The sequence below is a fragment of the Dasypus novemcinctus genome, chromosome 25 (genome assembly GCF_030445035.2).
Source record: "Dasypus novemcinctus isolate mDasNov1 chromosome 25, mDasNov1.1.hap2, whole genome shotgun sequence".
Classification (NCBI taxonomy): Eukaryota; Metazoa; Chordata; class Mammalia; order Cingulata; family Dasypodidae; genus Dasypus; species Dasypus novemcinctus.
In genome coordinates, this window is record NC_080697.1 from 53,689,715 (window position 1) to 53,761,803 (window position 72,089).

Below are 72,089 nucleotides of genomic sequence, written 5' to 3' on the forward strand. Positions count from 1 at the left end.
TTTATTTGGAAAGGAAAGAGGCCCCGAATAGCCAAAGACATATTGAAAAAGAAAAATGAAATTGGAAGAATCACACTACCTGACTTCAAAACATACTACAAAGCTACAGTAGTGAAAACAGCATGGTATTGGCATAAGGAGAGACACACAGACCAATGGAATCGAATTGAAAGTTCTGATATAGAACCTCATATATATAATCATATAATATTTGATAAAGCCACCAAACCCTCTCAACTGGGAGAGAATGGCCTGTTCAACAAATGGTGCCTGGAGAACTGGATATCCATATGTAGAAGAATGAAAGAGGATTAGCATCTCACACCTTATACAATGATCAACTCAAGATGGATCAAAGACCTAAATATAAGAGCCAAGACCATAAAGACCTTGGAAAGCAGTGTAGGGAAACATCTACAAGACCTTGTAATAGGAAATGGCTTCATGAACATCACACCAAAAGCACGAGCAGCAAAAGAACAAATAGATAAATGGGACTTCCTCAAAATTAAAGCCTTCTGCACCTCAAAGGAGTTTGCCAAGAAAGTAAAAAGGGAGCCTACACAATGGGAGAAAATATTTGGCAACCATATATCTGATAAGAGACTTATAACTTGCATATATAAAGAACTCGTATATCTTGAAAATAAAAAGATAAACAACCCATTTAAAAAATGGGAAAAAGATTTGAACAGACACTTCTCCAAAGAAGAAATACAAATGGCTAAAAAGCAGATGAAAAAATGCTCCAAATCTTTAGCTATCAGGGAAATGCAAATCAAAACTACAATGAGATACCATCTTACTCCCATAAGATTGGCAGCTATGAAAAAAACAGAAGAATACAAATGCTGGAGAGGATGTGAAGAAATGGGAACACTCATCCACTGCTGGTGGGAATGCAGAAGGATCGCACCATTCTGGAGGAAATTTTGGCATTTTCTCAAAAAACTAACCATAGATTTGCCATATGACCCAGCAATTCCACTGCTTGGTATATACCCAGCAGAACTGAAAACAAGGACACAAACTGATATATGCACACCAATGTTCATAGCAGCATTGTTCACTATCACCAAAAGTTGGAATCAACCCAAATGCCCATAAACAGATGGGTGGATCAATAAAATGTGGTATATACATACAATGGAATACTACTCGACTTTAAGAACAAATACACTACAAACACACGTGATAACATGGATGAATCTTGAGAACCGTATGTTGAGTGAAGCAACGCAGGCATTGAAGGACAAATACTACATGACCTCAATGATATGAAATAAGTAACCCAAGCTGCCTCAGAGAGCTAGAGACTGGATGATAGGCTTACAGGAAATCGTGTAGTAGAGGAAGGATGTAAGCTGACATCTACATGGGTGAAATTTATGATAAGCTGGAGGTAAGTATGTGTACAAGGAAGGGATAAAATGGAGGTATAGGGTTACCTTTGGGTGGGACATTGTGGGCTTGAGGGGGCTAGGGATGGGCGAATGGGTAATATTGCCCAAGAAATTGGTGGGAGGGTGGGGCAACATATGAACATAGGAGATTGTCAGGTGTTGGTTGAGAGTATAATGTTGAGAAAACCTTTTCAAAATATAATTAGGAAAGTTACCTGTTTAAGATACTTAAAGGGGATAATCTGATGTAGGACAGACTCCTAGGGAATATGTGAATGCTCATTTTGCCAGAGTGGGTTATATCATTGGGTAGGGACCCATATAATGAGAGTGAAGATATACCCACATCCTGGGGAGCACTAATGCCATCAAATAGAGGGAACTGTATCTCTCAAGAGAAATGATGACTCCCAGGGCATTTGGGCAGTTGAACAAGTCAAGCCCTCAACACTGGTGCAAGTATCTCTGAACATGGCTCCTCAAGAAATGAAGATTGACTGTCACTGTGGGCCCCAAGGGGAGGGGGAATTAGATATTGAATAGATGGAACCAATGTAACTGTGAGGGCAATAGAAGTGTTTCACAAGAGTATGCAAGGATGGATATAAAACATGTAATATTACACCAAAAACATATAAAGGCCGACAGACTAATAATGTAAATCATAATTGAAAACATAGGATAACTAAAAATCTAGAAAATTGTATAGCCTAAAGTATAAACCACAATGTAAACACAAATGTTACCTTGTTTGAAAGCTATTGTCTCAATATCTGTACATCAGTTTCAGTAAATATGGTATGAATATGTTAAAAGATTATTGCTGTGGAAGGGAAAAGGTTTTATATTGGATATGTGGGAGTACTGTATATTGTATATATGAATTACTGTGATCTATAGCTCCTGTGAAGAGAAGCTTAATAATTAGGAAAAAAGAAAAGAAAAAGATAGGATGTAGAATTTTTCCAAATCAATATGTATTCTATATCTAACCTTTAAACTCATCGCTATATTCCATTTTACTATTAAGGGAACCTGGCATTATATTGGGCTTCACTCTTCAGGAAGTTTTTGATCACAGAGTGGTTCAAAAATGGCAGCAGAGGAATACTGGTATGGGATGTTATTGACAGGCGATATATGGTTGACAGGGAGTTATACAGGGCATGTGTCCAGGGTGCATGGAAATGTTTGGATATACTCATAGTGGAAACAATTAAAAACAACAGCTGGGGGGTACTGGGTTCCTGGCTGCGTGAGCTCTGCCGTGGTCCCTAGGGGAGCAGCGGCAGTCCACCGGGTGCAACGGCAAGGACCAGGAAGGAATGAGGGTCCAACAGTGACCCCCTGATACTAATGACTATGCTTGTGAGCCTATACACCTGAAATAAGAACAAGGCCTAGAGCAGCACTATGCCTATGAGTTCCCTCCTGACAGCCTCCTTGTTACTCAAATGTGGCCAGTCTTGAAACCAAACTCAGCATGTAAATGCCTTCCCCCCAGTATGGGACATGATACCTGGGGATGAGCCTCCCTGGTGCCGAGGGATCAATTCCAAGTACGAGCTGATCACGTAACTAGAAAATGACCTTGAATAAAAGGTTCAACGCAGACCAGCAGAATATCCCTGTCTACATATAATAACAGGAGTTAAAAATGCTTTTTGACCTAAATTAAGGGGGAAATGGAAAGGACAAATGAGTTTATATGGCTATGAGTCTCTAAAAAAAGTCTGGAGGTTGTCAGAAGGATTGCCCTTATGCACACGTGAGCAGAGTCTCAGAGACAGATAAAGTAGATACAACCCCAGGTATTGGTTCTTCTGAGGGCTAAAGAGACCCACAGGTTTTATGGTCATGGCAGATGGAGTTCATTGTCATGTCAGTTGGCCTTTCTTTGGAGTTGGTGTTTCTGTGTGATGGAGCTGGACTCAGATGTGACCTCTTTTCACAAGCCTTTCCTGTTACTTTACTGGAATTGTAGTTGGTGCTGGGGTTTAAGATATATCTAGGGGATCTGAATCTCTGGACTGACAATATGATAGCCAGGCCCTGAGCCTCAACAGACTTCAGCTCCTACACTCTAGTTTATTGGACTTACCCCACTCAGCTAACATGGAGTTGAAGAATGTCAACCACCACACCATGGAGCCAAGAGTGCCTACAACTGAAAGCAGGAGGATTGCATCCAGTATCCAAATGGAATCTAAGCCCCCTCTTGACATAGATGTGGAATGGACACAACCAATCCAAGGTCCACAGAAGGAGGAATACAGTAAGGATTAGAGTGGACTTACTGATACTCTATTCATGAACTATTGTGGTTAATAATAGAGAAAATGTCGCATTGGTGTGGAAAAAGTGGCCATGGTGGCTGCTGGGTGCGGGGAGTGGGAGGAAGAGATGAGATGTGGAGGTATTTTCGGGACTTGGAGTTGTCGTGGGTGGTGCTGCAGGGACAATTACTGGACATTGTAGATCCTCCCATGGCCTACTGGATGGAACGTGGGAGTGTATGGGCTATGATGTGGACCATTGATCATGAGGTACAGCAATGCCCAGAGATGTACTCACCAAATGCAATGGATGTGTCATGATGATGGGGGAGAGTGTTGCTGTGGGGGGAGTGGAGGAGTGGGGGCAGTGGGGATGAATGGGGACCTCATATTTTTTTAATGTAATATTTTTTAAAAATGAATTAAAAAAACAATAATTCTAAAAAATAAATAAATAAACGTAAGCAGTTAGAACTGTGGATTTCCCTCTCAGCGCTGCCTTTGCTGCATCCCAAAAGTATTAATATGTTGTATTTTTATTTGCCCCAAGATATTTCCTAGTTTTGCTTCTGATTTCCTCTTTGACCCATTGGTTGTTTAGGAGGTTTTGCTTAATTTCCACAAATTTGTGAATTTTCCATTGTTCCTTCTGTTATTGATTTCTAGCCTCATCCCCATGAGGTCAGGAAATGTACAGTATATGATTTCAATATTTTAAAATTTATTGACCCTTGTTTTGTGGCCTGGGATGTGGTCTGTCCTGAGGAATGATTCATGTGGACTTGGGAGGAATGTGTATTCTGTTTGTTTTTTTTTGGGAGGGGGGGGAATGCGGTGTTCTATATGTGCATATTGGGTCTAGTTGGTTTAGAGTATCACTCAAGTCTTGTATTTCCTTATTGATCTTCTGTCTAGATGTCCTGTCCATTATTGAGAGTGATGCGTTGAATTCTTCTACTGTTAATGTAGAATCATCAATTTCTCCCTTCAAATCTGTCAGTGTTTGCTTTCTATATTTTAGGGTTCTTCTGTTGGGTGCTTATATATTTATAATTGTTACATTTATAAAAATTCAAACTTAAAAAAAAAATAAAGGTTATGTACATTGCTGAGCGCAAGCATAGTTCTGAAGAAAATTCAATTTCCATAATTAATAATGGAATATGTATAATACCTTCTTAAGATGTGAAACTTTACATTGACTTTGAATTATGCAAGTCAAAAGAATTTTCAATTGCTTTTAAAGAACATATTGAAGACAAAGACATTTTTTAACTTTAAACTGAGTAATTTTTCAGAAAGCTATAAGCAAGAGAAAAGAAATGTGTTATAGTAGAAATCAATATTCAATATTATATATGCTAGCATAACCTATATATCTCAAAAACACTGTGCGTTTGAAAATGTAAATTTATAACATAAGAATTGCTCCTTTTTCAAATAGGAAAAAAGATAATAGCTATAAAAAGCATAAAATCTAAGCATAAAAAGTAAATTTAGTATTTACTTTTCAATAATGTTCAGAAAAGTAGCATGTAAATCATGACTCTAGCTCCACAGCTAAAGACATCCATCACTCCCCATATTCCAAATCTCTAAGTGATCCTTTCCACTAATCTAATATCAAATCCATTAGGTGGTTAAAGTAAATCTAATGCACTAATGCTAATAAAAGCATAGTTCACAAGTTTTGCTTGTTTCTCTAAGATATATAATGTCTATATTGATCTTTCCATTTAGAGCTTTATGGAAAAGCATTAGAGAACCCAGCTTACTTGGAAATGAAATTTACTTTTAAAACCACGGCATAATTGTCATATTTCTAACTCACCACAAACACATTCAAAAAAGCTGGTGATGGTTTTCCAGTAATTTGCAGTTTATCATCCCGTGTTATTAACACGATGCTTTCAGGGCTGTCTGCAGATCTAATTCTAAGGAGTGCGAAAAGTTTCAAAAGCAAAAGGAAAAATACGAACAAAATAGTTTCTATCATCAGTAAATATTGGAAGGAATGGTTTCAACTAAGCCAATCTGGTCTCTTAACATTGCAACTTCTCAGAACTTTAATAGGCAGGTTGTATCACGCATGTCTCTAAAAGGAGCCTGCTGTATGCTGTGTCCCATAGGTGCTCAACTACAGTTGCCTTTTTGCCAGTAGGATTTAGCACGATTTTCATCTTGACTTACAGCTATGTCTTTAACAAAGCAATTGTTTCCTATCAGTCTCTTAATCCCCATTATCCATCAAGTCCTTAATATCTAGGAAGGATTTGCTAAACTATTGAATAAATTAATGAACTGCATGTTTATATAGGCCCATAAAGTAGAATAATTAGATGCTACAGAACACTGACTCCCCAAGTCAGTGAGGACTTCAGGTTACTGATGACAAATGAGACCATCATTGGGGGGCACAATTATTTTCCTCCAAGGAAAAGGAAACGAACTTTCATAGCCTTTGGGTCACAGAGACCATGAGATTAAATAAGTTGAATTTCAGAAATGTGTTCTATGATTCTATGATTATAGACTCATAAAACAGCTAAGAGTTTATTTAAATTCATACACTTTACTAAGGTCATGGCAAGTAGATGCTTGGATATATTTTTCTATTTTGGCAAAGGTACAAATTTTACCCAAAGTCATGTGACTTTCAGGTTTATAGGTTGTTCAAGAATTATCAATAATAATCAATGTAGATAGTAAATTCTCGTTAAAATGCAAATTGAGTTTTATGATGGCCTGTTGATTTTTCCCGGATTTAAAAGTCTGCCAAAAAAAAAAAAAAAATCAGATGTATTTCGTTTCTCCTAATAAAATCCGTTCATTTCTTTGTATATTATTAATTTATTGCACTCTTTCCTAATGGCTATTATTTGTCAGACACTGTCACAGGTCCTTGAATGACAGAGTTGAATTAGCCCTGGTCTAGGCCACTGAGAAACTCACATATGTCAAGTTGAGCTGGAAAATAGGGGCTAAGATCCCAAAAAGGACTTATTTGCCATGGTAACCCTTTGGAAACGCCGTGGAAAAGTACTGAATTATTTTGACTAGGGGAGTTTGAACAGGAGGCAATACTACAGTTTGAAGATGACTGAGGCCTACATTTAAAAAGGAAATGAAATAGAGATGAAACGGATTCTTGAGGATATTTAAGAAGAAGAAAGAAAGGACTGAATGAAATTATATGTATCTACATGAGAGATAGTTTAGGATAGGAGGGCTACTCCCGTGTTCCTAACTTGAGAAAATAGACACTACTCCTCTGAATGAAGAAAGGGTCATAGGGGACTACGATGAGCATAATTGTAAAATTGTAGGTACAGTCAATTAGAAGGCAATTATCCCGGAGCATTTGAAATTGACAAGATGATTCTGGACAGGAGAGAAAGATTTAGGTACAGAAATTAAATCTGTGAAAAAAGATGAGCTTCTATGAGAAAGATGAAAGAAAGGAAAAGAAACTTGAGAAACACTAATATTTAAAGACTGATATAGTAAGAATATGGTCATTTTAATAATTCAGTATAGAATACAGTCTAGGTGGTAGCCAGAGTTTAGTATATAATACACTATGACCCATGCTTAACATATGTTTTAATCAGTGATGATGTGGATAATATTTCACAATGAATCGTCTGCTTATTATTGTAAACATAGATTTTGAGTATGATCAATCTGTTTGGAAATTCCTAGTTAAGATAGAGTAACAAATACAAGATTTTGGGAAAATGCAAGGAAAGCGATGTTCAAAATCCTTCTAAAGTTAGGTGATCACTATATTAGTTTATAAAACACGTTTTCATTAAATATACTTAACATCACAGGCATTATTTCAGACACTAAATGCAGAGCAGTAAGCAAAACAAAGATTCTACTCCCTTGTAATTCACATTTCATTAGAGGACAAAAATAACCAAGTACTTCTATAATATAAAATTTGGCACACAGTATATTGTCTAAGTGATATATTACTTACATATAATCAGATATAATATGCCATGCAATGATAAGTGCTACTGAGAAAAAATAAAGCAAGGTAAAAAAAATGAAGGAAAATAAGATAAATTGTGGGCATGTGATTGAAATGCCATAATCATAGAAGACTTCTCTAACAATCAGCGATTCAAGCAGGCATGTGAATGCAATATGGTAGTAAGCCCTGGGAAAATAGCTTTCTAGGCGAGGTTAAATAAGTATGAAGGCAGGGTGCTTGTAAAATATATAACTTACATGAACTATATTCAAACAACTGGTGGTAAGAAAGAATGTGAAATAGCTAAAGAAATTTATGATATTTCAAAATGCAGCACAAGAACCACCAGATTTTGGAATTTATAAATATTTTTAATATACAGAAGGGTAATTTTTCTTTCTACAACAACAAAGGTACCCAATAATAAATATTTCTAATTTCCTGAAATGTGAGCTCTCATTTAAAAATGTCAAGTGAAATCTGTTTCTGTTGAATGGATCCCTACTTGTAATACTTTTTCCAATTGAGTATTTCTGTCCTAATCGCTATGTCCAAATCTCGTTAAATCATGCATACCTAGAATTAAAGTGTGCACAACTTACTACATGCTGTAACACTTGCCAAAGCCTATCAGCAGCAAAACTCTTTTCACTGGCAGCAATGGCTATAGAAAGATAAAACACCAGGGACATGGAATTTATGTAATATGTACAATTACATGTAATATCTCCGATGGATGGAATTAGTGTCAATATCTTCAATTAGCTGTGTCTATTTCTATTCTTCCTTTTGTTTGTGTGATTCTTACTAAGCCAAAGAAAAGGAGAAAGATTGTGAGGAAAGATGCCCCTCTTTGAAGGAAGCAAATAGTACTGAACAAAACAAAATAATTTATCTATGACATGTACTTTTAGGGAAATGTGATGGAGGAAAAGGAGATATGCCTAAAATCCATTTTTAAGATGCCTGCTATATTTAACCAAAACTGCTTTTTACTCCTTTCCCATTGCACACTCAGAGTACACCATATTGAATCATTCTTATTTGAAAGTATTTTGATAACCGGTAACTCATAGTGATTAAATTCACAGATTTCTGAGCCAGGCAGCCTATATTAATCACACTTATGTCATTCCCAAGTCCGTAGCCATGGGGAAGATGTTTGACCCTTCTATGGTGTATTTTCTTTATTTATAAAAAGAGATAGAGATTATTAACCTCCATAAAAACTGTTTTGTAGGTGAAATTATGTACATAAAGCACATAGCACTACATTTGACACATAGTTAGCACACACTGCATATTTGGTGCATTCATCAGAATTCTAGGTCCTATGCGAACATCCCCTCTCTATTTCTTTACTTTTGGACATTATTCCCTGAGAACTGGGTTATTCCTTTTAGATAAGACTAATTGGTAAGACTTGATTCATGGTAAGTTTTTACAGAGTCCAGATCCTTAACTAGAGATAAGGTACTCATTTCATTGAATGTTTTAGTTTCCTTGTTGCTAAAGAAAATACCATGCAATGGGTCAGTGTAAACCAAGGGGATTTATGGGTTGATGGTTTTGAAGTTAGGAGAAATCTATATCAAGGTACCATCAAGGCAATGGTTTCTTCCCAAAGACTGGCATTCTGGGGCTGGCCACAGTCAGTCCTTGGTCCTGGCTCCTCCGTCACACGGCAATGCACATGGCAACCTCTCCTGGCCCCTCCCTTTCCTTTCAGTTTCGACTGGCCTTCAACTTCTCCTTCAGCTTCCTGCTTCCAGTGGCTTTTTCTTTATCTGTCTGGATATCATTTTGCCTATAAAAGACTTCAGTAATGGGATTAAGACCCATTCTGATTGGGGTGGGCCACACCTTACCCAAAGTGACCTCATCAAAAGGTCCGACTTACAATGAGTTCACACCCTCAGGAATGGATTGAGTTTCAGAACATGTTATTCTGTGGTACATCACTCTACACCACCATTTTATGTTTTAAATCTTAAAGAAAGCCTGCCTGATTCAGCCTGGGACACATGATCACCACTATCAGCAAAAGATGAGGCACTTTAATGGAGATATTCACCAGGAACCATTATTATATTTGAGAGGGAACCATTTCTCCAGAAGGCAGAAAAGGGTACCAGACAAAGTAGTACTTTAGGTAGAAATAGTAGTAGTGTAAGTAGTAGAAGTAGACTTAAGTAGATACACATTCTGACTTACTAAATATTAAATATTAGGATGGGAATGGTTGACACCAAGCAAAAGCAGTCTCCTTCCTCCCAAAGCACCTTTAAAGCAAATTCTTGAGACCCTGGGGTTTCAAGGAAAGAAAGAGTTTTATTGGCTGTGCAAAGCAAAGGAGCACAGTGGACTCATGGCTCCATACTGCCTCCTTGATCTGCAGAAATCCTAATATTTTATAACATTGGGATGCTAGAGAATAATTGGGTGGAACTGAACACAGTTTCCTTCATTATTAAACATTAAGGAGCTGAAAAGGACAGATGGGAAGGAGATAGCAAACCAAGATCAGGAACAAGGATTTGGGATAGGGGTCTACAGAACCAAGATGAATTACAAAGTCTTTCATATGGATATTAAACAGAGGTGGGTGGAGTGGGTACCACCCCCATAGGAAGTATACACAAGGGTGAGTTCAATCTAGAATTACCATCACAATGGTTAAGTATACACAGGGGTGAGGTTAAGTCCAGTGGAAGCATAAACCATAAAGTGGACCCATAAACTCTAGACTTACATGTTAATGGGACCACTCTAGCCAACTTCAGTAATTTCAGGTATTAACCTTTTGCTGTTTATAATATAAAAGCATCTATATAATGATTTAATAGTTATAATTATTTGTTAATTCTTAACCCTTGGTTACGTAGTAATATTATTTAAGGAAATAATTCTTGATATCGTATCTAAAGTTGAGTTATAGTCTACATTACAAGGTATATTTTTTAAAAAGCAATTGTAAGTATAATTTGCATACAAAAATGCAACAGTTATTAGTGTACATTTCAATGAGTTTTGACAAATTTATATTGCCCAGTAACCCTGCCACACTCAAGAGCAAGAAATAGTCTATAAGACTAAAAATAGGTGCTCATTCCTAAGCAATCATGACTCTGGCAACCACCAATCACCTTTCCTTCCATATTGATAAGATTTGCCTCTTGTAGAGTCTCATAAACTAGATCATATATTATGTACTCTTGTGTCTGACTCCTTCCACCCAACATGTTTTTGATATTCATCTATGATGTTGCATGTATTAGCAATTAATTCCATGCATTTCTGTCATGGAATAATATTCCATTGTATCAGTATGCCACAATTTTCTTCATTCACATGTTGATGGACATTTGGGTGAATTCTAGTTTTGGATTATTTTAAATAAGGCTGCTATAAACACTCATATATAAGCCTTTGCATAATTCAATGTTATTTCTCTTGAGAAAATAACTGTGGGAGGGCACAGTCATCTATCTGGAAAGCTGTCCGATTGTGGTACAGGTCTGGCCTCTGTGCAATGTTTCTTAGACTGGGGTGCAGGTCTAAGATCATTTTGACAAGGACTATAAGAAACTCTTGGGCCCAATCACCCAGGAGAGGAATCCTACAGCTCCCCGGAGTCCCATTTCTCCCAGGATTGAGCCTGACTTAATATCTCTGTCATCAAACACTGGGTGGAAGTAATCCATGGAAAACATCGTGTCTACAAAAACACAGAGCTGGGATTCTGAGGGGGGAGATTTGAGAGGAAATTATCATGAGTGCCACAGTGCTGAATTATAGCATGCGTACATGTTTATTTTTATAAGAATCTGCCAAACTTTACAAATTCCTAGAATCATTTTACACTCTCATTAGCAATCTATGAAATTTCTAGTTGCTCACATCCTCAGCAGTACTTGGTATTGTCAGCATTTTTCAAAGCTGCATCACTGGATTTTTTTCTGTATTATTGTAACCTAAGGTTAAGAATTAGCAAATGCTTATTACTGAATCATTATATAGATGCCTAGTTATTTTCTAGTATATTGTAGAATAGCCAAAAGTAAATACCCGAAATTACTGAAACTTGCTCAGCTAGAATCCAGATGCCCTGATCTCTGATAAAACCATGTAACCTTTACCTTGTGATTGTAAAGACCTTGTGAATTATCCCCATTTGTATCCCCCCACATCCTGTTTCACAACTTTGAAGTTTTATGATCATTAGACAGTTCCCCATCTAATGTTTATTAGTGAAGGAATCTGAATCAGCCCAGAACTAACTCACCCAATTACTCATTAGCATAAATCATCCTGTCTTTGGATACTATGAAACTACCAGAATCAACATAGTATAAGGAGACAGATTTTAGGCCCACAGACTCATCTGAGGCAGAGAGAATAAGGACCTAAAGAAGAGAGGCAGACAATCTAATAAATTTCCACGAAATACCACTCAGTAGAAAAAACTGGAGTGGCATCCTGCTGGAGTCACTTAAGCAAGGCATGAGGCAGTTGATTCCTGCTGGTATGCACAAATAAGTTTTGAGAAAGAAGCTTGAAGCTTTCACCCATCAGCTGTGGAAGCAGCTCTGACAGCTTGTGCCCACTGACTTCACAAACAAGTCATGAGAATGCAGCATGCAATGTCCACCCAGCAGAAAGAAGTGGAAAAACAGGAAATTCTTGCACTACCCACCTATTTTCACAAGTCCCTCATGTAGCAAATTCCAGCATGGTTCAGGAGCATTAGGCAGGAGCCAGTCACTCAGACAGCAACCTCTAACCCTCTAAGAGAATCAAATCGCCCAATAGAGTTTCCCTGTGCTATCTCAAATATGCCAATCAGTGCAGACACTGGAGTCTTGTATGCCCACAAAACAGGGTATCTCAGGGCAGAACTTCATACTACTGTCTCTCGACAATGCCTGTCCCATGTCCAAGGTTGTATTTCTGTTCTCTTGTTTAACTGAAATACATTCTCTTTGCCTAATTAATCTGTGGTTCATCCCTGAATTCTTTCTTGCGATGAAGCCAAGTACCTAGGCACTACTCTGATAACACTCTGATCTCCTTGCTATGCACTTAGCAATAAACTCTCTCTCTTTGATACCCTGATATTTCAGAAATTACTTATTGGAGTGCATTAGGCAGAAAAACCTGTGTTTTCTCAGTAACATGTCCATGTATTTCTTTTTTAAAAAAAACCATTTTATTGTCTTTTTTTAAAAGATACATAGATCACACAAAATGTTACATTAAAAAGTATAAGAGGTTCCCATATACCCCACTCCCCACCACCCCCACTCCTCCCTCATCAACAACCTCTTTCATCAATGTGGCACATTCGTTGCATTTGATGAATACAATTTTGATTAAGTTATAAAAATGCATGTGCAAACAGGACTTTCTCTTATCAATTAGCATTCTTTATTTTGATTAGCAATTATTTATTTGATATGCACACTAGTTTCTCTTCTTTTATCCTTTTAGGAACAGGATACAAAAGTATTATAAGAAGAAAATAGTTCATTCTAATTTAACAAAATTTAAAGCAGAATCCTCACTTTATCCTGTAATTTCTAAGCTTGTCTTTTAATTTTAAAATAAGTCTCTTTATAAATTAGTATTTCTTAACTGATTAATTACTGGAAAAGAAAATGTAAAGTGTAATTGTATTTGACTTCAGGTTTCCAGGGGGGAAAATCAATCTTTCCTCATTTAATATTTATTTACTTAGTAATTATTAATCAGAAATTTAACATTGTCTGGACTCACAGTCAACTGGGCTTGAGTTAATTGAATATTTTTAATTAAAGTAACCAAACTCCAGCCATCCAACTGCAAATACAGCCCCAAAGGTAGTACTTGTTTAAACAGTTAACCAAAATTAACATTTGAAGCAATGCACATACTCAATAAGTTTGCAGGGAAAATTAGTTCAGAGGTTAATGATGATGATTTACAACACAATGACTTGAATTTAATACTGCCTTTTGTTAAGATTTTTATACAAATTAATTGACTTCAGTACCCAAGCATAGAAAAATTAGTGAACTAATTATAAGTTAAAACATTTTCATATTGTGAATTCTAATGTGTTCAGGCAACAGAAGAATCTAGAGAGATACATTTTGGTCTCTTGAGTTTTTAAAGTGTGCTTGATCACTTCAGAAAATGGCTGGATGGATTCTGTATACAAATTAAAGTGGTTTTTATGTGCTCTGAAAGTCTCTAATTTCAAATTTCTTTTGACTTACAATCTAAGCCCGCAAATGCTGAAATGTAATTAAGAAATAAAATACAACAGACCATGTGGTCATCGCTGATGAATGACGTGGTCCTGCTATATGAACTAAGTAGCAAAGCCCAGCACATGGCTTCTCCGTGGTCATTAATCAACATATTCATTCTGTCTGGCATGCCTGACTGTAATAATAAATGGCCCATAACACATTCCAGTTTCACATCAAAGATGAATTTTATTGAAATCTACCAGTAGTCCAAAAATTGACTGGCAGCCTAAAAGTAATCCCAAATTATAGGGGTTAGCAGTGACCTTCATTGGTGAATAGTTGGTAGCATATTCTAAGTATCTAAGCAACAGCACCTGCATAATGAACATTGAACGATGATGTGAAATGAGATGCAAAATATATTCCTTATCATCCAGTTTGGGCTGCCTACAAATTCTACCACTCACTTATGTAAAATTTGGCTTTCAGAGGTGCTTTGGGTTCTTCGGGCAAAAAAAAAAAAAAAGGCAACACTAGGATTAATTAAGTTATTGAAGATCTTCATATTTGATAACTAAATTCAAGATGAGTTTGCAGAACAGAATCTTAAGACAAAGGAAAGATTTCTTAAGACAAAAGAAATGTAGTTCAGAGGAGGAAGAAGAGAAATGTAATATAAAAGTGTTGAGATATGGCCTATCTAACAGAGAAGGTCAGACTGGATAAGGGGTTCCTTACTGAGGCCCATTGGAGAGTGAGAGCCAGGGTGGGACGGTCCAGGTAAAAATGGTGATTAGGAAGGAAATGGACTCCTGAGGGAAAAAAAAAGGCCAGGTCTAAAGAAATTTCACATATAACATCTAAGTCCAGTGTAGGCAGTAGGATCAGGCACTTAGATGCTAATCATGGAACCAGATGAAAACACAAAAAGAAGAAATTCCAATGTCTTTAAGTATCTGTTCAACATCCTCTCCAGCTCCATTTCATACACGATCACTCAAGCACCCACTACCATGGACAGTGACTACATGAACAAATTGACGTTTCCAAACATACAACACATTTTCATGCTTCTGTGGGCTTGCTGAGCAACCCAAATACCTAAAAAAGTCATAAACAAATTCCGCTCCAGGTCAACGCTGCTTCTTCCGTGAAGCTTTCACAGACTCCCTAGGATGTAATTATCTTGCTTTCTTCACTATCCCAACATTTGTGTTGCATTTAGTTCAATATTTGTGTCTTCCTTTTTTGTTTCTCAGTCCATTGAACTCAAAATGCACTCTATAGTCAGCAGGGGCTGAAGACATGTTTGCTGAAGTGGACTGAATGACCCGTTAAGGCAAGTTGAGTGGGGGAGTTGAAAACAGGTTGAGTACACATTTTATCTGCCTCATTACTATGCTTTATTTCACTGGACTAGTACTCACCTCTATCCGGTAAAGAGAGTCCTAAGCGGATCAATCGTACTTTCTCTATTATCAATAAAGGAAGGTATGTATAAGCTGATATGAGCTTTAGCAATTTAATGGGCAGCCACCAGTGCATGTTCTAAACAGACAGGGGTGTCTTCCACAAGCACTCAGCAGTAATTGGCTAGCTGTCATTATTGGCTACCATTTATAGCTATTAAGATTGTGTTAGTTTTTATCATCAGGCAAGAAGAGTTAACATTCATTAGGCAATGTGCTTTGTTGATACATTAGTAAGTTCTTTGACATTAGGTAAAAGGGAGGTTGCAAAGCAGTCTTTGAAGTTAAAAACTGAAATTTGTCTGAGTTGCAGTTTTTAATGATAGAGAGAAATCTCCATATTTTACCATCTTTTTATCATGTAAGTTTACACATTAATAGTAGTAATTGACAAGAGTTAGCTTGAAGATTTCAGACCCAAAGCAGCAAATTGAAAATGAAAATACATAACCTGACTTATTTGTTATAAAGATTTTTTTAAGTATGATGAATATTATATTTTTATTAACTTATATGATTAGGATATATAAATAATTTAAGAATTTACTTTTGAAATTTGATTTTTAAAATATTTAATCTTGAAATATTTTATATACAACATGAACAGTTATTCATTGCACATTTCAGTGAGTTTTGACATATTAACCCATATAACAATAACACAAATCAAGATACAGAATATTTCTTCTATTGTCTTTTCCAGCCAAGACCATCAGATTAGACACAACTCTCTCTGAAGGCTATTAATACAGATTAGTTTTACTTCTGTTTGAATTTTTTTCATGCAACAAAAATTACTTGAGATTTATCTATGTGTCTGCATATGTTAGTAAGGTGCTCCTTTTTTCTGAATAGTTTTCCACTTTATGAATATAGAACATTTTGTTTATCCATTCTCCTGTTGATAGATATTTGGTCATTTGGACTTTTCTTTTTCAGGAAATTATGACTAAATCTCTTATGAACATTTTTATGCATGTATTTTTGTGGACTTATGCTCTCATTGCTCTTGGACAAATACCTGAGAGTATAATTGTTGGATTATTGGGAAGTTTAAAATCTTCAAGAATTTATCAAAGTACTTTTAACTGTTTATATTTGCAATTTAGTGTAGGTCCTGACTCCTTATTCTCACCACCATTTGCATATCATTATTTTCAATTTTAGCCAGCCCAGTTGTGAACTTTGATTTCAATGTCGATTTCCTTAATTGTTATAACTATCACATTTTTTGCATGTGCTGCCTGGCATCCATCTCATTTCTGCTAAGCCACTTACCTCAACATTGACCTTTGGTCTAGTGACCATGGACATTGAATACAAGGAACATGTATTGTGACTGTGGGTGACTTGTACAGTTACTGGAATCTCTTGACTTGCAGCAAATCCCTCCTTCTCTAGTAGGGCTTACTGGCCACCTTTCCAAGTTGCTCTCTATCATCTATTCAGAGTCTTGTCTCTTCTATGAGGATTAAACTTCTTTGATAGGCTTTGCTCTAACCACACAATTTCAGCTTATTCATTATTTTGGTCTACTTTACTCTTTTGTTTGGTTGTTCATTTGTTTCAAATAAGATAACACTAACAGTTTATCAGCTAACCAATTTCTAGTTCCTAAAAAGATGATAGGATTAAGGCTCATACCAAACAAAAGACCCCTCAACTGAATCCAGCCCAATCAAAGGTTCCCACTTCCACAGGAATGGATTCGTTTTAAAACATGGTCTTTTTTGGTTTCCACAAAAAGCTTCAAATAGTCATGGTATGCAAATACTTAATAAAGATCAGTTATGCTGATAGTGATTACAATAGAATGATTATGTATATTATTAGATTAAGAATTAGACTATTGAAGAAGTTTTCGGTATATATCTTAATTTCAAATATATTTGCAAAAACTTGAAACTTACAGAAGAATTTCTCCCCTAATTACTTTTAAAAGATTGTTCTTAAGACATTTTCTTCAAGATAAATAACCAGACATTCAGGTAATTTCAGTGGAATACAAAATACAGAGGAGAACATAAGGTCAAACTATTTAGAATAAGAATAATTAAAGAACAAGTCAACTGCATTATAAGTGGGAAATTTCAAAGATGGAAAAACAATTTTATAAACTTCATTATATGACATTATCATCATTATAAGTATAACAAATTATATCTATAATAATTTTTTGTAAATTAAATTAAATAATATTTTAAGTAGATTCAGTAGGTCTCTATATATGGGAGTATACTATATGTAACAAAAATTACCATTTTAAGTTTGTCTTTTGATTAATTTAATAAATAATAAGTCCTTAATGGTATTTCTATAATGTTCCCTGCAGTATGTTTCCGAATTGGTATTTTTTAAATAAAAGTAATGTATTATATAATGAATATGCAAAATTACAATTTCCATTAACATTTTCACATAAAGCATTTCCCAAACGAACAATTTTAACCAATCAATTTTATTGATACATATTAATGAAGCATAAATCCATTCAAACTGAATAATTAATGGTATTTGGTATAATCATATATTTGTTTATTCATAACTTTAATCATTCTTAGAGCACTTTCGTTATTCCAATAATAATGATGATAAACAAAAACAAACACACAAAACTCATCACCTCTCAATCTCTCTATGCTTCCCCTGCCATATGTAGAGGCTATTTGGTTTCCTCTTTGGTTAAGGGCCTTGATTAGATTGCATGACCCAAGATGAGCCTTTATCCAGCCCCAGACACAGAAAATGCTTCAGAGACAGAAAGTAGCCTCCAGAAGTTGAAATCTAAGAACCTGGGAGAGACAAAAGCCACAGAGGAGTAGCCCAAAGGAAAAGGCAATGAGGGCTGGGAGCAGAGGGAAGAGAGGAGGCGATGCTGTCAGGCACCTGGTCAACCACAGCTGCAGTTCAGGGAGAACGCGTCTCCCGATGATACCTTGATTTAGACACCTTCATGGCCTCAGATCTGTAAGCCTTTACCCTAATAAATTCCCATTGTAAAAGCCAACTCATTTCTGGCATATTGCTCCTAGCAGCTTTTAGCAAAGGAAAACAGTAGACCTATCTATACATATGAAAAAATATACTATTTCTTTGAATAGTTACCAATATCTTAATTATGTCAATTCTCTCTAATTATATTTAAACTTTAAAATTTATTTCAGGGAAGCAGACTTGACCCAATGGATAGGGCTTCTGCCTACCACATGGGAGGTCCACGGTTCAAACCCCAGGCCTCCTTGACCCGTGTGGAGCTGGCCCATGCGCAGTGCTAATGTGCTCAAGGAGTGCCGTGCCACGCAGGGGTGTCCCTCACGTAGGGGAGCCCCACAGGCAAGGAGTGCGCCCCATAAGGAGAGCTGCCCAGCGCAAAAGAAATTGCAACCTGCCCAAGAATGGCACCACACACACACAGAGCTGACACAACAAGATGACGCAACAAAAAGAAACACAAGTTCCTGGTACCTCTGACAAAGATAGACGCGGTCACAGAAGAACACAGAGAGTAGACAACTGGGTGGGTGGGGAAGGGGAGAGAAAAAATAAATAAATAAATCTTTGAAAATAAATAAAATTTATTTCAATACTAATGAAATGTCAATAGCTTTACTTCCTGCAATTGGACAAGGTCATTCTAAAGATAATTAGAATAATAACAAACAGTTTAAAAAATGTATAATGAAAAAACAGAGCAGAAAAGGAGCGCTAATTCCTAAAACGGTGAAACATACTAGGAAGTCTCAGTAACTAAAAGAGGTTAGTACTGTTTCATGAACAGGCAGACATCAGTGAAACCAAGTAGACCCAACCCTTCAGAAGTAGACTTAAATGTAAAGTATTTTATGGCGTGACTCAGAGTGGATCTTGGTCCTCTTGCTGCACTTCTTTATAAATGGGAAAAACATGCAGAAACAGAGAGAAAAAGCCACAGAGATGGACAGAAGGAACCCAGGAGTTTAAAGGGAGCCACAGATGGAAGCAGCTGGAACAAGCATCAAGACCCAGAAGAGAAGCAGATTCTGCATGTGAGAGAGAGGACTCTGGGATCAACGGCAGTACCCTGATAATGCCTTGATGTGGACACCTGCACAGCCTCAGTACTGTATGCTTTTAACCTAATAAATAACCATTAGAAAAGTCAACCTGGGGAGCAGAGGTAGCTCAAATGGTTGAGCACCTGCTTCCCAAATACGAGGTCCCAGCTTCAATCCCCAGTATTTCCTAAAAGCAAACAAACAAATCAGCTCTCACTGGGGAGCTAAGTAGCTAAGTAGTTGAGTGCATGCTTCCCATGTACGAGGTCTTGAGTTCAATCCGCAGCACCTCCTAAAAAAAATAAGCCAACTCATTTCTGGTATAGTGCTCCCAGCAGCCTTTAGCAAACTAAAACATGTCTTTTACTGCATGATCTCTTTCAATTTTCAAAACAATTCTATGATTTAAACACTGCTATTAGTCCATTTCTGCATGGAAGAAACTGAGGCACAGGAAGTAGTTAATTTGCTCAACTTCAGAAACTTGGTAAATGGAAAGAGAGACTTGAGTCCAGAATTGTCTGAGTCTATAGATCAAATTCTTAGCCACTGCATTATATTGCTGAACTTAATACCTTCTCATTGCTCCCATCCACAGCCTCATTAGGGAATTTTCTTGGCCAAACAAAATCTAGAAGCATCAGCATTTTCCCCTATAAACCACCCTCATTTGTTTAGTATGAGTCTTAATCCTATCATCTTTCTTAGGAACTAGAAATTGATTATCTGAAAAACTGTCAGTGTTATATTATTAAAAACAAATGAACAACCAAACAAAAGAGTAAAGTAGATCAAAACAATGATTTTTTAAAATATTAAAACATCGATATAAAGATCTCAATAGTAACTATAATTAAAAACTGTAATAGGTTAGTGTATCTAATGAAAGAGAAAATGTAATAATGAAATTAAGGCAGAAATAAACTTTTAAAAGAAATTTGAAAAACCAGTATGAAAAAGAAAAAATTCCAAACATTATTGGTACCTAAAAGTAGAAGAGGCAGTTGGAGTCTTTTATGGACCCCAGAAAATTCTCTTCTTAAAGCTAATCCATTCCTGTGCATGTAAACCTATTATAAGTGGGAAATTTTTACTCTAACTTTTTAAATTCTTTGAAAGTTTTCAGTGTTTTATTAGTTTATTATTTTGGCATATTTTAAAAACTACATATCATATGTAATTAGGATTACTTTTGCCTATTCTTTCCCAATTATACTACTACTATTTTATTTCTCTCAGCTAATATGCTCAAAAATATTTCTATTTTAGTTTAAAATATTAGTGGTATTTGGGGCACTTTTTTCTGCCTCATTTCTGGCTTTATAGTCATAAATCCATCATTTTGCCTTTATTTTGGTGAAATTTTTCTCTGAAGTGTGTGTTTGCGTATGTATGTACATATATGCATATATACTCTATACATATATCTTGTTACCTGTTCTACTGAGCATCTTCTCATCAAAAACAACATATTATTTTTTTTTTCAAACGCCTTTGGAGTATTTTAGAAAGAGGAGCAGACATCTACTGCAAAGCACTTCGAATCCCCTTGGCCTCCCCTTTTATTCTGGCCACCGCCACAGTGGCCGGTTCAAGGAAAGCTTCAGTGGACTCTGCACAGCGGGAGCTGAACTGAGGCTGGCTCTGGGGTTTAGGCAGCCTCTCACCCCTCCACCTCTTTCTCCAGGGCACCCAAGGGAACTGCCTCTTCTCCAGGCAAGTCCAGAACTGCAGGGAGCTATAGCCGGTGGAGTCCCCCCTTAAGGAATGGAGCATGAGAGTTGATGAAAAATGCCCTTTACTTTCTTGCCGTGGACAGACCCTTATGAGACTTACCCCTTGAGAGTCCTCAGAAAGCCCTGATGGATCAAGCAACCAGTAGCCACAGGCAATGCCCAAATCAACAATACAAGGCTGTATCCCCTTCCATGTTTCAACCTCTGCCCCTCACTCCTGCATCCTGGTGTTGTATTCCTATATAAAATAATCAGTGTGGGGAGAAAACAGGAAAAGATCATGACAAAATATATTACTGCATTTCCTAATATTGATACTATATGCAAATACAGTTTTAAAGTGATAGAAGTTAGGCAAAAGTAACGATATAACTTTTAAGTGGTTGTAATAAATGGGCAATGGAATGTAATTATCTAGAGAGAGCTCTGGCAAGGAGACAGACATTTGAGAAATTTTAGCATGAGAGTGATTGTGATTTTCAAGGAAGAATTATAGAATGAAAAGGTGGAAGCCCAAATTCTGAGGATTAAAATGTTTATGGTAAAGGTTAAGATGTAAAAGAACAGAAGGAAATAGATAGTAGAGAGGATCTGAAGAAGGAAACAATAGCTTCACAAGCAGAGAAATCTGAAAGGTGTAATACTGAGAATATTCCCAGAAATTAATCTATGAAAAGAATTTCATAAAAAGTAAGGAAGGCAATTTCCTTAGGGAGGTGGAGGTCAAATATCTAGAAGTAATGGGTTAGAGAGAGAACAGAGGTGACTGTGGTAGGTATAATGAATATCAATTGCTCTTAAAAGGTGAATAAGAAGAGAAGTAAAGAACTAAAGTGAAGGTACAGGGTCAAGGAGCTGTTATTCTCTGATCATGGGTGAAACGAAGGTGATTATAGGTTGAGAGAATATAGCCAGTAAAGCACAAAAAGGTTGAAGATACAAAAGAGAGGATAATTAATGAAGTAAAGCCTCAGAGAAGACAGGAGCGGCCAGAATCAGATGCACAAGTCAATGTGTCTGCCTTTTGTTGTGCTGCTGAAGCTGAGATACTCAGATGTCAAGGGATGGATGCCCTTCACTATAGTAAACAGGATTAGGTAAATGAGCCCTCATTGAGCTTATCAAACAACATAGCTCACATTTTCTCTTTCAGCTTTTATTTCTTTTTCCTTGGTAGAGATTTTGTCTCTCTACCTTGATATCCTCTGAATTTTCTGATCTACAATGCATTTTCTTAGACTACAGTGAGACAGTGCTGAAAGCACAGGCTCACCATCGTTTTGCTCAAAGCTAGGATAATATAGAGTAGTGATTTTTCTTTTTTCACAAAATATTTTAGAACTTTTACCTTGTGTGTGTCTAAGTTAAAAGGACTTTTTCCCATGGCATATGCATATTATTGAAAATATGATTCCAATTCCATGTCTCATATTTAGAAATACATGCAGGTCACCACAATATCTGTTGTTAAGTACTGCTTCTTACAAACACTTCCTGAAAAATTAATGAGTTTATAATAAGGAAGAACAAGGAGTTTTGATATTATTATTTTAAGCAGAATTTATTTTGAGTTAAGAGAGGCACCACATCTAAGGAAATAATAAGTATTTTAGGTCTAGTAACTACACCCTCCAAAATAACATCCGTAGCTTGCATGCCAATTTAAAAAAAAACAGACATTTATCAACAAGAGCAACAAAAAAAACAAAAACAAAATCACCAAAATACCCCACATAATTAAAAATACCTTGTCACAAAGCTTTAATGCATTTGAGGTTCATAATCAAAGAATTTGTATTAGTCAGCCAAAGGGGTACTGATGCAAAGTACCAGAAATCTGTTGACTTTTAAAAAGAGTACTTATTTGGGGTAGAAGCTTATAGTCACAAGGTCATAAAGAGTAAGTTACAGGAAGCAGACTTGGCCCAGTGGATTGGGTGTCCGTCTACCACATGGGGGGTCCGCAGTTCAAACCCAGGTCCTCCTTGACCCGTGTGGAGCTGGCCCATGCGCAGTGCTGATGCCCGCAGGGGTGCTGTGCCACACAGGGCTGTCCTCTGCGTAGGGGAGCCCCACGCACAAGGAGTGCGCCCCATAAGGAGAGCCACCCAGCGCGAAAAGAAAGTGCAGACTGCCCAGGAATGGCGCTGCACACACGGAGAACTGACACAACAAGATGACACAACAACAACAACAAGAAAAGAAACACAGATTCCTGTGCCGCTGACAACAGAAGTGGACAAAAAGAACACGTAGCAAATGGACACAGAGAACAGACAACTGGGGTGGGGTGGGGGGAAAGGGGAGAGAAATAAATAAAACTTCAAAAAAAAAAAAAAAGTAAGTTACTTTCCTCACCAAAGTCTGTTACCAGGTGTAGAAGCAAGATGGCATCCAGACTTCCTCTTTCTCCTAAGGCTCCATGGTCCCAGCTTCTTCTGATCTCAGCTGGAGGCTGGCATAAGGCTCATCTCTCTCCCTGGAGCTCATTTCTTTCCAGACTTTCTCAGCTGTTCAAGGCTCTGATCTCTTCAGCTGCAAACTATCAGGCAAATGTCTTGGCTGTCTCCCGGGGACTCTAGCATCCAAAACTAAACTCTCTGTGCTCTCCTTCTCTGTGTATTTACTTCCCTGTCTTTGATTGAGCATCTGTTTATATAGCCCACAAAGGGAGTTGAGCAGGGACTCAAACTGAGTCATCTTAATGACGTGGTCAAACAAAGCCCTAATCTTGATTTAATAAAGTAAAAGTGAAACCTCTGAATCTAATACAATCTAGTATGCTCAGAGGAACAGACCAATTTACAAACACAGTCCAGTATCTATTTTTAGAGTTTATAAACAATACCAATCTGTCACAGAAGTTATGATTGGAGAATTCCTCATTTCACAGCTGTGTTGTAGGACCTCCTGAGATCATCCAAATTATAAAGTCAAGCTTTCTTGTTCATTGATAACCATCTGTTTCTACAATCTCCTTCTTAGAAACTATATATAAACAACTACCTCCAAATATACTTTCTCAAAGTGAGAAAAGGTCCTAGATAAAAAGCAGATAGAGTCAGATATAGAGAAAAACCTACTTGGAGCTAAGCATTGTTCAAAGGACAGGTAGAAGACTGCCATCAGAGGAGAAGCTTCAGAAAGCTTCAAGCTAAGTGAGGTAAAGGCCTCAAGGAGTAAAGATGGCATCAGAGTGATTCTCAAGGTGGCTAACTGTGGAAATACATTTGGAACAGCTAGTTTAGTTATTCAGTTTTTGTCTGAGCCCTGAAGCAGAGATCAGTGCCATTTATAGTCACTTTAACGCAGTGGGTGTAGACACTGAGGATCTCATAATTAACTGCCAGAAAGAAAGCTTATTACAAACATATTGAAAACAAATAAAGGCACACCTAACCTGAAAGTGTATTTTGACTCTCCCTTATTCATTACCAGAATTAAACCACAGTAAATAGGGCAAGTCTTCACAGTGATGCTAAACTATGAAATATGGTGGGGAGATTTAAAAAATAATAAAAAAATGCCTAGAGCTGTACTCTATTCAGATTAAAAACAGTTTATTCAATTATATGTAGTTACCTATTATAGTCTTCAATAAATTCCACATATTTGAACTTGTAATACAAATGTTTCCTGACCATGATGGAATCAATCTAGAAAGCAATAACATAAATTGGTCTATAGATTGAATGCAATCCCAATTATAAAATCACTTGTTTTTAGAAATTAGCATGCTAATTATTAAATTTACATGGAAAGTACCTAGTATATCCAAGACAATAAACAAAACTGGAATACTTTTCAACCTAACCCCAAGACTTACTATAAAGTTTATATAGTCAAGTCAGTGTGGCATTGGCAAAATGCTTAACACATATATTGATAGAACAAAGCCCAGACATGGACCTACACTCATAAATTTGTTGGTTTTCATCAAAAGTGCCAAAGCAAATCAATAAGTAAAGAGAATTTTTTAAAAATGGTGATGGATAAATCGCAAATCTTAATGGAAAGAAGAGAATCTTTACACTTCTTCACAAAAAAATTAATTTGTGATAGATTATACACCTCAGTGTAAAATCTAAACATATAAATAGCTACCAGAATAAAACTTAGAAGAATATCTTCATGATTGAAAATGAGCAAAATTTCTTAGAAATATCACAAAAAGCAGTATTTCTTTTTGTGAAAGAAAAAAATTGGACAGTTTCAAACTCAAATATTTCACTCATCAAAATACACCAAAGTGTCATGCAAGCCTGACTGTAAGAAAACCTTCATAAATCATACATATAACTAGAAACCGGTATCCATGATATGTAAAGAACTCCTAAAGCACAATAATAAAAAGTCAACCCAATTAAAATGGGAAAGAAATTATTCAACTGAGAAATAAGTACTTGGAAAAAGTACATATTACTCTTAGTCATGGCATATTACTAATAGTCATTACTACTGCAAATTAAAACATCAGTGTTTACCAGAATAGCTAAAAGTAATGGTACTTCCAAACCAAATGCCTTAGAGAATTTCAACAACAGGAACTTTCATGTGTTGATAATGGGCATGTAAAATGGTACAACAACTTTGGAAAAAAGGGACTGATAGTTTATTAACATACGTAGACCCAGCAATTCAAATCCTAGATATTAACCTAAAGGAAATTTATATTTATGTACAAAAAAGAGACTTATTTTGTCAGCTTTATTCATAATAAACAAATGGAAGCAACACAGGTGTCTATCAATATTATTACAGAATGCATAAGCAAACTTGTATATCTATACAACAGAAACTACTCAGAAAAAGAAAAAAAAATGCAGCAACTACTGATTCATCATGGATGAATCTAAAAAAATTACATTGAGGGAAACGGACTTTGGCCCAGTGGTTAGGGCGTCCGTCTACCATATGGGAGGTCCGCAGTTCAAGCCCCGGGCCTCCTTGACCCGTGTGGAGCTGGCCCATGCGCAGTGCTGATGCGCGCAAGGAGTGCCCTGCCACGTAGGGGTGTCCCCCGCGTAGGGGAGCCCCACGCGCAAGGAGTGCACCCATAAGGAGAGCCGCCCAGCGCGAAGGAGGGAGCAGCCTGCGGAGGAATGGTGCCGCCCACACTTCCCATGCCGCTGACGACAACAGAAGTGGACAAAGAAACAAGACGCAGCAAAAAGACACAGAAAACAGACAACCAGGGGACGGGAGGGGAATTAAGTAAATAAAAATAAATCTTTAAAAAAAAAAAATTACATTGAGTCCAGAAAAAGTCTTAAAATATTGTTACTATATGTGTCAGCTTCTTAAGGCTGCCCCAGCAAGATGCTGAAACTTGGTGGTGTATGAATCAAGAGTAATTTATTCTCTGACATTTCTGGAGGCTGGAAGTCAAAAACCAGAGTATTGGCAGGGACATGCTCCCTCTGAAGACTCTAGGACCTCCTTTGCGCCTCTTCCTCACCTCTGTGTTTGCTGACAATCATTGGTATTCCTTGGTTCACAGCTGCATCAGTCCATTCTCTGCTTCCATGGTCACATGTGTCTCTGTGTATCTGTGTTCAAATTTACCTCTTATGAGGATTCCAGTTGAATTAGGTAGACAAAGGGGTGCTGGTACAAACTACTAGAAATATGTTGACTTTACAAAGGGTATTTGTTTGGGGTAAAAGCTTACATTTACAAGACTGTAAGAGTCCAACTCAAGGCTTCTTTCTCACCAAAGCCAGTAGCCATGATTTGAAGCAAGATGGCAGGCAATCTCTGGGAGAGTTCAACCTTCCTCTCTCTCAGCTACAGACTAACATAAGGCTTCTTTCTGTCATCTTCCCTGGGGGCTCCAGGATCCTCTGCCATGTCTATGGACCTCTCTTTTCCTGTGTGTCTTCTTGAGTGAATGTTGGTTTATATCAGCCCACTAAGGGAGAAGGGGCTCAACCCTGAGTCACACCCTACTCATGTGGTCAAATCAAAGACCCTAAATGGAATTTAATATAAACAAAGGGTATCACACTCAGAGGGACAGGCCAATTTACAAACATACTCTTTCTTTTGGGGGATTCATAAATAATCTCAAACTGCCACGCCAGTCATTGGATTAAGAGCAATCCTAATCCAGTATGATCTCATTTTGCCTGCTACATATGCAAAGGGTCATAGTCACAGATATTGGTGGTTAGGCCATGAGCATAATTTTTTGGAGGGCATAATACAACCCACAACACTGTTTATGCATTTCTAGAACAGCAAAACTAATCTATGGTGGAAAATAATCAGAAGACTCGTTGTCTTCGAGGAGTGATGGTGGATATTTACTGGGAAAACCCAAGAGGAAGCTTTCTGAGGTGGTGGTTATATTTTACAGCTAGTCTGGCTACACAGTTGTATGCTTTTCAATATTCAGTCAATGGGCACGTAAGATACATGCATTTGTTTGTACGTGTATTTTACATTAAAAAACAGACAAAACTCTAGTTTGACATTCAGATGCTAAATAATTTAGGGCAAAGTATACTGATATACATGATTAACTTAGAAATGGTAGAGAAGGATTGATGGGTGGTAAGAGGGATGGACAGATATGCAGATAGGCTTGGGATAAAGCAATGATAGTACCTATTATTGGTAGTTTAGGTTAAAGGTGAATTCTTCCAAGCATTTAAGGAATAATAATATTCTCTATCCAGGTTGTTATTTATTATGAGGAAAATTTATAATTTGTACACATAAAGTGGAACTTCTTAAACCACCTTTGCACTTTGTTTGACTGAATTCATTCACATATATAGTGTCATGTAGAAATGAGTAAGTTCAACTAAAATGAATAAAAGTTCCAGAATAAATACAGAAACTTAAAAATTCTCAAATTTTGCTTTAATGTAATTATTCTTACCAATAAATTCCTAGGTTTATTCTGCTGTACGGGAATAAAATTTTTATTGAAATATTTTCCATAATACATATAAATATTATAACAAGTACTATTTATTAAGTGTTTTCTAGCCATATGCTTTCCTAGACACTTTATATTATTTCTGGGCTTTACATTAAACATTCAAAGTATTATTACTTTCACTTTACAGATGAGCAAAGCAAAACAGTATAAAACAGTATCTAAACTGTATAAATATCATTGCAAATGTGTGAAAAGAGCTTACACACAGTGTTATTCATTGAAACTTTATTTGCAATAGCAGAAGACGGAAAATGAAAATATGCTTCAATAGAAGACAACCAAGCCAAGAAACGTTATACTCCTGTAGGAAAAAAAATGAGGAAGTTTTATGTAATGAAATTGAATGATTTGCAAGATTTGCTAATTCAAAATAGCAAGAACAAAAATAGTGTTACAGTGTTTCATAGTATGTTTCCATTTTTAAAAATAGGGAAATTATATATATACATATAGTCACACACATATATAAATATGTCATACACACACATGCATCACATATATATGAGTATATATGAATATATAAAAATTAATATATATATATATTATTTTGTTAGTTTATACATAAAATGTTCTCAAAGAATGCACCAATATGTGATTAACATTTGCAGCCTTCAGGAAAGAAATTCAGTAGATGGAAGATGAAAGTGAAATCAATTTTCACTCAATATCCTTTTGTATATTTGAAGTTTTGAACTATGTGAATGCATTACTAATTCAAAAAGTAATGGGGCAAAATAAAACATAAAAATGAAATAAGCATGCAATATTTACAGTGAAAATACAAATCTCATTTACATATTTTTCCATTCACTGGCACGTGTTCTTTACATGTCATTTAGAATATTTAATATTTCACATTTCACATAAGACCAAAAGACATTATGAATAACATTATCTAAATTAATACATTCTTTCAATTTCCAATAACCCCATCAATCTAAAGTACTGAACACTAAAAATTATCATGGATTTATGTCCCGGAAATACTAGAATGCCTGCTATTTTTTAGTCATATTATTGAAGTGACCTAGTCAATCTCTTTTTATATAATAAACACATAACTGCCACTAATTTCTCAGGAAAAGGAGCTATCCCTTAGGTGCCACAATTACTTTCTTGCATACATTCTTATTTTTCTGAATCTAATCTATTATCCTTGATGTTATCATCTCATGGCAAGTCAGAAATGTAATCAGGAAGATGCCATATTTACATGCATGTAATTCCCAAAATATATACATTCTTTTGCTTTAAAATGTATTTATACCTAAAAAAGTAAAGAAAAAGATATGAAAACAGTAAAGTGTTTCCTTAGCTGAGAGGCACTCTTAAATACATTTTACTTAGCCAGGAGTCAATTCAGATGATTGCTCAACTGGCCGCTGCAAAAAACAATTATGTCAAAGAAACACCTGGCTTTTGGTTATGATATATAGATATCCATGATATTGCATAGTTAGTAGAAGCAATCGGTCCATGATCCTGCATCAGAATCAAGTGATTTGGATAAACTCCTTCTAACTGATAATCCAAGGCATTGCCAGATAGTTTTTACCAGGTACTAATGATTAATTCTTGATGTACTTTGGGAGTACTTACAGAGGAATTATAAAATATAAAAGCCTTATCTACAATAGATTGACCTAACATGTAGCGATGGTTAGCTTCCCACAGTTAAAAATGAAAGGAAAATGATTTCTTACCATTTGAGGGGCATGCTTTCAGACGCCCCACTTCCGTTGTGCATTGCGTGTGCTTGAACTCATGCTTTATTTAAAAAGCGTGTGCGACCACTTCTGATCATTTTGATACATGGACATGATGTCTAAAATGAAACAAAAAGTGAGGTAGAAAAAAAACGTGAGAAGTTAGGAAATGTTGGGAGATATTTTCAGAACTCTGCTAGTCACTAGGAAATGGTCATCCGATGAACTAGCATGATATCAAGCTAATATTTTTAAGTGTTAGTTTTAAATCTCGAGACATCCTGACTTCCCATCGAGTCAATCCATGATGCTCTTTGACTCAGAGGAAGCTTGCCTGTTTGAAAAAAAAAATCCTAAACTTAGCTTTCAGTCTCCACAAAAAGTATCAAAACCGGAGTTTGTTAGGAGGGCAAATGATTTTCCGTGTTACAGATGACTTTTTTTTTCTTTTCAGTTTTTATTCCTTTATTTTTTTTTAAATGTTACATTTTAAAAAATGAGGTTCCCATAAAACCCCCAACCCCCCTCCCCCAAAACTTGGGTTTGTTCTGTTTTTTAATGAGGTACAGGGGATTGAACCCAGGACTTCCTACATGGGAAGCAGGTGCTCAAACCACGGAGCTGCACCCACTCCCCTCCAGGGGGCTTTCTTGAGCGCCACGTGAGACGCTCCAGGGCCAGGGCAGCTTTCCAGGGAGCAGTAGTAGAGCGAGGACCGAGGAGCCTGCCCGCGCCCGCGCGCCCAGGGCGCACGGCCGCCCTCCCTGCCCGCGCGGTGGGGGGAGAGGCGGGAGGCGCCGGAAGCCCCCCGGAGCTCCAGGCCCGCTCAGGCCCGCCCCGGCCGGGGACCACCCAGGGTCGCTGCCGCGTCATTGCAGGTGGGGATGCGAGGAGCGGGAGCTGCACCACAAGACCCCAGCGCCACCCGCTCTGCGGCTGTGGGCGGAGCGCTCTGGGTTCCAGGGTCCCCGCTGCGTCCCCGGAAGGAATTTAAGGACACGCCAGAGGGTGAGCAAGGGAGGGAGGAAACAAGAAGAGAGTTCCCCCCGGCCCTGTCCTCCCGCTCCCCACACCGAGGAGGGGGTGAGCCCCCTGTGTCCTGCCTGCCTGCCCGTCCACCCGTCTGTCCGCTGCAGGGACCCAGGGGGCAGGCCTTTCTGTTTGCAGCCATCGGGCTCCTTCTGAGCCGGGAGTTTCCAACGGGGCCTGTGCCCAGGTCTCGCGCGGGCTTTCCAGCTTCCTGGTTTTGGGGGTGCCCTCACTCAGCTGCCTCCCCGCAGGGGGCGTCTGGGCGGGGTCCCCTGGCTGTGTTCTGACCAGGGCTCCCAGCTGTCCCCGCTTTCCTCTGGCCAGCCCCCTTCCCTGTGTCCCACCCTGACCCGCCTCGCTGTGAGTACCCCTGAGCCCGCCTTTTCCCCACCCTGAGCCCGTCAGGCGCCCTAGACCTCAGCTTGCGCAGGCAGGCAAGGATCAGCGCGATATGCACAGCTTTGCTCAAAAACGATTAGATTCAGAGCATTTTAAACAACACGCAAATCCCCAGAACTTTTTATATATATATATAAGATTTATTTTATGTGTCCACTTGCGCTATCTGGCGGAATTGGGAAACTGTCTCTTTTTTGTCACATCATCTTGCTGGGTCAGCTCTCTGTGCTGCATCACTCCCGGGCGTGGCTTCCCTTTTTTCATGCGGGCAGCTTTCTTTGCAGGGCACACTCCTTGCACATGGAGCACTCCTAAGCAGGGTGGAGCACTCCTACGCAGGGGCACCCTTGCATGGCAGGGCACTCCTTGCATATGGCAGCACTTCATGTGGCCCAGCTTACCACACCGGTCAGGAGGCCCTGGGGATCGAACCCTGGACCCTCCATATGGTAGGCAAACACTCTGTCAGTTGAGCCACGTCTGTTTCCCCCTCCCCCCCAAAGAACTTCTAATTTTGACGAGTTTAAAGTTTACTGCCCAGTCCTCAAGCTGCGCCTTCTCTGTGAAAGGATCAAGAAGGTGGTAGATTTTAAACATGAAGAATGCTGTATTTTCTTTGGCACATGTGAATTGTATTTACAAAACCATTTTACTCAGGCCACAACATTCCACTGAGCCTTACTTCCCTGCAAAATCGGAACAGTAAATATTTGCTCTGCTGTTCTTATGAGAAGGGTCTGATAGAAGATGATATCCTTTAAATAAAGTGCTTTGCAAATGACAAGTGCTTTACCTGTGTAAGCGCTTATTATCATCACAGACCCAGAGAGAGCACATAAATTTAAATTGTCTGAATCCAAGATTATAAAAAACTTGATGAGACGAAAATTACTATTTCGCTTATTTTGGGATTTTGTTCTCCTGGAGAAGGGCCCTGGCAAGGGTATTTTGAGCTTCCTAATAATGTCCAGCAAGGGTTGAGAATCACTAGTCAAAACGCCAAAATTCAATACCACCAGGTGACTTCTGTATATTTTGTTTCTATGATGATTTTCTTCATTACTAAACAGGTCTTAGATCATTGAAAGGCACGACTTATTACCTAATTTCCACCTGTCTATCTAATCACCCCTGTGCATCTGAATCCCTTAGATTATTAAAATGTAAGTCAAGCTTCGAAGTAGCACATTATTCTCTCCTACTTTAAAATTTTTTACTTTGATTCAAATATTTCGATTCAGTACTGTATTTACTGTTAAAACAGCAGTTTCCAACCTTTTTTAACATGTTAATATCATTTAAAGATTATCTTGGTTGAATTTCACCCAACAGGGCATAACCCTAACCTCTGGGATGGGGGAACTAGTATACAAAATATCCCCAAAAGATAGCTACAAGGTAAAGATAAGCTTTTAAATTCATGATGAATCAAATCAGGAAAAGGGAACTCCTCAGAGGCTATGAATAAAGCAGAAGCAGGAATACAAAGATGTAAGCAAGCCCTGGGGCTAGTAAATGCTGTGCAGAAAAAGAAAAGAAAAGCCCAGGATAGATACTTAAATAAAACCAGGACCTCAGAAAATGTCCAATCTCAAGGGAAGAATGGAGAAAGAAGAGCACGATGGCGTTGAATCTGGAGAGAGGGAAATAAAGATATCCCTCAAAATTCTAGGAGAGTGGATGTAGCTCAGCAGTTGAGCACCTGCTTCCTGGGTACAAGGTCCTGGGTTCAATCTCTGGCACCTTCTAAAATAAAAAAAAAAAAATTCTATAACCACAAGCTGACTTCTAGGTGGGTTTGGGGAACAATTTAATTTTAACTGGGTGGTCTGAAAAATATGAAACAGACAATTCAGGATTAAGATGCCCTTTATTCAGTAGTAGCACCACTACTGAAAAAGTACTACTAAAAATGTTGCCCTTTTTTAGCAGTACCAACTAGCAGAGGAAAACTCTCTGGAGAAAAACTCCCTCAATTACTAAGAATCTGGTACATAAAAAAGTATAAATAATTAAATAGGAATCTCGCAAATTACCATAAAAATCATAATAATATATCACCGGTATTAGATACCTTTTTAGTAATTTAAAGTAAATTATGAAAAATAAGATTTTATTTGAAATTATACATTATTCATACTTATTTTTTGTACATAAATCCTATTATTTAAGAAAATTAGCAGGAATAGTTAACAAGGGCAATTAATAGTAATTAATCATAGTAGTAATTAAATAATATATATGGGAAAAATACAGAAATATTTTATCATATTTCTTTTTATCTCCTGATAAAGTAATTTATTTGAAGCCTTTTAGATTCCTTATTAGATACTTAAATTTTGTAGACTATATAGTTTGCATTTAAAAGATACAACTAAGTCTTTGTAAAAGAACATATATAACAGGATTAGAGAGATATTAATTATATTTCATTTTTAAAAAGCATGAAAATTTCTTTCTAACCCATGACACAGATTACTTTTACTCTTTCTGTTTCCTTTTGCTGTACCTTAGGGCAACCATGTTTCTTTCATGAAGAGATAAAATGGAATACGATCAAACATAAAATTGAGTTTGAACTGCAACTCTGCTCTTATCAAGCCCAAATTGTACCAGATCCCGGTGTCAGTCCAATGTGGTGACATCAAGCTAAATAATCTCTCAACAAAAGTATTCGGGTATGGAATACTTAGGACTTTATTTATTAACAAAAGGAAATTTTGTACTACTGGGAATAAGTTTCCAGCTAACCAAAAATATCCATCTACTTTCTATCAACAGGTTTATTCTGTTAGACTAGTTGTTTCTGAATAGTGTCCTGTGCATCCATAAATTCATCATATAGACTGTATTTTTAAAATGTTCATCATTTGTAAATAATTTGAAGTAAATTGGATGCCATTAAAAGTGAAACCATTTTTTCTTGGGTAAAATGGTTTAAAACCACAGATCTAAACTGAATTTGTGATGCTTAAGGTGGTTTCCAAATATATTACTCTAATAACAAATAATTTAGAATGTCCTGTTCATTTGGCTGCCCTTATTTTATGAACATTTTTAGTTCTTCAGCAGTATTATTTTTTTTAAAAAGGTAGGGGTTATTATTTGCTGTATTAATTTTTTTTCACATTTAAAAAAATTATTGAAATATATCACTCATACATAAACATACATAAATAGTAACTGTAGAATAGTTATGAACTTACAAAACAAACATATATAACATCAAACAAACATATAACATCTCACCATACCACCAATAACTTGCATTGTTTTTAAACCCTTTTAACTGATGATTAAAGAGCATTGTCAAAATATTAGTACTAAACAAAGTAGATTTATCCTAACAAATCAGATTGTTATTATCTTTATATCATTTATATATGAACATACATAAACAATTAAGTGTATAGTAAAAGCTGTGAACTTACAAAGCAAACATGCATAACATCATACTGGGGTCCCATACATTAACCCTCCACCAACACCTTGCATTGTCATGAGACGTTTGTTACAAACTATGAAGGAACACTGTCAAAATCTTACTACTAATCATAGTCCTTATCTTACATTTGGTGTGTTTTTCCCCAACCCACCCTATTATTATTTTTTAAATATATTTGTTTATGACAGAAGTTGTAAACCTATAAAACAATCATGTACATGTGCAGAATTCCCAAACAACACACCTCCATCAACAGACTACAATGTGGTATGTCATTTGCCACAGATAATATCATCTGATTATACATTTGGCTCACATTTTCCATACTGCGTAAGTATCAACACAGTACATCTTTTGCATAGATGCAAGAATATTATATTATTACTAGTAACCACAGTCCATAGGTCACTCCAGCTATATTTTTCCCATGCTTCTCCACATTCCCATCAACCCTGCAGTAGTGATATATATTTGTTCTAGCTCACAAAGGACACTCTCGCATCTGTACCATCAACCACAATTCTCACCCACCTCTTGGTTTACTGTGCTATCCAGTTCCTAGATTATTCTCAAGCATTCTGTCAATTGGCATTTACATAACTAGACTACCATTTCAGTCACATCCCCATTTATAAACTAGCTGTTACTCACTGTGTGTTATCATCCACTCTATACATGTCCACAATTGTACAGTAAAGCTAATTAAAACTTCTACATATATTAAACATCAGTAGTCCACTCAGTCCTTCTCTTATCTCCTTTAAGAATCCACCACCTACCACCAGGCCTTGCCAATAATTTCTTCTAGAAGTTTTATGGTTCTTGCTTTTATTTTTAGTTTTTTGATCCAATTCGATTTAACTTTTGGATAAGGTGTGAGATAGGGGTCCTTTTTCCTTCTTTAAGCTATGGATATCCAATTTTTTCAGCACCATTTGTTGAATGGGTTGCTCTGCCTGAGCTATGTGAGTTTGAAAGGCTAGTCAAAAATCACCGGACCATACCTATAAGGGTCTGTTTCTGAACCATAAATTTGGTTCCATTGGTCTATGGTGTCTGTCTTTAGGCCAACCATGTTGTTTTTACCACTATAGGTAGGTATTATGATTTAAAGTCTGGAGATGAGGGTTCACTTTTCCTTTTTATGAACTTTTCCTTTTTATGATGTTTCTGGCTATTCAGGACTCCTTACCCTTCCAAATAAATTTAATGATTGTGTTTGCAATTTTTTCTTTAATGTTGGTGGAATTTTTATCGGGATTGCATTGAATCTGTATATCAACATCCTAATGATATTTAGTTTTCCAATCCATAAGCATGGAATGTACTTCCAGTTATTTAGGACTTTTTTTTAATTTGTTTTAACATTGAGTTGCAGTTTTCTGAATACAAGTGCTTTACTTCATTGGTTAAGGATATTCCTATTTGAGTTTTATCTGTCATATTTTATTTTCACCACCCTTTTGACACTTTTAGTTACTTTTATTGATAAAATCTTCATTTCTAGACTCTCTTCCAGGTCCCTCTCTCCTGTCTTTTCGACTCTAGCACTCCCTTTACTGTTTCCTGAAATTCTGGTCTCTTGCTTAGAAATTCTCTCAGTTTCTGTTTATCTGTGAATATTCTAATCTTGTTCTCTTTTTTTGAAAGGCAGTCTTGCTGGATATAAGATTCTTGGCTGAAAGTTATTCTGTTGTTGTATCTTAAAAAAATCAGACCACTGTCATGGTTTCTGGTGAGAAATCAGCACTTAATCCTATTGGATATCCCTTATATGTTATGCATTGCTTTTCTCTTGCTGCTCTCAGAATTCTCTCTTTGTCTTTGGTCTTTGACATTCTGATGAGTATGTATCTTGGAGTTGGTCTATTTGGAGTTTTTCAGATGGGACAGGGATGTCTATGTCCATCAATAGGGTTGTGAAATTTTCTACCATTATTTCTTAAAATATTCCTTCTGCCCCTTTTCCCTTTTCTTCTCCTTTTGGGACACCCATGATATGTAGGTCTGCATGCCTTTTGCTGTCATTTAGTTCCCTGAGACCTTGTTCAATTTTTTCCATTCTTTTCTTCATCTGTTCTTTTGTATGTTCGCTTTCAGAGGTCATTTCTTCAAGCTCACCAATCCTTTCTTCTGCCTCCTCAAATTTGCTACTATATGATTCCAGTGTTTTTTTAAATTTCCTTGATTGCACCTTTCATTCCCATAAGATCTGCTATTTTTCTATGTATGCTTTCAAATTCTTCTTTGTGCTTATCCAATATCTTCTTAATATCCTTAATCTCTTTAGTCATCTCACTGAATTTATTAAGGAGATTTGTTTGAACATCTATAATTAGTTGTCTCAACTCCTTTATGTCATCTGGAGGCTTATCTTATTCCTTTAACTGGGTCATTGCTTCCTGTTTCTTGGTATGGATTGTAATTTTTTGTCTTTGTATCTGATTTACTAGATTATTTATTCTGGGTGCAGTTTTCTCTTTAGTTTAGGGCTTCCTATCATTTCTCCCTTGCTGGTTGTACAGTAGAAGCCAAGCATGTAGTTGGTGCTGTAAGCTGTGGAGGCTCAAACTACCTACCAGGGACCAATGAAGCTTCTTCCAACTTTTTTCTTTGCCAGGAGTTGGGACAGTGTCACAGCTATGTGGAATAATCCACATGTAGGTGTAGACAGTAGTTGCCAGAGAGACTGATGATGTTTTGCATTCCTTTCTCCCCTGCCTGGAGCAGGGATGGAGCTGCAGGTGTGGGCAGCAATCTTTGCAGTATGGGTCCTAGGATGACCGCAGTTGCCTTGGTAGATTCCTGATTTTCAGTCAGTGTCAGCCAAAGTTCCCTGCAGTTACCTGTGTAGGCTGGTGCAGGGCTCCTCAGGCTACTCCCTGCCAGAGCTGGGGCTGAAGGCTAGGCTGGGGCTGCAGGCTGATCTGCGTGAAAGAAACTGGTTCCCACCAACACTGAGAGTTTCAGTCAGCCCAGGTTCCCTCAGGCTGGGGGTGCAGTCAGAATGGCCGCTACTGGCTTCTTTCTGACTTGGGCCGGTTCACATTCCCCTGTTCCCAGGGTTATCTCTTAGCCAGCCAAGTCTACCACTCAATAGACGGAATCAGCAGCCAACCGTGTTCTCCTCTCTTGTTTCTGGGGAATGGAACTTCTAATTCCCATTACAGAGTAGCTCCTGGGGCAGCTCATGCCACCAGAGTAGAATGATCACTGGTCTTTGCAGTTTGGCCAGTAATTTCCCAGAGAGCTGGCATAAGTCCCACAGCTTCCTCCCTGCTGGAGGCGGCACTGGGGCCTAGGCTAGACCTGCAATATGATCTGGATGGGAAGAAGTCGGTCCCCACCAGCACTGGGATTCTCAGTCAATCTTGCTTCCCCTCATGCCAGGTGTGGAATTAAAATGGCGGCCCCCAGCCTCTTTCTGACTGGGGCAGGTCAAACCGCAGCTGTTCTCCGGATCATACTGTAGCCCACTGAATTTCCTCATCATAGCTGAAATTGGTGCCCAACCGTCTCTTCCTCCCCCATTTTGGGGCAGTAGAGCTTTCAATTCCAGCCGCAGAACAGCTCCCAAGAAGGCTTGTGCCTCCAGTGGAGGATGGACACTGTCCTCTGGGGTGTGGAGCCTCTATTTACAAGTCTTCTCTGCAGATGGGCAGTCTTCTCCTTCCATTCCTTCAAAGACATTGCAGGATGCTCGTCTGGCCTCCTGGAGCCCCCAAACAGGTGCTTCAGCTAGCTCCAGAAAGCTCTGGGTGTTTGCTAACTGCCCTGTAGCAGGAGCTGACTCTAGGAGCTCCTTACAACGCTGCCATCTTGCTGGTAATTTTTGTTGCAACCAACACCTAATGTTGAACAACTCAGGTGTGGTCAGTTCCTTCCTTTCCAGTTTCTTTTATCTATTACAGAATCATCAGCTTTGTTGTAATTTTTTGCTCCATTCTCTTCTGCAATGTAATTCCAAATTTAAAAAGGACATTCTTCTTGTCCCATATTTTGAATATATGAATTTTTTGGAAGCCAGGCTTTTAACATCTTTTCTACACTGGTGTAGCAGGTAGATATTATTGATGAATTCCAAGAAGAAATATTGGATTATGTTTGTAAACTGATATTTTCCTGTGGACATAATAGATTATATTGGATAAATAGGGTTACTTGATTAAGTAATCCGGTAAACCTCTTGTGCCAATAGGGTGTTGAGTCCCCACTCTTTGGTGAGTAGGGACTCACAGATGAAAGTCATGGCAAAGGACAGAGTTAAGGACTCTTAATGTTGGAGTTTTGATGTGGGAGTTTAATGCTTGAAGCTGGAGCCCCATGGAGAAAGAGACAGAGCTGTTTGCCTGACAGTGTACAGCTGACCTTGTGGAGAAAAAAAAGGAGCTGAGCCCAGAGGAACCCAGGAAGCCTGAACCCTCACAGATGTCAGCAGATATCTTGCTCCAACACATGAAAATAGACTTTGGTGAGGGAAGTAACTTATGCTTTATGGCCTGGTATCTGTAAGCTCCTACCCCCCAAAAAATACCATTTATAAAAACCAACCAATTTCTGATATTTTGCATCAGCACCCCTTTGGCTGACTAATACAAGTGATGTAATGGGTAAGCTTATGTGTCAATTTAGCTAGCTTATGGTGTCCAGTTGTTTGGTCATCAATCACAGACCTGATCACTATTGTGAAGATATGGATTAAAATAATCCGTAAATTGATTGCATCTATGAATGATTACAACTATAATCAACTATATCAACTATGGAGCATGCTTGCAATAATGAGAAAAAGTTTCATCTGATCATTTGAAGGCATTAAAAGGAGAACAAATGATTTGAGGAGTCAGAAGGAATAATTTCTATTTCTATTTCAGCCAGCCAGTTTCTCCTGGGGAGTTCATGAAAAATCTTATCTGAGTTCCCAGCTTGAGGTCTGCCCTATAGAACTTAAAATTGTCCTTCCCCACAGTCTCATTAGACAATTCCCATAATAAATCCCATACTATTTACTATTTATTATTTAAATACACAGTATGCATAATACACACTTATGAACACACATACACTGTTTCCCTGGAGAATACTGACTAATACAGATTTCATTTCAAGTAGTTCTTGAGCAACAGAATTCAAAGGATGAGATTTCTGAGTTGGTCCCGGGCTTTTAGAATTGGTTCTATAATCTGAACAGATTAAAAGGCACTAATGACTCTATTTCCAATGATCAAGATGACACTGGTAGTCCATGGCATGAAATGGAAATAGATATAGGCAAAATATCACCACTAGAATTGGCTAGCCAAATGTTTAGATGAGGCAAGACTCTGTATGAGGGCATATTTGACAACTTATCAGAATTTTGTGGAGTTAAAAAGCAAAAACTCCAAAAATTCTTGACTGGGTTCCTAAATATGCTTGATATAGTTGTTAAAGAAAGGGATGAGCTCAAGGCTTCAAATTCTCAGCTTAAGTGCTGCATGAAGGACATGAAAGTTTCTACATGTGCCCTAAAAGAAACATATTTCTTATAGCTACAAAGATGGGATTCCTGAAAGCCAGACCCAGAGTCTCATTTTGCAAGTGGCTGAATTACAGCATAATTTGAATTCCCAACATCACAGGGTATCTGGTGTTAAAGTCAGGATATTGATGGTAAAGGAATGGTATCCTTGAAAACAGGAACGGGGAAATATGGATTGCTAATGGTGATGGTGAGGACATTGAAACCCTAGATTCTGTGGAGTCCTCTTTGCTAGATAAATCTGTATTGGTCTGTTCTGAGCAATCAGCCTCCTGACCACCAGGCAGCCCTGGGGATTTAGCTGTACCACCTTCATCTGAAGAGATTAACCCTCCTGTGTCTGTAACCACTTCCCCCAAGGCAACAGCCCTCACACCTCTGTCTAAAGAGATTAGTCCTGCTTTGCCAGATGAAACTTCAATGGATGCCTTGAGATACTGCTAATTCCTGTCCTGACCCACCCCTAACAGCACTCTTTTCTTTCAGATCTATAAGTAGACTAAAGTCCCAAAGACTCCAAAAGATGAGGCATAAGTGTGACCCATGAGTAAGAACACTAGACTCCAAAAGAATTGCATGTTTTTTTTTTCAAATTTATATCAACAGAAATCAGGGGAATATGTATGGGAATGACTATTAATTGAAGGTGGTAATGGTGAAAGGAACATAAAGTTGGATCAGTTTGAATTTATTGATATGGGCCCACTAAGCAGATATTCTAGATTCAGTGTTGTAGCTCAAGAAGGTAGAAAGGGATCTAATAGTTTGTTCACAAAGTCATTTGAAGCATGGACCAAAATGTGGTCTACATTGCCAAAAACCAAAATGCCATAACTGCCTGGGTATAAAGTAAATGAGGGGATCCAAGGGTTTAGAGAGTTTGGAATAGTAAGGCTTGCTTATTCCACTCATATACATCCAGAGGACATAACTTTCACCATGGCTGTGAGGAATAAATCTGTGATACTAAGTCCATCATCCCTGAAGTGCTGTGTTTGATCTTTTCTGTAAGTCACATATTACTGTGGGAACCATTGCCACTGGCCTTGAATCCTTGAACACAATGAGAATGATCAGATCCTGGGTTGCCAGAAGCCAAGAGGCAGCTGGCAAAGTCAACAGCAACACACCATTACTCTCCTGTGATGGTATATATAAACTCACCTGCCCAAAGTCATAAACTGCTCTGCAGGGACCTTGATTTCCTTTCCTTTACACAAAATACATATGGTGGGAGATAAATCGACAAAAGTTCAGTTGCCTTCCATCTCAATGCATATCTGGGTGCCGAATGGAGTGGGTCATATTGAGATATCTCTTGTAAGTGAAGAATGAAGTGCTGTATCTGGCCTGTTCTACAACCACAAAAGAGGCAAAAAGCTTAGTTGGCCTCTCTTTAAGTTCCTTAGGCTGCTGAAAGTGAAACCATAAAGTAGGTTGACTTTTAACAATGGTATTTATTAGCCTATAGTTTTGAGACTGAGAAAAATTCCCAATTCAAGGCAACATCAAGACTATGCTTTCTTCCCAAAGACTGGCTGCCAGTGCTCCTTGGGACATCTGCCACATGGTTAGGCTCATGGTAGTGTCTGCTGGTATCTCCCTTCTTTTCTGTGTTTCATTACTTTCAGTTTCTTGCTTCCATGACTTTTTCTCTCTGTGTATTCATCCTGTTTATAAATAACTCCAGTAAGAGAATTAAGACTCATCCTGAATGAGGTGCTTCACACCTTCACTGAAATAGCAGCATCAAAAGATCTTACTTACAATGGGTCCACACCCACAGGAATAGATTAACTTTAAAAAAGGGGTTTCCAGTTTCTAACTACAACAGCCTCTTTGGATTTTGGAGACAATGTATTTCTCTTTTGGGTGTGCTGCTCCAGCTCACTTATAGAGGGACCCAAAAAAGCTGCTATTTTTCGTTGAGACTGCTACAAAAGGAGGCTTTTCTGTCACTTGGGCCATATGATCCAGCAGATCCAATTGAACTGAAAGTTTTAGTAGTAATTAGAGATGCTGTCTGAAGCCTTTGGCAACTGCCTATAATAGAATCACAGACCAAGCCCTTAGGATTTTGGAGCAAAGCCCTTCTATCCTCTGGAGATAACTCTCTCCCTTTCAGAAACAGCTTTTGGTCTGCTGCTGGGCCTTGATAGAGACTGAACATTCAACCACAGGCCACCACCTGACCTGAGTTGCATATCCTGAACTGGGTGTTGTCTGACTGACCAAGCTGTAAAGTTGAGCATACACAGCAGCACGCTGTCATAAAATGTACATGGTATATGCAAGACTGTGCTTGAGCAGGCCCTGAAGGCAAGTTGCAGGAGGATCTGGCCCAAATGCCACTGGTACCACTCCTGCCACATTACCCTCTATTTCCAAGCCGATAGCTATGGTCTCTTACCGGAGTTCCCTATGATCACTTGACTGAGGAATAGAAAACTCAGGCATGGTTACAGACGTTCTGAACGATATCAAGGTGCCACCTAAGAATGGACAGCCGCAGCACTACAGCCCCTTTGTGGGATATTCCTGAAGACAAGTGGTGAAGAGAAATCTTCAAAGTGGGCAGAACCTCAAGAAGTGCACTGTTATTCATTTTGCTTGGAAGAAGAAATGGCTGGAGAAGTATCAGTAAACTGATTCAAGGGCTGTGACCAGTGGTTTGTTAGGATAGAAGGTATTTGGAAGAACCATCATTGGAAAATTGGTGACAAAGAGGTCTAAGGGACTGTAAAATGGTTACATGACTAGACCTTTTTTTTTTTTTTCTTTATTAGAGAGCTTATAGGTGTACGAAACAATCAAACATGAATTACGGGATTCACACATACCACCCTTTTATTAACACTTTGCATTGTGGTGGAACTTCTATTAAAATTAATGATAGCACATTTCTATAACTGAACTATTAACCACAGTACATGGTTTACCTTAGGGGTCACTGTTCGTGTAGCATAGTTCCATGGATTTTAGTTCAGATTTTTATATTCTTACCATATATGCAATCTAACATTTCTCCTTTAAATCACATTCAGATATATATTTCAATGCTACTCACTACATTCACAGTGTTGTGCTACCATCGCCACCATCCATTACCATAACATTTCTATCATTCCAAATAGGAACCTTGTACATTTTAAGCCTTAACTTCCCATTCCCTCTACCCACCCTGACCTTTGGTAACCTACATTCTAGATTCTTACTGTATGTGTTTGCTTATTCTAATGGTTTCAAATCAGTGAGATCATACGTGATTTGTCTTTTGTGTTTTGGAATACTAAAAGTACAATTCAAAGGGTTCTTAAAATTAAAATTGTTGTGACATGGTACATTTACAGTTTAATCCATTCTGTGAACCCGGTCGCTGCTCTCTCTCTGCAGTGCCCGTACTCATGACCTGCACTGTTGACTTCTTGCTTCTTGTCCTGATGAAAGCCTTCCAGCTTCATTAGCATTGTTGTCATGGCACTGGCTTGTTTCTGTAAGGGTCGGCTCAGTCCATGCCTTTTACTGCTGCAGGGGTCCCTATCAGAAAATCAACCCTCCTGTGTCGGGTGCATTTTCAGAGATGCTTGGCTCGTTTAATTTGTTTTTTGATGCATGGGACATTATGTTGTCAGGACAATAATTTTACATGACTTATACAAGAGTTTTGGGTTTTTTTCAAGGCTTTTAAAAATAATTCTAAAAATCAAAAGAGGCTTAGTGTGAGTGATGGGTAAATGAGCACAGTATGTGAAAATGAACATCGTGAAAAAGTATTTTTGCTTGTAAATGTAATGATTTTAACTTTGGTTAAGGCCTAATCTGATAGTTTTTAAGAAGAAAATTACAACAGGTCATAGTATTATAGTTTATAAATAAATAATACACTTTGAGCATAAAAATAACCTATATATTATAATGATACATTACACTTGTATATGCCTTATGGTTTTCAAAGTACTGTTACCTGCATTACTAAATTTAACCCACAGAATCAACACCTTGTTTTTGGTAGAAGAGGTATTTTTGCTCTAGACCACAGATGAGGAGAATGAGGCTCAGGTAGGATAGCAAATTGAGGTTGGTCCATATAAATTTTTTAAAAGATCTCCCAGGGTTCATTATGCATAGGAGAAATTTCACCAAGTAGATATACACTACCCTATAGTCAGAAGGAGAGGAACTCATTCCATTCGGCATGAGGATCTATGTAGAAAAATTATTCAACCTTCCAGAATTAATCTCTACTTAAAAGAGAGTTATGTGGAGACACCAGAGAGAAGCAACAACTAGAAGAAAGGGGACAAAGCCAATGGAAAAGAGTAATACCTTGTTTTTGATTTAGATTAATTTCATTGTGGTATAAATATTATCAAGCAGAAGCTCACAAACTATTTAAATGGGCAGATGATACGGTATTTATAAATAATAAAGAGCTTAAATACAGTGAACAATTGAGCTCAATAAAGAAAATTTAGTGAAATTGTGAGTAATATGTCAAAGAAGAGAATATAAATTGAGTTTCACAGAATCCCAAAGAAAAGAAAAGAAAAATTTGCTGGTATTTTCTTCCTTTCAAATACTATGCTATTCAGTACTGTGGAGATGTGACTTCACTGAAAAGGAAACTGTCAACTGTATAGTTGGTTGCTGAACAAGTTGGAAAGCAAATGGAGGAAACAAAAGGAAGCATGAAATTTGAAGAGCAAAATGGGAGTTGAGGTCAAGTATATGGGTTGTAAACATAGTAGTGATCTGAGTAATGGCTCAAGGGAGCAAACTGAGAGAAGTAGAAGACATCTTTATCACAAGGAAAGAAAGATGACTGAAATACTTGAGAAAGTGAAAACAGGAAGAAAGAAATGAAAAAGTGCTTTGCCTTTGGTTCAATCATATTTAATTGCCATTGTTTAGGGGAAAATTGACTGAAAGTCAGCAATTTCATATGGTTCATCCTAAATAAATTTCTTACAGGATATGATTTAAGTTACGTGGGAGATAGAAGACTGAAGAAATCTTAATATTTTCTGATCAGGACTTAATAGAATATTACAATAATGAGAAATGTTTGTCAAAGTAAAAGATAGAGGAGATTCTAGAACTCTCCTTTCATCTTTCCCTCCACTCAGCTTTGATCTCAACCACTCCATTTGTTCCTCTTACTTGCCACCCATCAGTCACTCCCCCACATACACTCATTTTACTTTTCACCTCCTTCTACTTCCATTCCTAATGCTCAATGTGCAACTGCGAGCTCATCCAACATGAGGGGCAGGGATTGCAAGACACCCTGTATGCTGCCAACGAAAGTACAGGTTAATGGTATTTAACAGTACATGTCTAAATGGAGAATGAAAGTAAATTTCATAATGAAAAGCTGGCAGGTGGGGGTAACTCTCCATAAAGTGTTTAGGGGAAAATTCAAACTCTATTTCACAAAATATTACCAATTCTGCTTCATGTCTTTGCTTTCTTTTTTATACAAATGAATATTCAACAGAGGGGACAGAATTGGGTTGCTGCTTACAGCATGGTATTTTTCTTAACTTAAAGGAACTAAAGCTTAAGAAAAATGAAATAGCATTTTTATTTGAAGTTTTTTTCATTTTTATCAAGTTATAGCAAACATATAATAAAGTCATAATATGCAAAAACCCTGTCTGCATGCAGTTCATTGAATTTCCATACAAAATATTCCTATTTACCTCAATAGTCCCCTGATGATTTTTAAAAAAATTTATTGAAGTATATCACTCATACATATGCATACATAAACAGTAAGTGTATAGTAATAGTTGTGAGCTTACAAAACAAACATACATAACATCATACAGGGTTCTCATAGCTCATCCCACCACTAATACCTTGCATTGTGGTGAAACATTTGAAATCAAATCTCTCCCCCTTCTCACTGCCCTGGCAGTCATTGATCTGCTTTCTGTCAATATAGTTTTGTATATTGTAGAATTTTACATAAAATTCAATACAGAATATGATTTTTCATTTGACTCTTTTAATTAGCATAAGCTTTTGAAACCCATTCATGATGTAATATACATATAAATAATTTGTTTCTTTTTACATCTGAGCAGTATTCTATTGTATTAATATACAATAATTTGTTTAGCCATTCTCAGATGGGGGTCATGTGATTGCATACCATTTGTTTGCAGTCATCCATTTATGAAGAGAGATATTATATACATTTGAATGCAAGTCTTAATGTGATCATGTGTTTTTATGTCTCTTGGGTAGCATATTGGAGAAGGATTAGTGGGTCTTGTAGTAAGTCTATATTAAAATTTATAAGAAATTGTCAAACATTTTTTCAACAGTGACTGCATCAGGCTTTGTTCCTACCAGAGATGCATGAAACACGCAGTTGCTCACCAACATATGAAATTTCAGTCCTTTTAACACTAGTCCAGTAATGGCATCTTATTATGGTTACAGTTTGCATTTCTGTAATGACTGATGATGCTGTGCATCCTTTTACATACTTCTTGCCATTCAGATTGGCATACTGGCATTTGGTCTAGTTAATGAACAGCTTTCCAGCCCTGGGGCTAACCTTCCCTAGAGGCCAAACCTGCATCTGTCATCTCCACCCACATCACCCACACACCTCACCTCAAACCCACAGTTGGTCCCAAATGATAAGATAACTATGCCTACCACCTTCATATCCCCAGTACCGCTATAAAGGCACAAGCCCATGGGTCTCTCTCATTCTGTCTGTGTGCTCTCCACCAGTTGGTTGAGCCACCTAAGCTGATCGCATTTCCTGTTGATCCCTCATGACACCACTCTCTCTCTGGGACCTGTGAGGAAAACAGTCTTATCTCATGCATTATGGCCTCAGTTTCCCATTGTTTCATTCCTAACCTCCACCTGGACCCAAATAATATTCAACTTAACCAATCTGATGCCAAGATATCTTTCTTTGGGAATGCCTGGCCAAATTTTTCCTCATTTTTCTCAAATTTTTTATCTTATTGATGAATTATGAGTTCTTCATAAACTTAGAATGCAAGTCCTTTAATAGATATGTTTTGAAAATATTTTTTCATAGTCTATGGATTGCCTTTTATCTTTCTTAACTGTGCAAACTTTAACTTTGGTTGAGACCCATTAGCCACTTTTATGGTTCTCATATGTGTGTGTGTCCTACCTAAAAACTATTTTTCTGGAATAGCAAGGTGAGGACCTCTGTGGATCTACCTCTCCATAAAAGAAATGAAAACTAACATATATTTTCAAAATTAAGCTTTTTCAGAACTCTTGAAATCAGCCAAATAATTGAAAGAATCTGAGGAGCACTTATTTGAGAAAAGAGTGAAATCATATACTATTTGTACTTCTGTGTCTGGCTTATTTCACTCAACATAATGTCTTCAAGCTTCATCCATGTTGTTGCATGAGCCAGAATTCATTCCTTTTTTTTTTTAAACTTTATTTTGTACATTTGATAATTGAAAATATAAAAAATTAAAAACTAAAAAGAAAACACAGTTGAATAAAAACTTACATTTCTCAATTAAATGTACTGGATACCTGTGAATTTTTTTTGAATCATAAAATATGTTCACAATATATTTGGTTAACAGTAACACCATCATACAGTATTTGTCCTTTTGTGTCTGGCTTGCTTCATTCAATTTAATATCATCCAGTTTCATCCATGTTGTCATATGCTTTATGACTTCATTTCTTACAGTTGCCTAATATTCCATCATGTGAATAGACCACAGTTTGTTTATCCACTCATCTGTTGATGGACACCTGGGTTGTTTCCAATTTTTGGCAATCATGAATAATGTCTCCATGAATATTTATGTGCAGTTGTCTGTTCATGTCACAGCTCTCAGTTCTTCTGGGTATATGCCCTGTAGTGGTATACTGGGGTCATGCGGAAACTCTATATTCACCTTCTTTAGGAACTGCCAAACAGTCCTTACAGTGGCTGTATCATTCTGCATTCCCATAAACAAAGAATAAGTGTTCCTATCTCTGCACATTCTCTCCAACACTTGTAGCTCTCTGTCTTTTTAATAGTGGCCATTCTGATAGGTGTGAAACAATATCTCATTGTAGTTTTGGTTCCCATTTCCCTATGTATGTATATCACTCATACATAAACTTACATAAACAGTAAGTGTATAATAATAGTTGTAAACTTACAAAACATATATAACATCATACAGGACTCTCATAAGTCACCCTATCACCAATAACTTGCATTTCTGTTAAGCCTTTTTGACTAATGATTAAAGTGTATTGTCAAAAATTACTACTGATCAAAGTATTTTTCCCCCAACCAGACCTATTATTATCTTCATATCATTTATATATGAACATCCATAAACAATTAAGTGTATAGTAAAAGTTGTGAACTTACAAAGCAAACATGCATAACATCATACAGGGGTCCCATACGTCAACTGTCCACCAACACCTTGTATTGTCGTGAGAACTTGGTTAGAAATTATGAAAGAATATTCTCAAAATATTACTATTAATCATAGTCCTTATCATACATTTGATGTGTTTTCCCCCAACCCACTCTATTATTATTTTTAAATATATTTTTTATGACAGAAGTAGTAAACTTATAAAACAATCATGCATATATGCAGAATTCCCAAACTACACACGTCCATGAACACACCACACTGTGGTAGAACATTTGCTACAGATAAGATAATAGCATCTGATTGTTACCATATCCATACCATTGTTAGCATGTTACCATGTTCATATATTTGGCTCACATTTTCCATACTGCCTCATTACCAACAAAGTACATCTTCCACATAGATGCAAGAATATTTTATTATTACTACTAACCACAGTCCATAGGTCACCTCAGCTGTATCTTTCCCATGCTTCTCCACATTCCCAACACCCTGCAGTAGTGATATACATTGCTCTAGCTCACAAAGGACACTCTTGCATCTGTACCATTAACCACAATTCTCATCCATCTCTTGGTTTATTCTACACTCTAGCATTCTGTCAATTGGCATTTACATACCTAGACTACCATTTTCAGTCACATCCCCATTTACAAACTAGCTGTTACTCACTGTATGTTACCATCCACTCTATACATGTCCACGCTTTTACAGTAAAGCTAATTAAAACTTCTACATAATTTAACATCAGTAGTCCACTCAGTCCTTCTCTTATCTCCTTTAAGAATCTACCACCTACCACCAGGTCTTGAAGATATTTTCCTACAATTTATTCTAGAAGTTTTATGGTTCTTGCATTTATTTTTAGGTTTTTAATCCATTTCGAGTTAATTTCTGTATAAAGTATGAGATAGGGGTCCTCTTTCCTTCTTTTGGCTATGGATATTCAATTCTTTCAGCACCATTTGTTGAATGGATTGTTCTCCCGCAGCTGTGTGAGTTTCACAGGCTAGTCAAAATTCACTTCACAGTATATCTGAGGGTCTGTTTCTGAATCATCAATTTGGTTCCATTGGTCTATTATGTCTGTCTTTAGGCCAGTACCATGCTGTTTTTACCAGTGTAGCTAGGTAATAAATTTAAAGTCTGGAGATGAGGGTTCATATTTCCTTTTTATGATGTTTCTGACTATTTGGGACCTCTTACCCTTCCAAATAAATTTGATGATCATGTTTTCAATTTTTTCTTTAATGTTGGTGGAATTTTTATCTGGATTGTGTTGAATCTATATATCAATCTGAGTAGAATTTACATCTTAATGATATTTACTCTTCCAATCCATGAGCATGGAATGTTCTTTTAACATTGAGTTGTAGTTTTCTGAACACAAGTGCTTTACATCATTGGTTAAGTTTATTCTTGACTATTTGAGTTTTACCTGTCATATTTTATTTTCACCACCCTTTTGACACTTTCAGTTACTTTTATTGATATAATCTTCATTTCTAGACTCTTCCAGGCCTCTTTCCTGTCTTTCCTTTTCAGGCTCTTGCACACCCTTTAGTATTTCCTGAAAATCTGGTCTTTTGGTTAGAAATTCTCTCAGTTTCTATTTATCTGTGAATATTCTTATCTTGCCCTCTTTTTTGAAAGACAGTCTTGCTGGATATAAGATTCTTGGCTGGAAGTTTTTCTCTTGTATTATCTTAAATATATCGTACCACTGTCTTCTTGTTTCCATGGTTTCTGGTGAGAAATCAGCACTTAATTTTTTTGGATATCCCTTATATGTTATGCTTTGCTTTTCTCTTGCTGCTCTCAGAATTCTCTCTTTGTCTTTGGCTTTGACATTCTGATGAGTATGTGTCTCAGAGTTGGTCTATTCAGATTTTTTCTGATGGGAATATGTTTTGCTTCTTGGACATGGATATCTATGTCCTTGAATAGGGTTGGGAAATTTTCTACCATTATTTCTTCAGATACTCTTTCTACTCCTTTTCCTTTCTCTTCTCCTTCTGAAGAAGAGACATTTTTGTTTACATGCCTTTTGCTGTCATTTAGCTCCCTGAGACCTTGTCCAATTTTTTCCATTCTTTTCTTCATGTGTTCTTTCATATGTTCACTTTCAGAGGACATTTCTTCAAGCTCACCAATCCTTTCTTCTGCCTTCTCAAATCTGCTATTATATGGTTCCAAAATTTTTTAAATTTCATTTATTGCACTTTTCAATCCCATAAGATCTGATATTTTTCTATGTATGCTTTAAAATTCTTCTTTCTGCTCATCTAGTATCTTCTTGATATCCTTAATCTCTTTAGTCATTTCATTGAATTTAGTAAGGAGATTTGTTTGAACATCTGTGATTAGTTATCTCAACTCCTTTATGTCATCTGGAGGCTTATCTTTTTCCTTTAACTGGGCCATAGCTTCCTGTTTCTTGTTGTGGATTGTAATTTTTTGTCTTTGCATTTGGTTTACTAGATTAGTTATTCTGGGTGCAGTTTTCTCTTTAGTTTAGGACTTCCTATCATTTCTCCCTTGCTGGTTGTGCAAATTGCCAGAAGGCACATGAAAAGTTGTTCAACCTCATAAGCCATTAGGGAAATGCAAAACAAAACCACAATGAGAAATCATTTCATACCTTTTAGAAAGGCAGCTATTAAAAAAAAAATACAGAAAATACCAAGTGTTTGATAGGATGAGGAAAAATAGGAACACTCATTCACTGCTGATGGTAACATAAAATGGTGCAGCCATTGTGGAAGACAATTTGGTAGTTCCTCCAAAAACTAGGGATAGAATTACCATATTACCTGACAATCACTCTACACAGTATTTACCCAAAAAATATTAAAGGGAGACACTAGAACAAATATTTGCACACAGATGTTCATAGCAACATTATTCATAATTGCCAAAAGATGGAACCAACCCAAGTATCCATCAACCCATGAATGGATAAATAAAATGCAATATTATTCAGCCATATAAAGGAATGAAATCCTGATACATGACAACATGGCTGAACTTGGAAGACATCATGTTGAGTGAAATAAGCCAGACACAAAAAGACAAACGTTGTATGAACTTATTGATTTAAAACAATTAGAATAAGTAAATTTAAAAAGTCAGAATCTAGAATAGAGGTTACCAGATTTTTGGTAGGGATAGAAAATGGGAAATTAAGATTTAAAATGTATAGTATTCCTATTTAGAGTAATGGAAATATTTTGGTAATAGATGGTGGTGTTGGAAGCACAACACAGTGAACGTAATCAACAGCACTAAAATATATATCTGAATGTAATTAAAATGGGAAAGAATAGATTGTATATATGTAACAGATTTAAAAAAATGTTTAAAAAGCAATGAAAGTACAGTAAACAAACAGTGAACCCTAAGTCAAGCCATGGATTACTGTCAACAGTATCTTTGTAAAAATGTGCTTTAACCAATTGTAACAAATATTCTACACAATGCAATGTGTTGGTGGCAGGGTGTTGTGTAGAAATCCTGTATTGTATGCATAAATTGTTCTGTAAACCAACAATAAAAAATTGTTAAAAATAAAACAATAAATAAATAAATAAAAAGAAAAAAAAAAGAAAAAACCCAACAAATTCTCTAATAAAGAAAAAAAATAAAAAGTTCAAAGAACAAGATGTGTATTCTTTTAAAAATCATTTTGCTTAGTAATTGTTAAGTTACTGAGTAACAGAAACTTAGTAAATTAGTAAATTTTTCCTATTTTGAAATAGTTTTGAAAAGCTTTTAATTTAGGTTGAAGTTTAGGATAGTGATTTGAGATCTTTCTTCTTTCTTAATATAGGCATTTACAGAAATAAATTTCCCTCTATGCACTGCTTTAGCTACATCTCATATGTTATGGTTTCTCTTCTTTTTCATTTATCTCATAGGACTCTATTATTTCTTTTTGACCCATTAGGAGTCTGTTGTGTAATTTTCACAAATTTGTATTGCCCAATTTTTTTCCTGTTATTGATTTTTAATTTAATTTCATTTTTGTCAGATAAAATACTTGGTATATATTTATTCCTTTTAAATTTATTAAGGTTTACGTTATGTCCTAGCATTTTTCTCCCTTTTAGATTTCAGTTTATAAATTTGCTTTTACCTAATACTTTAAGTGGATCCCACATGTGTTGATAGCGGTATTTTTTTTATTATATTTCAGTTCTGTAGCTTGCTATTTCAATTAAAATTTATTATTTAATCCAAAGATTATTTAGGAGTCACATTATTCAATTTTTATGACTTATGTATGTTTTGTGCTATTTTAAAACATTTGTTTCTAATTGTATTGCTTTGTATTAGAAATTGGTATATAGAAATTGGTTTATGATTTTTTCAAATTCTTTGTAATTGAATGAGACTTGCTTTGTGACTTAGTATATTTTATAACAAATATACAAAAAATGATAAGAATTTGTTCAATATATTTATTCAAGTTTTCTATAATTTTTTTTAAACTGTTTAATTCATTTCACAAAGAAGTTTACTGAAATCTTTCACCATGACTTCCTATGTTTCCGTGTATGTCTATCAAGTCCATCTTACTTAGGTTTAGGCTTTTTAAGTCTTCTTTATTGAGGTATAATTTATACAGAATAAGTTGTATCTATTTATATAAGTGTATGCACTTTGATAGATGTATACACATACCCATTAAACCATCGCTGCAATAAAATGCACACATTTCCATTAGCCCCAAAAGACACCTGCTTCCACATTGCACTTCGTTCCATCATCCTCACACTCAGTCACAAATGACATGCATGCTGTCACCCTAGATTAGCTCTCACTTTCTAGCACTTCATATAAATGGAATCATATATTATATACTCTTTGACATTTTGTTTACTTTATTCAACAGTCTGTGAGATTCATCCATATTTTTTTTATTGATTTTGTAAAAATATTACATTAAAAAAATATGAGGTCCCATTCGACCCCACCACCCCCACCGCCCCCCTCACCCCCCCCCCCCCCCCCCAGCAACACTCACTCCCATCATCATGACACAGCCATTGCATTTGGTAAGTACATCTCTGGGTATCTCTGCACCTCATGGTCAGTGGTCCACATCATGGCCCACACTCTCCCCCATTCCATCCAGTGAGCCCTGGGAGGATTTACAATGTCCGGTGATTGCCCCTGAAGCACCATCCAGGGCAACTCCAAGTCCCAAAAACGCCTCCACATCTCATCTCTTCCTGCCATTCCCCATACCCATCAGCCACCATGTCCACTTTTCCCACTCCATTGCCACCTTTTCTCTGAGGTCCTTGGATTGGTTGTGTCCGTTGCACCTCTCAATACTTAATTCTTTTTTATTGCATGGATATGCCATATTTTGTTAATCCATTCCCTATTGGTAGACTTCTGGGTTGTTTCCACTTTTGGGTTATTTTTAATGAAGCTATAACAAAATATTTGACTACACTATTTTATGATGACATACATTTTTATTTCATCTTTACCAACACTTGGTATTGTCAGGCTTTTTAATTTTCACCATCAGAATAGGTGTGTAGCAGTATTTCATTGTGTTTTAAGTACTTTCAGATAGAGTAATGATACTGAGCATCTTATGCATTTAATGATAATTTATATATCTCATTTTGTAGCTTTTTACCACGTCATAAGTTTGCCCTGGGCTTCTTTTCCTGATTGCTCTGGTTAGTTCTTTTGCTTCCTAGGCCATGCTGTGAATATGCTCAGAGAAATAGCTACAGATAGCAGGAATCTCACCCCATAGAAGGTGATTCCTTCAAGGTGCGACAAGCCCTTCCCCCAAACAACATACCTGATCTAATTCAGTCTCCATTACTTTCAAGCAGTTTTGATTTTGCTTGTTTGATTTCTTGTTGTTCATGAGTTATATCCACAGAGGAGTCTGTTTGCTAGGAGCTTGATCCTCCATATGCCAAGTGGAAATCTGGCTACTTTATTTTGGTCTTTAGGTGTAGGGTACTGAGCCCATTATATTCCCTTTTAAAATCATAAAACACTATAATCATTGATTTGTGAAAAGCTTCTACATAGGTGAAACAATGAATTAATTAATACCTATTCTTTACTCCAATTCCTATCCTTCCTCACAGCCAAACATTCTAAAGTGTTACATCTGTATTTGATGCAAATGAAATGCATGATTTGTAAAACTTGCACTGTTGTTTGGAGTTTATGCATTTTTAAGTCATGTACCTGGCATATAAGAATAAGTTTCTGTTCTTTTGTCACTCAGCTTTTTTATGTTTTAGAGTCTAATTTTATTACAGTGTGTATACATAATCTGTTTAAGTAGTGCCCAACATTTCATACTTTCCATGTATCACATTCAATTTTTCCATTCCTAAGTGATAAAAAGTGACTAACTTCCTATTATGATGAAAAATATGCTGTTATGATCCCTGTAAATGTTGCCTTGCAAACCCATTTAAAATTATTTTCTGAGGTTTTATACTAATGAGTGGAATTGCTGTGTCATTATACTAATGAATGAAATTGCTGGACAGATTGCCTCTACGGTATTTGTGGATTACAATTTCAAATTTTTCAATGACTTTAGTGTATTGTTTCTTTCAGTATACATCAATATTCTTCTTAATCTGTACTAATGATTTTCACCTTAAAGTCCCTTTTGGTTGATATTAATATTTACTTTCTTTTGTATTTCATTGAATTCTTCTTTTCTTTCCAATCTTTATAGTCATTGGTATCATTTGTAAATAATACATAGGTAGATTTTAAAGCTGAACTGAGAGTTTCTATTTATTAAACAAGTTTAATTCATTTATTTTAGTTGTGATTATTGGTCATATTTTTAACATTTAAAACTTATTTAGATTTACCAAATAAGCTCTATCTGAGTAACATTTCTTCTATCCTAACACTCCACTTTTGAGGATTAATTTCATTTTTCATGTGTGATACTCTTCAGCTTTTTAATGGCCTTTGGGCCATGGAAATCTTTTTGTGTTAAATATATGAGTCCCTTCTCAAAAAAAGTTTTGAAAAGTATGTGTCCTGCCTGCTATTTTTTAAGCATAGACAACCTCCTTCATTTTTTGGTTTTCAGCACATTTTGGTGAATATTGATAGTCTGTTCATCATTGTCTTTGAGAATCCTTATTCATCTGCCAATCTGCCTTTTTCTTAGTGCACAGCAGGTGTGGGGTGCTCTCCTGGGGTCCTTGTTTCGGCAACGTGTCCTCTGGGTGTGGTACTGCCAGTCTCTCTTGGAATTCCACCTGTGGCCTGGCTCCATTTTTCTCCTGCCATTGACCCCACTTACTGTTCTAGCTTTTGGCAAACAGTTAGACTTCACTACCCAGTGACAAAGAGACAAGTCCAGTGCCAATTCTACCAGGTGCTGTGACCACGCCACTTGTTTCCTCCCCACCTGGAAAACATTATAAGCCTTCAAGACACAATGGAATAGTCAGAACCTTAAAACTGCCACTCTTATATGTTCAATAATTTAAAATGACTACTTTTCTTTTTCCGTTTGATGATACTTGATCTGTAATTTTAGTTTTGTGCTTGCAAAGTGGGGAAAAAAACCCACAGCACTTCACTCAGGGTGCAGTTTTAAAATAATAACTAACGCCCAAAAGAATACAGTTTAAAACATTCTGGCAATAAAAGCCAAATCATCATAATGGTTTTATTTTTTTTTTATTAATTCTTAGTTCTTGGGATTGTTTTAGTAAGAATATGAGGATCAAGTAAATATATGATCCAAGTTTCAAATAAAGACTTAAGGTGTTATTAATGAAGATTTTATAAAACCTAAGGTAAAATTATGCCTGCTTTGTATAATGGTTGAAATTATATACTTCTATGGAAACCACAGTCCAACACTGATAGCTTTTCCTCCAAACACGGATTTTTTTTTTCTGGATGAAGGATTTTTTTTTTTTCAGATATATAGATTACACTTTAGAAAATATGAGGTTCCCATATACCCTACTCCCTACCCACTCCCACTTCTCCCACATCAACAACCTCTCTCATCAGTCACTCAAAGATTTCTGAATGGGTCAATACATTAGTCTAATGTACATGTTCACATGTGCAAATGTTTCTAATAATTGCACAAAGCTTTAGTACTATAGCTTTTAAATTTCAAATTAATTAACATACTTAACTTGCAGTGTGGTAAACCAGGAATATGAATTTTCATGAAATAGTTTTAAGAAATTCACAAAATCAGCCAGTAAGAGATACTGACAGCTAAGCTCTTTGTTTCTAGCTCTCTGCTTGGATAACTAGTTTTGTATAGACAAGACAAAGATATTCTGTAGATGAGAACCTGCTAGGTGTGAAGAAAGAGGTGAGACACCAGCAGTAAATAGAAAACGCTCTTCTTATAGGGAACAAGTTTCAACATGCAGCTTTTCTGATTGGATTGTACCGTCTTTTGAGCACACTGCCAATCTGTCCCGGTGTTTGCCATGGTCAACCTTGTTCAATTTGTAGTGTTGAAGGTGTGGCTGATCCTCGGTATGCAATGTTATAATAAACAGCAATTAGAGTTATCCTATTTATACCTTTCAAGGGGATAGAGAAATAGCATATTTCTACACAAACCCACTTTTAAAATAAGCATAAAGAGGTTGAAAGCAATGGTATTCTGGTTCTATCACATTCATTACAAAGTAAGAGCAGATTCTCACTGCCCTGAGCTGTAAGAATACCACACAGCATTACACATTCTTAACCTCGTCTCAGAATTGAGAGAATCAGCTTGCTTGTCTGATATCAGGAGTTAGTTCCCTTTCTTTAAAAAAAAAAATCTGTGAATTTTCTCTTCATTCTACAGCCTTAGCTCAGATCTTTTAGCTTTAATTATTGTCATATCTAATCCATCTCCAGGGCAACCTCCCATGGTGCTTATTATTGAAAGTTCTGTAAGCAGACTTCTGCTTATAGGTAAAATACTCGCCTCATTAAACACACATAAACACACATTTCAGGGTCTCATAAGACTGCAATTAAGGTGTCAGCCAGGCCTGGGGTCTTATCTGAGGGTGCAACAGAAGAAGGATCTGCTCCTAGACTCACTTATGTGAAGTATGAATTTTCGTTGGGGATGTGGCTGTTGGACGGAGGATATCCACAATTCATCATCACACATTCACGGGATGATACCAAGTTCTAGCAAGGTGAGCAGAGGAGAGAGTAAGCAGCCAGATGGAAGTTACTGTCTTATGTTACTTAATCATGGATGTGATGGCCCATTGACTCAAAGTATTCTATTGGTTAGAAACAAGCTCAGGTCCATCCAGTAATCAAGGATAGGGACTTAGAGATGGCATACATACATAGAGGTAAGGAACATTGAGGCTTTTTTCTGTTCACCATAAAAGGAAAAGTTGAGTAACATACAACTGACCTCTAAGAACCAAGAATCCTGATGGGTGGTGTGGCAGTGTGAGATTATTCATGAATCCCAAACAGAGAATGATTATGTTTGTAAACTAATCTATCACTCTGGGTGCGATACCCTTTGATTAGATTGGATCCAGTTGAGGATCCCTTGATTAAATTACCTGTTAAGATTAGGGCTTTGATTTGACTCAGATTGAGTCCCTAGCCCCTTGGTGGGCCTAGGGGACATTCACTTAAGAAGACACACAGAAGAGGAGAGAACTTGGTCATTTTGGTCCTGCCAAATGACAGAAAGGAGAAGGCTCAAACAGCTAAAACCCCAGGAAGAGATGTGCCATTCACCTGATAGTTTGCAGTCAAGAAGGCCAAAAGAAATGATCCCTATGCCAGAGACTGATATAGGAAGCCCTGAAACACCAGGCAGAGATCAGCCGCCATCTTGCATCAACACGTGGCAACTGACTTTGGTGAGAAACAACCTTGAGTTAGACTCTTTAGGGCCCTGTAACTATACGCTTTTATCTCAAATAAATACCCTTTATAAAAGCCAAAAGATTTCTGGTAATCTGCATCAGCACCCCTTTGGTTGACTAATACAACTGGAATCCTCATAAGAAGCAGACTGATACAGATGGCATACTAGGGAAAATTTAGAATTAAATGCAAATTAAATGCAAAGTTTAAAGAATAAAAGTTTGGTAATTCCCTACCTTAAAAATCAGATTAAAATATAGATTCTCAACTTCCAGTCAACCAAGATGCAGGTGTAAGATGTTCCAGGGTACTGTTCCCCTGCAGAATCTTTGAACACTTAGCAATAACTGGGAGAAATATCTTCTTTAAAACTCCGGAGAACTGATAAAATGTTGCAGCAACTGGGTAAGAAATTAAGAAAAAGGAAAATACAACTTTAAAATGTTAGAAATGATAGGAGAAGTTCCTGATGCATTTGCTACTCCCTCCCACAATCCCCCGCAGAGTGGGGTATAACCACACTGCATTTACATTGTGGCCAGGAAGAGCAGAATAACCCCTGTGTGCACACTGGGGTCCTGCACGTCAGTGTCAGTCCATCAGGTGACAGCTTGAAGGACTGCGTCAGGAAATATCCCTCAGGCTCTTCCTCCCAGAACTTGCCTGACAGACAGAGATGGCTTGTAGAGAGCTAATAAACTTTTATTATTTAAAGGGCTTCATCATGAAAATAAAAAAATAACCTGCTGAATGGGAGAAAATACTTGGAAACCACATAACCAATAAGGGCTTAATATCCATGACCTATGAGGAAATCCTACAACACCACAACAAAAGGCAAACAACCCACCTAAAAGGTGGTCAAAATACTTGAGTATACATCTCTCCAAAATATATATATGAATGGCAATAAGCACATGAAAAGATGCTCAACATCATTAGCCATTAAGGAAATGTAAATCAAATCCACAAATAGATACCAGGTCATAACCACTGAAATTGATATGACTTAAAAAAGACAAATAAGAAGTTTTGGAAAGAACATTAAAAAAAATGAGATCACTCATCCATTTTTGGTCAGAATGTAAAATGGTGCAACTGCTGTGGAAAGGAGTTTGGTTTTTCCTCAGAAAGTGTAGAATTTTTGTATGAACTGGCATTACTACTTCTGGCTATATACCCAAAAGAACTGAAAGCAGGGACTCAACAGACGTTTGCACACCAATATCCATAGTGGCATTATTCACAATTGCTGAACGACGGAAGCAGTTCAATGTCCATCAGCAGATGAATGGATAAACAAATGCAGTACATTTGTACAATGGATTATTACCTGGCAATAAAAAGGAACCAAGTTCTGGTACATGTAGAAACATAGAAGAACCTTGAGCACATCATGGTGAATAAGCCAGACACAAGATGACAAATACCTCATGATCTTACTGATATGAAAACATAAGAATAAATAAAGCCATAGAATCAGAATCTAGAATACAGGTTACCAGGGACTTGGGTGGGGCTAGGGAATGGGGAGCTAATGCTTATTTTGTACATAATTTATATTGGGGAAGATGGAAAAGTTCTGGTAATGGATGGTGATGATATTACATTGTGAACACAATTAATACCACTGTATTATATACCTGAATGTGGTTTAAAGGGGAAATTTTATGTTATATATATGTTAAAATAAAATTTAAAACAAAAAAGCCCACAAACACAGGACTGCACAACATTAACAATGAACCCTAATATAAAGTATTGGCTATAGTTAACATTATACTCATAATAATATCTTCATTAATTTTTACAAAGGTACCACACTAATGAAATATTTTAATAGGCAAGACTGCACACCGGAGGGGGGTATATGGGAGCTCTGTATTTTTTGCATGGTTTTTCTATAAACCTATAATGCTTTTTAACAAAAATAAAAATTTTAAAAATCTATTGGAATTGTGTAACTCTCCAAAAATATCCCCATGTGCATATACACACAGACTTGTGGATATAGTTTCAAGAGATCAAGGATTCCTGAGGTTTGTTCACCCTCTCCTGGTTAAGAGGCCCTGACCCGTGTGAAAGAACTCAATAAATCCTTCTAGATGTGTATAATACTTTTGCCTCAGCTTTTGGGGTTCTTTAACATGAGCCCAGTCTGGATCCAAATTTCATTCACTAAATGAGCTTTTGAGGTTGCTTTATTTCTGCATTATATGTGTTGGGACTAGAAAATAAATACGAAACACCATCTCTAATGAGATAGTGTTCATATATGAACCCCATCATTACCACGGTTCTCCCCAAACCCCTCAAGAAGGGGCAACAAATTAATTAAATTTTTTTATGCTTGACTACCATGAGGTTCCTTTGTTGGGGTTTACCTAGTCAGAAATTGTTGCTAAAGACTTTCCAGTTTGACCTCCATCTAAGGCAGGGCTTCTTAACCAGGGGTCCACAGACCCAAGGGGCCCATGGATTTCAGGGGAAAGATTTCAGGGGATCTGAGAGCTTGAACTGAAAAAAAAAAATCAACTTATTATCTTTATTTTCTCTGACCTCTAACTGAAATCCAGCATTTCCTTCACTTATGAATGTATACAATAAATAAATTACAATAGAATTCATTTCACCTGACTAGCAAAGAGTTCTGTAGAACAAAAAATGTTAAGAACCCCTGAGCTAGGGCAAAATCAACCTTAGTTTAAAAGTATTTCTGCAACTCAGTTTGCTTAGCTGAGAGACCAGAAAACCCAAGAAGTGATGGGTGGGTGATGGAGTAGACCTAGGACAGTGAAGATTTAGTACTGCCTATGATTTTGAAATCAAAATACAGCGATAATTTAATCTATCAGCAGTAAAGTGTTCCTCAAGGGGCAGCAAAGTAGAAATTTTCTTGATAATGGGATTGTTTAAATTATCTTTGTTCATAAATCTTTTTCTGTGGACCATTTATTATGCAAAAAAATAATACTGAGAGTGGACATGGAACAAGACTCAAACACTATCACTTCTCTGATGCATTGTTTTTGTTTTTGTTTTTAAGGTACTGGAACCAGGGATTGAACCCTGGACCTCATATGTGGGAAGCCAGTGCTCAACCATTCACTGAGCCACGTCGGTTCCCCTGAGTTATTTCATTTGTTTGCTTGTTGTTTGTTTGTTTGTTTGTTGTTGTTTCTAGGATGCACCAGGAACCAAACCCAGGACCTCCCATGTGGGAAGTAGGTGCTCAACGACTTGAGACACATCTGCTCCCTCTTGATGCATTCTTAAGAAAGCTGCATTCACTGTCTGATCCTTGAATTTCTGATCAGTGATGATTGACTTTGCCCCTTTGCCCTGGTTTTCCACAAATCCCAAAAGCACCCTAAAACACTTAGAATACACTCCCTGGCTTACAAGTCCTACATAATTGGCCTTGACCTCCTCCTCTGATTTTCTTTCCTCTTTGCTTCCTACACTCTAGTCATAATACCCTTCTTTGTTTTCTTCCTAACACCAAACTGCTTGCCACCTTAGGGGCTTTGCACCTGCTGTGCCTTCTGCTGGGAAAGTTCTGCCCCATATCTCCCCAGGGTTGCTCATTCTTGCCATTCAGATCTCAGGTCAAATGACATTCCCTCAAAAAAATCTTTCTTGACATCCCTTGCAAAAGTAGCCTCTAGCCCATCATTCCCTAACATATTATCATCCTATTTTATTTTATTCATGGTACATTACCAGGTCACTATAGTTCATCATTTGCCCATGACAAGCCTAGCTTATAGCAAATGTCCTGGTATAATTATTGTAGTAGTTTGAATATAATTTATAAATTCCAAAAAGAAAGATTTTGTTTGTAAACTGCTCTGTTCCTCTGGGCCTGATCCCCTTTGATTGTATCAGATTCAGTTGAGATGTCTTTGATTAAATTATGTGAAGATTAGGGCTTTGATTCAACCACATCAGTATGGTGTAACTTAGGTTAAGCCTCTGCCTCCTTGATGGGCTGATAAAAATGGACACTAACTCAGGAAGATGCACAGAAGAAGATACACAAGTAAAGAGAAAGAGCTCCATAAATGCCAGAGGAGAGAACTCTGTCATGACATGGAAGAGGAGAGAACTTTGATCCTGTGGCCCTGGGAGGAGAGATGAACTCTATGCCAGCCTACAGCTGACATGGAAAGAAGCTGGGTCCAGGGAGCCTGACGAGCAAGAAGGAAGGAGAGTCTAGGCAGAGATCACCTGCCATCTTGTGTCAACACGTGGCAACTGACTTGGGTGAGAAAGTACCTCTTACGGTACCTCGAGTTGGACTCTTTAGGGTCTTGTAACTGTAAGCCTTTATCCCAAATAAATACCTTTTATAAAAATCAACATATTTCTGACTGATAGTTACAATTATTAATAAAGCCCCTTTTAACTCTCAGAAGTGTCCCAGTTCGGCTAATAAATTATGTGATCATTCCACTTATTATCATTGATAATTCCTTGTTTATTTGCTTCTCATCTGTCTGTACTCTAAAATGTAAGCTCCTGGAAATTAGCAATTTTCTGTGATGGGTTTATTGCTAAATCTCTGGAACTTACAAAAATGCCTGGCACATTAATAAATATTTATTGAATGGAAAAATATACATTTAAGTTGTATATTAAATAGTATCCATACATTTTACATTCATATAATTAAAACTGTAGCATATATGTATTGCATTGATAACATATGATTATAATTTTATCCTTTCAGTTCTGAATTGTTTCTTGACATACACTTTTAAAAGAAGTGTAAAGAGATTGGAAGAGATGATATTCAACAGGAAAACAATTATGATTAGTATAATTTTAGCCTTGACATTTTATTATCGAACAATTATTTGAGAATTGTTCATCTTTTTATAATATACAATAAAGAGCTAAATGGTTAAAAGTTCAGGATGCCTTTTACAGTACAAGTTTAGTAATTTAAATTAGAGGGCAGGAAAATGCCATACAGAAAAAGCTTGTGCTTAGTAGAGAAAGTTATGTGGTTTTTATTTGTCCTATTCCTTAGAAATAGGACATTGATAAAAATAAGTCAATATGTAGAAATGACATTGCTCCTATGTTCAATGGAAGTATATGAGCTCAGTTTGTCAGGTAGCTTGTAGAAAGGAGTCATAAATTTATGTTCAGTGTTAAGTCTCTGCAGGGTCATGTAATTCAGTTCCTTTAGTACAACACTGTTGGGAGATCAAAGGGTACATTCACCTTTTGCTGAAAGTTCCCCAGATGTCATGTTACCACCTTATCCATAAGAATTGTTTTATTTCCCTCTGGTTGAGTGATTCTTAACTAAGTCAAAAGGAAATAATTATTGAAAAGTATGAAAGGTTTTCTCTGTGCTTAATACAAATATACACATATTCCATGTTTTACATAGTTAATTTAAAGTCCTTTCAATTATTAATGTAAAATGTATCTATACATTTCCAAAATTATCAGCTGGTAGAAAAAGACAGATTATGGAAAATTGAAAATTATTTTTTAACAATGTTATGTGGTGCAACTTGAGATGCATCAGAGATTTTCTGACTTTGAATTATATTGGTTTTGGTTTCCTTGTTAAGCTGAGTTTTTTATTACATGTCCTTTTGAAATATTTGTTTCTGTCATCAACTTTTCTACAGTTCTTTCTTTTAGTATAACCTAACTCTCATAAAAGCAGGAAAAAAAAAGATTAGGTGATTGCTATATTAAAAATTGTTTGGCATCTTATAATTCTTCTGAAATATTTTCTGTTTTAGGGCCTGGCTTCTTCAGTGCTAATATTTTCTTCTCCAGCCATTTTTATACAAATATCTGGGTCAAAAACAAATACTCAAGTTCTGTAGATAGAGTCTGATTTTTCTCCTAGATGATTAGTCTGATATTACTAAAGGATGCATGGTAAGTATCTTACATAGCAACAGATATTAAAATTATGGTCATTTTTATTTCAGGAATAGTTTGTCTCTATAATTAGAAGTGGAGGGCTACTAACACATTACAGCTAAAGAGATATGATCAACAAGCACCATAACTCAATACTTCAAATCATGGAACTTTGGAGTGGGTAGCAGTGTCTATAGGATAGTATAATTAGACTTCACAATTATAATAATTAATAAACAAATTTAATCGCATACAAATGTAAAGGAAAGCAACTAAATGTAAAGTTAATAATAGAGAAATTTATAGCACAAAAATAAGGCAACCTTTTAATACAGAAATCTCAAAATCTTAATCACTGAATCATATTAGTCATGTAATAAGAAGAAATTTAAAGGGCTACCAAATATCGATTTTTTTTTCCTCACTCAAGAAAAAAAAAATAGGGATCATTTTCAGTTGAAAAGGTGTTAAAATTACACAGAGAAAACACAGACAAAAAAGGAGAAGGGAAATTAAATTATGTTTAAGTAGCAAAGAGAAACTTCAGTAAGCTGAAAGCAATTCTAGTGTTAGCCGACCAAGCACGTATTCAAGGATAGAGGAAGTCCATTACAGTTTGAAATAGAATACCAAACAAGACTTACAGACAAGGGCCCCTGTCCAAATTATCTCAACCTATACTGTAAAAAAACACATAGGAATTTAAAAATAATCTTTATGAAGAAAGGACTTACTCAGGGAGAGCTTTGCAGCGTAGATAAGGCAAAGATATAAGAAGCAATTTAAATGTCAGAAGAAGAATGATATGAGAATATTTAGTAAATTAATAAGAAAACTAAAGCTAATATTTATAATAGAAATTACTGTAAAACTATCACAGGTTTTAAAGCATTTTTCCCAAAAAAGAAAATCAATTAAAAGGTACTCAAAGGTTTTTTCAGTTCAAACTGTTAGATACAGAGCCTCTTTCCTTAGGAATGTTGCAAAGAATGTGACACCTATCCAGAGAGGAAAAGACAGATAATCTACAAAATCACTTGCAATCTCTTTTCCATGGGTTTCTACTAACAAGAAAGATTGGGAGCAAGCCTGAAGACACAAGAACATCTTGTGGGCAAGAGACATATAAGACGTAATGGGCAGTTAAGAATGTAGGGAAACAGGAATGGAACGCTGTTCATGCCCAACTCTCCTTTCCTATGGGACAAAATAACTTAAAATTCTGGGACAATAAACCCTTTTCCTTCCAGAAATCAAGAAAGGTCCCTTTGCAGCTAAGCCAGTTCAAAATATGGACATAAATCAATATAATTGACCGTATCAGCATCTTAACAAACACCTATTCATGATTAAAGCTCTCAGGAAGCTCAGAATAGAGCAAAACTCCCTTACCCTGATAGAGTACATCTACAAGGAAATTACCAGATAATAGTATGATACTATATTAATGCAGGAAAAAATCATTGCGTGTCTCCCAGGGTAAAACAAAACAAAAACAAGGTCCTAATCAATGAAACACAGCAAAAACAAATAAATAAAAATATACAAATATACAAACTGGAGAGAATTAAAAAATTGTCTGCTTTATTTGCAACTGGCATGATTTGCCATGTAGAAAATCCAAAAGTGCCAACCAAAGAGTAACTAGAGCTAATCTGTGAGCAAAGCAAAGGTAGAGTGTCCAAAGTTTCTAAGTATAATGCAATTTTCTACACTAAGCAATAAATAATTGGAAACAGAAATTAAATGAAGGAGTAACATTAGAATGTGTATAAAATATGAAACACAGAGATAAGCTTAACAATATATGCCATATTTACATGCCGAATACTATGAAACATTAATAAGAAAAATTAGACCAAAATAAATGAACAGATAATCAATATCAATGCATTAAAAGGCTTAATATCCTAAAGAAGTATCTTCTCCCCAAATTTATCTATAGATTTAGTGCCATATCAATCAAAATTCCTCTAATTTTTTGATAGAAATCAGCAAGTTGATTCTAAAATATGTACTGAAAATTCAAGAACCTAGATTAGCAAGACAATTTTGAAAAAAAGAACAAAGTTGGAGGACTTATACTTTCCAATTTCAAGAGTTGCGACAAAGCTGCAATAATGAAGTCACTGTGGTATTGGTGAAAGTATCAAATTGAACATAGTCCAGAACAGAAATAGTCCCACAAATATATGTTCAACTGATTTTTTATAAAGGTGCCAGGAAATTTCAATGGAGAAAGACTGTCTTTAAAGCAAAAGGCAGTGAAACAATTGAACAGCTATGTACAGAAAAAGGAACATTGACCTATAACACAAATAATAGGTCTGAAGTAGAAAAAGATCATGGATCTAAATAAAAGTCTTAAAACTATGAAACTTCAAGAAGAAATCAGAGAAGAATAGTTTTGTGATTTTGAGTTAGGCAATTTTTTTGGACAGAAGAGAATATGCAAGAAGAATGCAGGAAAATTTTATGTAATTGATATCATCTAATTGACAAACCCTTAGCTACAATGACAAAGAACAAAAAGAGAGAGTATGCAAATAAATAAAGTCAGAAATGAGAGGGGGGATTTACAATTGACCACAGAGAAATTTTGAAAAGATAGAAGAGAATACTGTGAACAAACCTTATCAACAAACTAGACAACTTAAATGGACAAATTCCTAGAAACAAGCTAACAACATACACTGAACCTAGAAGAAATAGAGGACTTCCACAAACCAGTCACAAGTAAAGAGATTGTGTCAGTCATCGAAAACTTCCCAAAAAAGAAAAGGCCAGGACTCAATGGCTTCACAGGTGAATTACCAATCTTTCAAGATTTAATACCGATCCTGATGAAACTCTTCCAAAAAAATTAAACAGGAGGGAATGCTACCAAACTCATTCCATAACGCCAACATCGCCATAATACCAAAGCCAGATAAAGATAATTTTTCTAATAAATATAGATGAAAATATCCTCATCAAAATACTTGCAAATTTACTCCAGCAGCACATCAAAATAATTATGCACCATAATGAAGTAAGTTTTATCCAAGGTATGTACGGGTGTTTCAACACAAGAAAATCAATCAGTACAATACATCATATTAATAAATCACAGAAGAAAATTTACATGATCATCTAGATTGATGCAGAAAAAATCCAGCATCCTTTCTTTCACTCTGAAAGATAGGAATAGAAGGAAACTTTCTCAACATGATAAAAGTCATATATGAAAACCCCACAGGGGAAACGGATTTGGTAGAGCAAACACCTACCACATAGGAAGTCCAGGATTCAAACCCAGGACCTCCTGACCTGTGTGATGAGCGGGCCCACGCGCAGTGCTGATGCATGCAAGGAGTGCTGTGTCATTCAGGGGTGTCCCCCACAGAGGGGAGCCCCACACACAAGGAGTGCGACCCTGCAAGGAGAGCCTCCCTGCATGAAGAAAGCACAGCCTGCCCAGGAGTGATGTGGCACACAGGGAGAGCTGGCGCAGCAAGAAGACGCAACAAAGAGAGACACAGATTCCTGGTGCCCCTGACAAGAATACAAGCAGACAGAGAAGAACACACAGTGAATTGACATAGAGAGCAGACAACTGGAGGGGGGGGGGGGGGTAGGGAGAGAAATAAATAAAAACATAACAAAAAACCCACAGTTCACATTGTACTCAATGGTGAAAGACTGAAAGCTTTCATAATGAGACAGGGAATAAGACAAGGGTACCCATTATTACCACTGTTATTCAATATTGCATTAATAATTTCAGCTTGAGCAAATAGGCAATAAAAGAAAAGACTTCCAAATAAGAAAAGAAGAAGTAAAACTTTTGCTATCTGTAGATGATAGATCTCATATCTAGAAAGTCACATGCAAGAAAACTACAAATAAGCTATTAGAGCTAATAAGTACAGCAACTGGCAGAATACAAGATTTCTATGAAAAATCATTAGTGTTTCTATACACTAGGAATGAGCAAGCCGAGGAGATAATCAGGAAAAGAATTCCACTTACAATAGTGAATAAAAGAATCTAATATTTAGGAATAACTTAACCAAGGATGTAAAGGACCTGTATTCAGAAAACTTTATAAAAATATTGCTAAAAGAAATCCAAGAAGACCTTAATAAATGGGAGAGATTCCATGTTTGTGGGTCAGAAGACTAAATAGTGTTAAGTCTTACCAAAGGAAGAACTTTTATCACTGATCTGGGGGCAGTGACCACTGAGGGTAAGGAGAGGGAAAAAGAGGTGTAATATGGGGGCATTTTCAGGACTTGGGAATTGTCCTGAAAGACATTGCAATGACAGATACAGGCCATTATATATCTTGCCATAACCTACAGAATTGAGTGGGAGAGAGCATAAACTACAGTGTAAAATGTAATCCACGCTTAGTGGCAATGCTCCAAAATATGTTCATCAGTAGCAATGAATGTACCTCATTAATGAAGGATGTTGCTAATGTGAGAAAATGGGGAGGTGTATGTTATGAAGGAAGGAAGGAAGGAAGGAGGGAGGGAGGGAGGGAGGGAGGGAGAAAGGAAGTCAATTTTACCCAAATTGATTAACAGATTTAATGCAATCCTAAGCAAATTCCAACAGCCTACTTTGCAGAAACATAAAAGTCAATTATCAAGCTTATTTAGAAAGGTAAAGGGTCCTAAATATATAAAATTACCTTTAAAAAGAGGAACGAAGTTGAAAGACTCTCCCTTCCTGACTTTAAAATGTATTACATAGCTACAGTAGTAAAAACAGCATAGTATTGGCATAAAGAGAGACATATTGGCCAAGGAATGGAATTTAGAGTTCAGAAATAGACCCACATACCTTTGGCCAATTGATTTTTGACAAGGCTGTTAAGTTCACCCAGCTGGATCAGAACGATCCATTTAACAAATGTGCTGGTAGAACTGGAACTCCACATCCAAAAGAGAGAAAGAGGAACCCTATCTCACACCTTATGCAAAAATCAATTCAAAATATATCAAAAACCTAAATATAATAGCTTGAAGTATAAAACTCCTAGAAGAAAATGTAGGGAAACATCTTGAAGATCTTATAGTAGGTGGTTGTTTCTTAAACCTTACACCCAAAGCATGAGCAATGAAAGAAAGAATAAATGGGACCTACTCAAAATTCAATACTGTTCGTGTTTCAAATGACTTTTTCAAAAAGGTGAGAAGGCAGTCAACTCAAAGTGGGAGAAAATATTTGGAAACTACGTATCTGGAAAGTGTTTGATTTACAGGATATATAGAGAGATCATACAATGCAATGATAAAAGACAAGCAAACCAATCAAAAAATGGGCAAAGACTTGATTAGACATTTTTCCACAGAGGAAATACAAATGGCCAAAAAGCACATGAAAAGATGTTTCATACCACTAGCTATTAGGAAAATGCTAATCAAAACTAAAATGAAATATTATTTCACACCTGTAGCATGGACACTACTAAAAAAATAGAAAACTATACGTCCTGGAGAGGGTGTGAAGAAATAGAATTCTCCTAAGACTGTAGGTGGGATTGTAGGGTGGTACAGCCATTGTGGAAGAAGTTTGGTGGTTCCTCAGGAAACTAAATGAAATCCTGCTATTAGGAATATATTCAGAAATGAAAGCAGGGACACAGACAGATAGTTGTGCACCAATGTTCACAACAGTATTGTTCACACTTGCCAAAAAATGAAAACAAGCCATCAAACTACAAATGGATAGAAAAATGTGGAATATACATATGACGGAATACTATTTAGCTGTGAGAAGACATGAAGTCAGGATGCATATGACAATACGGATGAACCTTGAGGACACAATGTAGAATAAAATAAGCCAAACACAAGGGGAGAAATATTGTACGGTCTCATTAAAATGAACTAAATACAATGAGTAAACTCGTGAATCTAAAATCTAGAGCATAAGTAACTAGGAGATAGAGTGAGGGTTGAAAATGAGGGGTTGATGCTTAATGTCTGTAGACTGTTTAATAAGGTGGATTATAAATGCTTGGAAATGGATAGAGAGGATGGCAAAACATTATAGTGAATATAACTAACTGTTGATTTGTAAATATTTCTGTGGCTGAAAGGGGATAGTCTAGGAGTATAAATGTCAATAAAAAAAGAAAGCTAGGGGATAAACTTGGGACTGTATAACAGCTAATTCAGTGGTGGATAAGGAATGTGGCTAATAGTACAAATATAAGAATGTTCTTCTGTCAACTAGAACAAACGTATCATTACTAGAAGATGCTAAGAATTTGGTAATATATGGGAAAAATACAACTTATATGACATATGGATTATAGCTAACAGTAATATTCCGATATTTTTTCATCATTGCAAATGAAGGTACTATATCAATGCTAAAGATAAACAAGAGGGGGTATAGGAGGACATGGGGCTTTTCCTTCTGGCGTAGGGAAAATGTCCTAAAATTGACTGTGGGGATAACAGCTCAATTCTGTGGCTACACTGAGAGTAATTGAGTGTACGCTTTGAGGGGGATTGTACAGCACAATGGTCTATAAAAACAGTAAATTCTGTGGTGGATGATGGACTGTGGCTAACAGTACAAATGCAAGAATGTTCTTTCATGAATGATAACAAATGTACAATACTATTATGAGGTGTTAATAATAGGGTGGCTTATGGGAAAAATAAACCTAATGTAAACTATTGACTAGAGTCAGTAGTAATCATTTAATACTACTATCTTGTTAAATTGCAACAAAGGTGCCACACTAATGCTACGTGTCAACAATAGGGGGGTAAATGAGAACTTTGGTTTTTTTGCAAGACTCTTTGGTAAACCTACACCTTTTCTAATAATAAAAAAACACTTATCTTTCACATACCCCAAATATTAAAAATAATTAAAAACAACTTGCATGTTAGGTGCAAAAATGGAATATAAACAGTAACAAATGAACCTGTCTTACACATGAATTACATTACTACACTGGAAGGAATGTAACTTTGGAAAGCAGCTGAAGACAAAAGCAGCTGCACCTTCCTGCCTTAATCTGGTCAGTATCGTGCTGCTCACATGGATGTGGGTAAACAGTTGAGAAACATTATGTAGACAAAAATTTTTAAAAATGAGTAAGCATATTTTAGGTAATGAGAACCGGGTTTTTCTTTTACAGTTGGAGAATGAATTTACAAATAAAAAATGGGGGAATCCTGGGCAGAATCTTGAGGTATTTCATTAGAATCTTTAGTATGAGTATTTACATATTTTAAAAACATATATATATATACACATTCATATCACAAAAATGTAGATGTGAGTATATGAATGGGTGTGTGTGTGTATATATATGTATATATATATCACAAATCTGTCAACTGAAAGAGCTTAGAAGCAATGTCATGCTGTGATTTCACCTATGTTTAAAAATGAATGAAAAGTATGTTTTGACTCTTGATCCCTAGATTTTTTCCTACTTCCTTTTGCAGTAAAGCTCAACAGAACTACCTGTACTTGTCCAACTCCAATTCTTCCCATCCATTTCCTGGTATTCTCATGTCAATACCCTCACTGCTTGAAGAAAAAAAAAAAGGAAATACTATGTTACAGTAATTAACAGCAGTTTTGTATTAAAGTCCATGGTCAGTGCTCAAGCCACATTTCATTTGGCTAATGGATAGTTTTTGATTTACTGCAGAACTCCTGCTTTGCATATACAGCTGTGTATTCAGCTTT